A 72,089-nucleotide genomic window follows, 5' to 3' on the forward strand; every position below is an offset into this window, starting at 1 on the left:
ACCAAGAAATCATGAAGAAGCCTTAACTGACTCTGATTGGATTATTGCTATGCAAGCTGAATTAAATGAGTTTGAAAGAAACAAGGTATGGCATCTAGTTCCCTCATCTAAACAACAAAAAGTAATTGGCTTAAAGTGGGTGTTTAGAAAAAAACTAGATGAATATGGAACCATTGTCAGGAACAAAGCTAGACTTGTAGTAAAAGGTTATAATCAACAAGAAGGAATAGATTATGAAGAAACCTTTGCTCCTGTAGCTAGATTAGAAGCCATTAGAATTTTAATTGCATTTGCTGCTTACATGGGTTTAAATTATATCAAATGGATGTTAAGTGTGCATTTCTAAATGGCTATCTAAATGAAGATGTACATGTTGAACAACCCACAGGGTTTGAAAATAATAATCTCCCAAATCATGTCTACAAGCTTGATAAAGCTCTTTATGGGTTAAAACAAGCACCTAGATCATGGTATGAGAGATTATCAAAGTTCCTTTTAGAAAACAATTTTAAAAGAGGAAAGGTTGATAAAACCTTGTTCCTAAAATCTAAAGGAACTGATTTTGCTTGTTCAAATATATGTTGATGACATCATATTCGGAGCTACTAATGAAACATTGTGCAAAGAATTCTCAAGTCTCATGAGTAATGAATTTGAAATGAGTATGATGGTGATTAAATTTCTTTCTTGGACTACAAATCAAACAAACTGAAAAGGAATAATTGTTCACCAACAAAAATACATAAAGGAACTATTAAAGAAATATGGCCTCGAAAACTCAAAGATAAATCACACTCCTATGGGAACTTCAACTAGATTAGATGAAGACTCCATAGGAACAAGTGTTGATCAAACAAAATATAGAGGAATGATTGGTTCACTTTGTATCTAACTGCTAGTCGTCCAGACATAGCTTTCAGTGTTGGTTTGTGTGCTAGATTTCAAGCAAATCCAAAGGAGTCTCACCTTACTGCTGTGAAGAGAATTCTTAGATATCTTAAAGGAACAGATGATCTTGGACTCTACTATCCAAGAAGTGATACATTCGAACTAAAAGGATATGCAGATGCAGATTATGCTGGAGATCTTGTAAATAGGAAAGCACCTCAGGTATGGCACAATTCCTTAGTCATAGTTTAGTTTCTTGGAGTACCAAGAAACAAAACACAGTTGCTTTATCCACTGCTGAAGCAGAATATGTAGCTGCTGCTGCATGTTGCTCTCAAATGCTTTGGATAAAAAAACAACTTAGTGACTATGGAATAAACTTTGATTGTGTTCCTATTTATTGTGATAATACTAGTGCTATTAGTATTTCTAAAGATCCAGTACATCATTCAGAGTTAAACATATACATATCAGACATCACTTTTTAAGAGAAAATGTTGAAAAAGGTTTGATTAAACTTGAGTTTTGTCAAACTGAGAATCAGATTGCTGATTCTAACTAAGCCTTTGCAAAGAGATAGATATGAAAAATTAAGGCTTGAGTTAGGGTTAATAAAAATTAAGTGATTGTTCCATGTCATTCCCCCATGCTTGAATCAATTTGAGTGACTTTGTGTGCTAAAAATAATTGTGTTTAATTGCCTAAGACCATTGCAAATTGGAATGTTACAAAACATAAACATGAATTCAAAGGAATTAAACAACTCACAAATGTCACATAATACTCCCCTTACTGTTCCTAAGGTTAAGAAACATGCATGATTGAAGGACATTGATATGTAGCATTAGTTGTTCCTATAGCACAAGTTCCTTAGCATTTATTTTTTCAAAAATTAAAACTCATAAAAATCCGAAAAATCCGAAAAATCCCAAAATAAAAGGAATCAGATTTAATTAAATCTTGATTCTTATTTATCATCTTTTCGTTTTCTTTTTCTTTTTATTTTTATTTGTTATTTTTTTCCCGCGTGTCAAAGACACTATTACATGCAAACTCCCTCCTTAATTCACCATTATTAGAAACCGTGTTCCTCCAACCTTTCATCTTCACCATAGCCGAAAAATTCATCACACCTCTTCATACTCCATAAAACCTCAACTCTTCCTAAATCATGGCAAGAACCTCACGCAACTCTCCTTTTCCAACATCCAAAAATTCCAATCCTCAAAAATGGAAAATTCTCCTTCTCCTACCAAAACCCTTGAAATCGACCAAATCAAGAAACCCCCATGAATGAACAACAATTAGAATGTCCAAGAAGAAGCTTGCGAAGAAGAAAATTAATTGGGGAAGATGATGAAGAAGAAACCCCTAAACAAACACAGGAAGAAGAAGAAGTTACGCCTGTTCCTTCCAAAGGAACTGTTTCTTCATCTTCCAAGAAACGGGTTGAAAGAAGCGAATCTAGGTATGTCTTGGGTTTTTGTGTAGATCTAGAATGGGCAAATCGAGTAGAATTTCATGAATTAATTACCATTCTAAAGGAACAGGGCATGGAATTCTTGTTTGAATTCGCCTTTAACAACGCACTTGTTCCTTTAGCAATGGACGAATTTTGTGCAAATTTTACAAATGATAATGGACTATGCACAACTGAGGTTAGAGGAAAGAAAATTAAGTTTAATCAAGCCGCGTTGGGCAAAGTTTGGGAAGTTCCTTGCAAAGGAACCGATTTATATTTTAAACGGAAAGGAACTGTTTCTTTTCCGAATTTTCCTCATGACAAAATTGTGGAATATTTTGGAGGAACTGCTGGACAGAATAAAATAAACCATAACCTACTCTATCCCCTTCACAAAGTCTATTCAACTTAGTATGGAGAGCACTCATTCCTCGCACTGAAAAGAGGAATGAAGTGGGTCTCTTAGACATGTCTACATGTCTGTTTAGACCACCACATACAATTCAATTTCCCTTCTCTCTTTATCCAACATCTTACCCATTGTATCGAAAATCACTGTGTTATTGGTTATGGAACCCTAATTAAATCTCTACTTCATCACTTTGAAGTAAGACTCATTGGATGGCCTACTTTAGGAGTAAAACAAGGGAACATCTTGAATGAGAAGACTCTTAATGGACTTGATCTTTCTGTCCAAGAAGGAGTACTCATTCAAGGGAGAATAGCTCCTAGTTCCTCAAGCAAAAGGAAAATGCCTAAGGTAGACATAGAGGAACAAAGATGATGATGTTATCTTGGAGGAACATGTTCCTAAGCCGGAGGAACCGAAACCAAAGAGGCGCAAACACATTGCCAAAAATCCTACCCCTCCTGTTCCTCAGAGAGTGAGGAAGAGCAATCGTTTGAAAATTGCTCCTACTGTTTCTGTTCCTTCTAACAAGGACTCCCCTTTAGTCCTTTCTGATGCTGAGGAACAGGAACCCTCCACTATCAAGGGATCCACTCCACCACCATCACCAAAGCTATCTGTTCCTTTCACAAAACTGACCTCCATTTCTCCCTCATCCTTTTCTGTTCCTTCCAGCTTTGAGCAGATGAAGGATGAAATAAAAGGACCTAACCCTTTTGCTTCCACCTCCACAACTCTTCCACCAACACCACCATTTCTTCCTCCCCTTTACAACCCTTCTCCATCTGTTTCCACTCCCGGAACTGATGAGCCTTCCATTCAACCTCCCCCAGTTCCTCCACAAAATCATCCTTCTGCCTCAGGTTCCAAGGGTAAGGAACAAGAATCTCCGGTGACTGTAGCTGGGTTAATGATGTTTGTCTTCCTGCTCAACACATGATAAAATTTTATAATCACCTTCACTGGACTTTGGATGCTAAAACTGACAAAATGATGAGTCTTATGAAGATTCTAAGTGATACGGTGATTGCGCAACAAAAGAAGATGGATATTATGGCCCTAGCTTGGAGGAGTTGAAGGAACAAGTTGGTGTAAATCATGGGGGGTAATGAAGAAGTAGAGGATGTGGTTGAAGAAGAGTTGTAGAGGAACACCATTCCCCTTCCCTTTCTTAGTTTTTTTGTTGTTGTTGTTGTTCCTGTTTCCTTTTCAAGGAACACGACTTTTGTTTAATCCTTTTTCTTTTCTTTTTGTTTTTGTTATGGAACAAGTGCTATATATATAACAATGACTTTTGCTATTATGTCTGTGTTTACTGTTTTGCATAATTTCTTCCTTGGAATGGCTAGTATTATGTGATTGATGTTTGAGCAAGTTTACTCTTTGAAATTCTAACTTAACCACCAATGGTGCTTGCATATGGTCTTAAGGTGTTAAATCAATTCATCAATACATGCAGAGTCTATTCTTTTTTAGGATGACAAAGGGGGAAAGGATTTAAGGAACAAACTGTAATAATCTGAAAAATTTGAAAACATTAAAAAAATTAAAAATTAGGATAAGGTAAATGAAAAATCAAAAATAGGTTAAGGTAAATTAAAAATTGTGTTTTCTTTTTCATTTTCTTCTTTATTGTTTTATCATCTTCATTCACTTATATTATTTGTTATTACCTTAGTTTGTACCTTTGTTGTCATCATCAAAAAGGGGGAAATTGTTGAACCCTAGTTTTGATGATGACAAAGAAACAAAGATGCAAACTAAGTAGTGAACTAATGAGTTATTTAAGTGTATGATGTTTAAGGTATCAATGAAAGGAACTGGGAGAATACGAAGTCAAGGAAGAAGTCAAGAGAGGATTTCAAAGGCTAAGTAAAGAAGTTTCTATAAGTTGATACTGGAGCAAGCATTGGATCAAGAAAATAAAAGCTAGGCGTTTTATTTTCTAGTTCCATTGTAAAGGAACAAAGAGATGGTAAGGAACAGTGGCAAGTTTTATTTGAGAATGAGAGTTTGTTCCTTTCTAAGGAACAAACTAAGTGGCACTAAACGAATATGTTAAAGGAACTTGTTTATAAAAGGAACTAGACTTAGGCGTGCAAAGTATAACGGTACAATTATGAATTGAGTAAGTCATGCCTAAATTATAGGAAATTAGTTTTTCTAAAATGAAAAATCAGTTTTAATAAAGAAAATCTTTTTAAGAAAAGATTTTATTTTTCGAAAAATAAGAAATAAATTATCCGGTTTTATAAAGATTTGTTTAAAAGATAATATTTTCTTAAGATTAAAAATTCAGTTTTAATAATAAAATCTGTTTATATAAACTGATTTTCGGATAAACTCAAGAAACTCCTAATCTTTAGGAGTTGTGGCTAAAATATATCCACGTTCAAATGAGATCATGGGATCATGGGACATGATGAGAAACGTGTTCCTTAGGGGAAGGAACATCATGGGTTAATGGACTTAACATGAATCGAGTTTTCCCACGTTCTTTATGATTTCACTATAAATATTGAAGTCTAAATGAGTTCCAAAGTGTGTCTGACTAAGTAATTAAGTGAGTTTAACTAATTAAGTGTCAGTGCCTTCATTCTCTCATAATAGCCATTTGTTCTTTGCTTTCTTACTCTAATTCCACTAAGCTTATTTCGATCAATTGTATTTTGGTTTTTGGGGTAAGGGAACTTTGAGTGAAGTTCTGTAAGAGAGGCTTTGAGTAAGCTTGTATGAGTGAGAAAACTTCGAGTGAAGTTGAGAGGAACTACTGTTAAGGGAACAGTGGCTCAGGAACTTGAGTTTAGGAACTCAAGGTGTGGCTCGAGTTAGAATTAGGTTGTAACAAAGTTGTTTGGCCTAATTAGTGAAAGAGTTGAGTTTAAAATCCCTAGTGGTCGAGGTTGTTTCTTCTTGTTGGGCCCAAGAAGTTTTTCCTCGTAAAAATCCCTTGTGTTCCTCTAGCTTGTTTATTCGTTTAAGTTTAAATTTCCGCAAAAAGTTACGTTTATTTCTACACCTACAATTCAACCCCCCCCCCCTCTTGTAGTGTTCCTAGGAAAATAACAAATGTGTTGTTGAAATGTCATTAATTATATGAATACGTAATTGTTTTGCTGGCTTAGTTTATGAACTGAAAAAAGAAATTGGGCAAGGTATGGGTGGAGGACAGTTACTTCTTTTGACCTGGTACGGTCAACTATGCTCCACAACGAACCTTGGAGGCGGTGTTTGTTCAAAGCCTGGACTTGCCACTGATTTGCTTAAGAGAGTGAGCTATGCCAGCGTTGTAATGGAAAGAAGTGATTTGAAATAAAATGTTTGTAATGGGCTGAAGTAAAGGTTACGAGTTTTCACTCATTTTGGAATTTTGTTTGTTTTGTATTTCTTCCCTAAATTTGCAGGTTTGGTGTTGTGAGCTCGGAATTGGAAGTGGAGCAAGATAAAGATGTCGTTGTACATTATGGATTGAGTTTGTATTTCGATAGTTGATTCAGGACTAGTTTATGATATTTTATTGTATATAATATTTGGGAATTTAGTCAAGATATTGTGTACTTAAGGATATTTTTTCGCTGCGACTAAATTTATTTAAGAGTTAATTTTAGTTTATAGATGTTGAGTGTGTTTCGCTAGCAGCCCGGAAGAGCATGATTAATTTTGGATATGATGTGATCTCTATATCATAGTGTAGGGGTTGAATATATGTCTAATGGATTGACTAAAGAGTTAGGTATAAATGAATCAAGCCGTATAAGCGTTTACGCTTACGCGTGTACTATATGAATCCATTTATTTGAATCTCGGATGCGGTTAGCATGGCTCGATCAAGAATTCTCTTCTTAAACTATGTCAAAATGATAGACTTCCTCATCAACAACTACTTGATTCAGCAAATTCAAGGAGGTTGCGTTGTATTACTCGATATGCTTCATTGTAGTTTCTTCGAAGACAAATTCGATTTAAACTTGTTTAATTGTATCTTGTTTTTCTTTAATATCTATTGTAGATGTCGTTTGGCCTTCAATCAATGAAATTTTTCCTTTTTAAAAAAAAGTTAAAAAATAAATGAAAATAAACAAAGATTATTTAATAAGGAAAAGTTATGAATTCAATTTATCACTTTTGCTCTTGGATGCATTCTTTAAAGATTTAATGCTCTTATTAGGGTTTTAGATCAAAGATTTTACTTAAAATCTTCCTTTAGCTCTAGTATTGGTGTTTTTACGTTATGGTACATCAGATTCACCATCATATCGTCCTCATTATAAGTATTAAACCCTCCATATTATTTTATTTTTTTATTTCTCACACTCCCTTGCTTCTCATTGGTTGAAAAATTATTTTCATTCATTGAAGTTCAAGACTCAACAAGAAGATATTGGAATCTAAGATGCGGTGAACAAGGCCCAATCAATAAGGCTCTTCCTAAACTATGTCAGAATGATAGACTTCCTCATCAACAACTGCTTGATTCAGAAAATACAAGGGGCTTGCGTTGTATTACTCGATCTAGTTCAATGTAGTTTATTTGAAGACGAATTTGATTTAAAATTGTTTAATTGTATCTTGTTTTTCTTTAATATCTATTGCAGATGTCTTTTGCCCTTCAATTAATAAAATTTCACTTTATAAAAAGATAAATGAAAATAAACAGAGATTAATTAATACTCAAAAGTTAAGAATTTAAATTATCACTTTTGCTCTTAGATGCAATCTTTAAATATTTAATGCTCTTGTTAGGGTTTAACTTCAAAGATTTTACTTAACATCTTCCTTTAGCTCTAGCATCGGTTTTTTGACCTTAGGGTACATCACATTCACCATCATATCATCCCCGTTATAAGTATCAAACCCTCCATTTTATTTTTCAATTTCTCACACTCCCTTGCTTCTCATTGGTTGAAAAATTATTCTCATTGGTTGAAATTTGAAATTCAACATGAAGGTATTGAAATCTCATATGTAGTTAACATGAATGCTCTTCCTCAACTATGTTAGAATGATAGACTTTCTCATCAACTGCTGCTTGATTCAGCAAATACAAGGGAGTTCCGATGTATTACACTATCTAGATCATTGTAGTTTCTTTGAAGACGAATTTAATTTAAATTTTATTAATTGTATCTTGTTTTTCTTTAATAGCTATTGTAGATGTCCTTTGGCTATTAATTAAAGAAATTTATCTTTTAGAAAAAGTTCAAAAATATATGAAAATAATGTGAGAATAATTAATATTAAAAAGTTAACAATTCCATTTATCACTTTTGCTCTTAGATGCAATCTTTAAAGATTTAATGCTCTTATTAGGATTTTAGTTCAAAGATTTTACTTAAAATCTTCCTTAAGCTCTAGTATCGTTTTTTTAGCTTAGGGTACATCACATTCACCATCATATCGTCCCCACTATAAGTATTAAACCCTCCATTTTCTTTTTCAATTTCTCACACTCCCTTGCTTCCCATTAGTTGAAATTTTTTTCTCATTGGTTGAAGTTCGAAACTCAACATGAAGGTATTGGAATCTCATATGCGGTTAACATGGCTCGATCAAGAATGCTCTTCCTAAACTATATCCGAATGATAGACTTCCTCATCAACAGCTTCTTGATTTTGCAAATACAAAGGGGTTGTGTTGTATTACTCGATCTGGTTTATTGTAGTTTCTTCGAAGACAAATTTCATTTAGACTTGTTTAATTGTATCTTGTTTTTCTTTAACATCTATTGTAGATGACGTTTGACATCAATTCTTAAAATTTCTCTTTTTAAAAAAAAGTTATAAAATATATGAAAATAAATAGAGAATAACAAATACTTAAAAGTTAAAAATTCAATTTATCACTTTGCTCTTGGATGCAATCTTTATAGATCTAATGCTCTTATTAGGATTTAAGTTCAAAGATTTTACTCAACATATTCCTTTAGTAGCTCTTGTATCGGTTTTTTTTTACCTTAGGATACATCACATTCACCATCATATCATCCCCACTATAAATATGAAACCCTTCATTTTCTTTTTCAATTTCTCAAACTCCCTTGCTTCCCATTGGTTGAAAAATTATTCTCATTGGTTGAAGTTCGAGACTCAACATGAAGGTATTAGAATCTGAAATATGGTTAACATGTCTCGATGAAGAACACTATTCCGAAACTATGACAGAATGGTAGACTTCCTCATCAACAACTGTTTGATTCAGCAAATACAAGGGGGTTGCGTTGTATTACTCGATCTGGTTCATTGTAGTTTCTTTCAAGACGAATTTGATTTAAGCTTGTTTAATTGTATCTTGTTTTTCTTTAATATCAATTGCAGATGTCGTTTGGCCTTCAATTAATGTAATTTCTGTTTTAAAAAAAGTTAAAAATATAAATGTAAATAAACAGATATTAATTAATACTCAAAAGTTAAGAATGCAATTTATCACCTTTTCTCTCAGATGCAATCTTTAGAGATTTAATGCTCTTATTAGGGTTTAAGTTCAAAGAATTTTCTTAAAATTTTCCTGTAGCTCTAGTATCGATTTTTTTACCTTAGAGAAAACCCATTGGATGATCTATGTTATAGATCATAAGGAGAGAGAAGAAAAAATATAATAAAAAATAAGAAAGAGAAAAAAGAAAGGACAGAAGGAAGATGATCAGATCATCCCAACGATCTGAGCAATGCTTGGTTCGTGAATGAAAATGCTGCAGGAATGGACACATGTCAGCAGGAGATTGAAGGGGGAAAAAATTCACGGCCCACATGTCTAAAATTGCAGCATCTATATTCTATTGCCATATTTACATCAGTTATTTTTGTCTAAAGGTTATATTTACGGTTTTTACACCATATACCCCTGACAAATTTTTTTTTGCACCATATACCCTTTCGACTTTTGAAATTCACCATATACCCCTTACTTTTGAAAAAATACATCAAGTTACCCTTAATGACTAACGGCGTTAAACTCTGTTAGTCATTAACCCCTAATCACTCTCTAATCCTAATTAACTAACCTAAATCTAAATCTAACTCTAACCCTAACCCTAATACCCTAACCCTAACCCTAAACCCATCCCCTACCCTACCCCCACCCTCAACCCCACCCCCAACTCCACCACTGCAGTCCCCCTCCCCACCACCACCGAACCCTCCCTCTCCGCCACCCGCAGCGCCGCAACCCCCTCCCCCTTCCGCCGCCTGCAACAACGCAACCCCTTCCCCTTCCGCCGCCGTCTCCATCACCTCCCTCGCAAACTCGCGCACCCTCCCCCTGTAAAATCGCGCAACCCCCTCCCCCTGTCAAGTTGTATTATGTCAATTGGTGGCTATGGGATGAAATCGGGCTGGGAGGTGCGAGAATAATTGTAATCGGGGAGGTAAGAGGTTTTAGGGGTGCTGCGAGGGTGGTGCGAAGGGTTTCTGGGGTGGTGCGAAGGGTTTCCGAGGTGGTGCGAGGTTTAAAGGGTGTTGCGATGGTGGTGCGAAGGGTTTCTGGGGTGGTACCAAGGGTTCCGAGGTGGTGCAAAGGGTTTTTGGGGTGGTGCGAAGGGTTTTGTTTGGTGATGCGAGGGTTTCCGAGGTGGTGTGAGGTTTAAGGGGTGTTGCGATGGTGGTGCGAAGGGTTTCTGGGGTGGTGCGAAGGGTTTTCGGGGTGGTGCAAAGGGTTTCCGAGGTGGTGCGAGTGTGCGAGGGTGGTGTGCCAGTTTCTCAGAGGTTGTGCTAGGGTGGTGCGCCGGTTTCAGAGGTTGTGGCAGTGTGGCAGTGGGGTAAGGGGTGGGGTGGGGGTGGAGGGGTGATGTGGCAGTGGGTAAGGGGTGGAGGGGATGATGTGGCAGTGGGTAAGGGGTTGGGGTAAGGGGTGGAGGGGATGATGTGGCAGTGGGTAAGGGGTTGGGGTAAGGGGTGGGGTGATGTGGTAGTGGGGGTGATGTGGCAGTAGGGGGAAGGGGTGTGGGTGATGTGGCAGTGGGTGATGTGGCAGTGGGGTAAGGGGTGGGGATTAGGGTTTAATTTAGGTTAGTTAATTAGGGTTAGAGGGGATTAGGGGTTAATGACTAACGAAAGTCTAACACCGTTAGTCAAAAGGGTAAGTTGATGTATTTTTCGAAATGTGAGGGGTATATGATGAATTTTGAAAGTTGAAAGGGTATACGGTGCAAAAAAAAAAATTGTCAGGGGTATATGGTGAAAAAACCGTTATATTTATGTGTTAAATATTTTTTTTTTTTTTTTTGAAATATGTCACCAATAGTTACTTTTTTTGTCTACAAATAAACATCAATATTGATTTACTTCCACCCATCAATATTATTAGCTTAATTATCATATTAAGTAATTAAGTAAATTATTATCATTAATTTTTTTTTAATATTTTTTAATTACAAAAACATAAATATTCTAAGTCAATCATCATTATTGATTATTAAATAGTTCATAATAAATAAATAAATAATAGGATGAAAAGGAAAGTGAGGAGAGAGAATATATGATGGGGTATGGTAAAAGGTAGGAAAAAAATATAAAGATCTAAAATTGTAGATCATCCATTGGGAGTAAGGAGATCATAAAAATTATTTGTAGATCATCAATGAGGTGGAAGAGAGATGAACTATTTAAATATTTGATGATCCGAAATTTTGGATCAACAATTGTGTATGCTCTTAGAGTACATCACATTCACCATCATATCGTCGCCACTAATAAATATCAAACCCTCCTTTTTTTCAATTTCTCACACTCCCTTGCTTCCCATTGGTTGAAAAATTATTCTCATTGGTTGAAGTTCGAGACTCAACATGAATGTATTAGAATCTCATATGCGGTTAGCATGGCTCGATCAAGAATGCCCTTCCTAAACTATGTCAGAATGATAGACTTCTTCATCAACAGCTGCTTGATTCAGCAAATACAAGGGGGTTGCACCCTATTACTCGATCTGGATCATTGTAGTTTCTTCGAAAATGAATTTGATTTAAACTTGTTTAATTGTATCATATTTTTCTTTAATATCTTTTGTAGATGTCGTTTGGCTTCATTTAATGAAATTTCTATTTTTAAAAAAAGTTAAAAAATAAATGAAAATAAACAGAGATTAATTAATACTTAAAAGTTAAGAATTCAATTTATTACTTTTCTCTTGGATGCAATCTTTATAGATTTAATGCTCTTACTAGGGTTTAAATTCAAAGATTTTACTTAGAATATTCCTTTATTAGCTCTAGTATCGATTTTTTTACCTTAGGATATATCACATTCACCATCATACCGTCCCCACTATAATTATGAAACCCTTCATTTTCTTTTTCAATTTTCACACTCCCTTACTTCCCATTGGTTGAAAAATTACTTTCATTGGTTGAAGTTCGAAACTCAACATGGAGGTATTGGAATCTCAGATGCGGTGCTCTTCCTAAACTATGTCAGAATGATAGACTTTTTGCTCAACAACTACTTCATTCAGCAAATACAAGGGGGTTGCACCGTATTACTGGATCTATTTCATTGTAGTTTCTTCGAAGACGAATTTGATTTAAACTTGTTTAACTGTATCATATTTTTCTTTCATATCTTTTGTAGATGTCGTTTGGCCTTCAATTAATGAAATTTCTATTTTTTAAAAAAGTTAAAAAATAAATGAAACTAAACAAAGATTATTTAATACTTAAAGGTTAAGAATTCAGATAAACCAAAGATTGACTAAGAAAAGGTTCTAGAGAGAGAAACTCTCTTCTCTCTCTAAACCAATGGAACAGTAACCTCCATTGGAACAGTAACCTTCATTGTTTTTCTTCATTGTTTCTCTAGTTTTCTTCTCCACAATCATGTGGTTGCCATGGCAAGGACTGCGAGAGCTCCGGTGAAGAATGGTCAGAACCAGATGAAGTAGAAGGGCCCATCTTCTGGAAAGAGTAATCAGAAAATGAAATCGGTGGATGCTTTAATAGGAGTTTCGGCGTTGGATATTGATAATGAAACTGAGATTATCCAGGAGGAGATTTTATCACCTCGTGCTTCATTACAAGAGTTGCATAAACAATCTGAGATTCGTGTACAGTTTTCGGACTGGTTGGAAACGATTCATCGTGTTGAAGCTAATCAAGCTCCGGACCAGAGTAGAAGAATGGTTAGAATGGAAGGTATTGCTCCTTTACCTATACTTTTTTCTCCTGAATCGGTGGAAAATGAGGTAATATGTGCTGAAAATACTTCAAAGAAGCTTGTTAGGATTGAGATGAGTGACATTCAGCCTGAACTGGATTTCTGGAATTCTGCTATTTACTGTTACATTGTAGGTGCAAACCCTCCTGTTCAGGTAGTAAAAGGGTTTGTAAGGCGTATATGGAGGAATTTAGGGGTGGATAAAGTTGCAATGGTCAAGAAAGGGATCTATATAGTGCGTTTTACCACAGTTGAAAGAAGGGATCAAGTGCTATCAGGAAACTCTGTGTTTTTTTATAACAAGCCTGTAGTGGTGAAAGCTTGGGATTCTATTATTGATATTGTGAAGGAGGATGTAAGAGTCTTGCCTATTTGGGTCCAACTGTCGTTGAACTTCAGATATTGGGGGGAGAATTGCCTTTTTAGGATTGCTAGTCAGGTGGGGAAGCCTATAAAAACTGACCAGGCAACAGCTAGAAGGGATAAGCTGCAGTATGCTCGAGTAATGCTAGAAGTGAAGGTGGATCAGAAATTTCCAGACTCTATTGAGTTCATTAATTAGTGTGATAATATAGAGAAGGTTGGTATATTCTATGAATGGAAACCAGTGCTCTGTAAATCGTGCAATGCTATGGGTCATGCTCAAGAGCAATGCCAAAAGCCTGTGGTGAGGACTGAATGGAGGAAGAAGGAGGTCAGACCTCAAACAGACAATGTGATCTCTGGTAAAGATCCACCTCCAGAGACTAATGTGGAATTTCAACCTGTTAAAAGGCCAGCTAGAAGAAGTTTAAGTGTAGCTCCTGGTCCAGTAGTGAATAATGGGTTTGAGGTTCTGGTGTCACAAACACATGATACTGAAGGTGCTGAAGCAGTAGTTTGTGTATTAAATGGGGTTGAACAAGAGGATGAAGGGGGTGGATAACCCCCTGAATCTCATGGATAGAATCATTGTATGGAATGTAAGGGGGATCAACAGCCTAGCCAAGCAGAAGGATGTTAAGAAGTTTCTTGGCATGAAGGATGTTGGGCTGGTGAGTCTCCTTGAAACAAAGGTGAAGGCAATCAATATGGGTAGCCTTTACCAAAATGTTTTCAGAGGTTGGTGCTTTTCTTCAAACTCTTCTTACCATAGAGGAGGAAGGATTTTAGTTGCTTGGAACTCTAAGAGTTTCCAGGTCGATATTTTGTTTGTTTCTAGTCAGCTTACGCATTGTAGCATCACTGGTCCTGCTGATAAAAAGTTTTTTTGTACCTTCTTGTATGCATTTAATGATGCACATGGAAGAGGTGAAGCCTGGGATGATTTGGAAAAGCTTGTAGACATGTGTAGTGGTCCATGGATTATTCTAGGGGACTTTAATTGTGTTATGAGCAATGAAGAGAGGATTGGAGCTAGGGTTAGACAACAGGATATGGAGGATCTAAGAAAATGTATGGGTAATTGTGGGATGCAGGACCTAACTAGCACTGGTAACTTATACACCTAGAATAATAAACAGGAAGGAGAGAGTAGGGTGTACTCTAAGTTGGACAGGGCTATGGTGAATGATGAATGGTATAGGATGTTTCCTACATCTGCAGCTCACTTTATGCCTGAGGGTTTGTTTGATCACTCTCCTATTGTAATTAATGTATATCCTGTCAGAGAGAACAATAGGAGACCCTTCAAGTATTTTACAATGTGGAGTTCTTCTAGCAGCTTTCTTCAGATTATTCAAGAAGGGTGGAATCAAGAGGTTGAAGGCACACCTATGTATAGAGTGGTGAAAAAGATAAAAGAAGTAAAGCATAGGCTTAAAAAGCTGAATCAAGAAGGGTTTTCTGACATACAAAGTCAGGATATCAAGGCTTTACTGTACCTACAAGATTGTCAAGAGCAACTGAAGGAGAATCCAGGTGATAGGGATCTTAGTGAGGCTGAAAGGAAGGCTGGTGCAGAGTATAGAGTTAAACACCACCAATGTATGTCATTCCTGACTTAGAAGGCTAAGTTGGCTTGGTGTAAGGAGGGGGATGAAAACTCTTCATTGTTTCATAATGCTATTAAAGCTAGAAGGCTTCAGAATACTGTTTATGCAATTCATAACAGTAGAGGTGAGTGGCAGGAGGGGGTAGAGAAGGTCTCTCAAGCTTTTCTTGAGTATTATAAAGATCTACTTGGTACAAGCCTGCAAAACAGGACTGGGGTTAAAGCTGAAATCATTGATATGGGTCCTAAGCTTCAAGATGATCACATTGCCTTGTTGAACATACCTTATATACCAAGTGAAGTAAAAGCAGCACTCTTCTCTATTGCAGGAGATAAAGCTCCTGGCCCAGATGGTATGGGCTCTCACTTCTATAGAGATACATGGGATGTAATTGGTGAGGAAGTCACACAGGTTGTGCTAAACTTCTTTGATCAAGGTTGTTTGTTGAAGGAACTCAATGCTACCATCCTCACTCTAGTTCCTAAAGTGACCTGCCCTAATAATGTGAGTGAGTTTAGGCCTATAGCCTGCTGCAATGCGTTATACAAATGTATAACAAAAGTGCTTAGCAACAGAGTAAGACTTATATTGCCTGATATCATTGCTGAGAATCAGGGTGCATTTGTGCATAATAGATTCATAATCCATAATATTATGGTTTGTCAGGACATGGTGAGAAGTTATGGAAGGAAGAATGTGAAGCCTAGCTGTCTAATGAAATTAGACATGAGGAAAGCTTATGATACTATTGAGTGGGCCTTCTTGGAAGAGATGATGCAATCTTTGCTTTTCCCCTCCTAAATTCATTCAGTTGATCATGACATGTGTGAGTACCCCTAGATTTTCAGTAATGATCAATGGAAGTATGCATGGGTATTTTGAATCAAAGAGGGGATTGAGGCAGGGTGACCCTATCTCCCCTCTCCTTTTTGTCATTTGTATGGAATACTTGACTAGGACATTGAAGAAAGTGGGGCAGCACCCTAGATTCAAGTATCATCTTAGATGCAAAGGTCTACAGCTGAATCACTTGATGTTTGCTGATGATGTCATACTTTGTTGTGAAGGTGATTTCTACTCTATTTATCTCATGTTGCAGGCTTTCAAGCTATTTTCTATGTCCTCTGGACTGTGCATCAATGAGACTAAATCAGAGTTCTACACTGCTGGTATGATACCTAGTGATGTGCAAAGAATTAAGGATGTATCTGGCTTCTCTCATGGTACTCTCCCATTGAAGTACCTAGGAGTGCCTATATATTCCAAAAAGTTGTCAACCACTGAGTGTTAGGTGCTAGTGGAGAAAATGTCTACTAGAATAAGGATTTGGAGCAGTAGACACTTGTCTTATGCAGGGAGATTACAACTAATTAACTTTGTGCTTATGAGTATACACATGTATTGGGCTCAGGTTTTTGTTCTTTCCAAGAAAGTTCTTAATGAGATTACAAGTATATGCAAAGCTTTTATATGGTATGGGACTTACTACAGCAGTAAACCTAGTAGGGTTAAATGGGAGGACATTTGTAAACCTAAAAGTGAAGGGGGATTAGGCATTAGAGATGCCCATTTGTGGAACAAAGCTGTTATGGCTAGATATGTGTGGGCTTTGGCTACCAAGCAGGATAACCTGTGGATCAAATGGGTCCATGCTGTGTACATCAAAGAGCAGAATTGGTGGGACTACAGACATCCAGTAGGGTGTAGTTGGTATTAGAAACAAGTTTGTGAGGTGAAAGAATGTCTGAAAGCAAAGGTCTCCCTACAGGACCTCACTGGAATGCAGAAATACAGCCTCAAAAGCATATATGCAAAGCTATATGTGGAAGGGGATCATGTAGATTGGGACAAATTTATTTGGAATAGGATTTCTATTCCAAAGCACAGAGCTATTGCTTGGCTGGTGATGAAAAATAGGCTAAATACAGCAGATAGATTGCTGAATTATGGCCTAATAAATGATGATAAATGTCAATTGTGCTCTACAGGCAGAGAAACTCATGAACACTTGTTCTTTCAATGTGATTATTCCAGGAATTGCATTGATCTATTGAGGACTTGGCTGGGAATGGTGAGTCACCAATATGATTTTCATAGAATTGTAAGATTCTGGAGAAACAGAAGAATTTCAAGCTTTAAGAAAAAAAGTTCTGGCTGCTGTGATGAAAGCTGGTGTATACTTCATCTGGTGGGCAAGAAATGAGGCAGTGTGGAATCTTGTTGGTTGGAGGCCTACTCAGATTGTTCAACGTGTGAAAAGTTTGATACTTCTTAGGATTAGCACTGTTATTCCTAAGAAAACTTCTATTGATGATAGAGCTTGGTTTGACTTGCTTAAGAGTAGATAGTTGCTTGATGTAAGAAATTGTTTGTATCTCCCTTGTTTGTTTGTAGCCTCACTTGGTTGTTTTCCCTTCCTTGTAGTTTAGGGGGTCCAACCTAGTTGGTTCGCCTTCTCTTGGAAGTGGTTTAGGTTGTAAACTGCTTGGTTTTATCAATATATCTCTACTTATCTAGCAAAAAAAAAAAAAGGTTAAGAATTCAATTTATCACTTTGCTCTGAGATGCAATCTTTATAGATTTAATGCTCTTATTCGGGTTTAAGTTCAAAGATTTAACTTCAAATATTCCTTTATTAGCTCTAGTATCGTTTTTTTACCTTAGGATATATAATATTCACCATCATATCGTCCACACTGTAATTATGAAACCCTCCATTTTCTTTTTCAATTTCTATCAGTCCCTTGCTTCCATTGGTTGAAAAATTATTCTCATTGGTTGAAGTTCGAGACTCAACATGAAGGTATTAGAATCTCAAATGCGGTTAACATGTCTCGATCAAGAATGCTCTTCCTAAACTATGTCAGAATGATAAACTTGCTCATCAACAACTGCTTTATTCAGCAAATACAAGAGGGTTGCCCTGTATTTTACTCGATCTGGTTCATTGTATTTTCATTGAAAACGAATTTGATTTAAAATTGTTTAATTGAATCTTTTTTTTTCTTTAATATCTATTGTAGATGTTGCTTGGCCTTTAATTAATGAAATTTTTGTTTAAAAAAAAGTTAAAAAATAAATTAAAATAAACAGATATTAATTAATACTTAAAAGTAAAGAATTCAATTTATCACCTTTGCTCTCAAATGCAATCTTTAGAGATTTAATACTCTTATTAGGGTTTAAGTTCAAAGATTTTACTTAATATCTTCCTTTAGCTCTAGTATCGATTTTTTTTACCTTAGGGTACATCACATTCACCATCATATCGTCCCAACTATAGATATCAACCCCTCCATTTTCTTTTTCAATTCTCACACTCCTTTGCTTCCCATTGGATGAAAAATTTTTCTAATTGGTTGAAAAATTATTCTCATTGATTGAAGTTCGAAACTGAACATGAATCTATTAGAATCTCAAATGCGGATAACAAAGCTCGATCAAGAATGCTCATCCTAAAATATGTCAGAATGATAGACTTCTTCATCAACAGCTGCTTGATTCAGCAATTACAAGGGGGTTGCACTATATTACTCGATCTGCTTCATTGTAGTTTTTCCAAAGATGAATTTGATTTAAACTTGTTTCATTGTATCATGTTTTTCTTTAATATCTATTGTAGATGTCGTTTGGCCTTCAATTAATGAAATTTCTCTTTTAGAAAAAAGTTAAAAAATAAACGAAAAATAATTAATACTTAAAAATTAATTATTCAATTTATCACTTTTGCTCTTAGATGCAATCTTTAAAGATTTAATGCTCTTATTAGGATTGAATTTCAAAGATTTTACATAAAATCTTCCTTTAGCCCTAGTATTATTTTTTTTACCTTAGGGTACATCACATTCACCATCATATCGTCCCAACTATAAATATCAACCCCTCCATTTTCTTTTTCAATTTCTCACACTCCCTTGCTTTCCATTGGTTGAAAAATTATTCTCATTGGTTGATGTTCAAGAGTCAACATGGAGGTATTGGAATCTCGGATGTGGTTAGCATGGCTCGATCAAGAATGATCTTCTTAAACAATGTCAAAATGATAGACTTCCTCATCAACAACTGCTTGATTCAACAAATAAAAGGAGATTGCGCTGTATTATACGATCTGCTTCTTTGTAGTTTCTTCGAAGACGAATTTAATTTAAACTTGTTTAATTGTATCTTGTTTTTCTTTAATATCTATTGCAGATGTCGTTTGACCTTCAATTAATGAAATTTTTCTTTTTCAAAAAAAGTTGAAAAAAATAAATGAAAATAAACAAAGATTAATTAATACGGAAAAGTTATGAATTCAATTTATCACTTTTTCTCTTGGATGCAATCTTTAAAGATTTAATGCTCTTATTAGGTTTAAGTTCAAAGATTTTACTTAAGATATTCCTTTATTAGCTCTAGTATCGATTTTTTTAATTTAGAATATATCACATTCACCATCACATCGTCCCCATTATAATCATCAAACCCTCCATTTTCTTTCTCAATTTCTCACACTCCCTTGCTTCCCATTGGTTGAAAAATTATTCTCATTGGTTGAATTTTGTAACTCAAAATGGAGGTACTGGAATCTCATATGCGATTAGCATACCTCGATCAAGAACGCTCTTCCTAAACTATGTCAGAATGTGTAACAACCCGAATCTACAACCAACCTAATTATGAACTAAACACAATGGAAATCCTAATCCGGGCCATTACCATCACGCTCACCACGAGTGTGGACCTCAAAAACGCTTAACTTACTAAACCTTTTAGAATCCAATGAATATATTAGAACCTCTAACTCTAATAGACTATATTAAGTGATCCTCAAATATTTTAAACAACTGGATATGCTATTAAAATTCTACAGAAAATTCGGCAGAGTTCCATTTGTAATACGGACCGCCTAAAACTTAATTTAGGACTCGCGTCCAATTCGTAATCATGTATCTTCAAAATCCAGCAACCCAAACAAGTTCAAACTTTACAAACTTAAACCTTTTTAATTTAATTACAGATTAACTATTATAATATTACAAAGTTGATCGTCCTCGCCGCGATACAAATAGTATAAAGCATACAGCAAACTTCGAACATCGAACCTTCTTCATTATACATTACCTTCATGTACCTGCATATACCGGGCATGTAGTATCAGCCAAACTGGCTGAGCAAGATTTCATACCATAAAGCCAAATATATATGCAGGTAGGATACATTAAACATATCCTACAAATCCTTTTCTTTCAACGGATACAAATAAAATAACAAACTTTATAAAATATTTTCTTTATTTCTTCTCAAAAACAAATACTTTCCTTTTCCTTCTTTGAAATCAAGTCCTTTTTTTTCTAAACAAATCCTTTCTTTCTTTTTCTTTCACGGAGAAAGAGTGATAAATCTATGGAGTAGAACAAATTTTCCTTACCTTTGGGCTAGCTAGGCCCTCCGGATAACTATAGACAAAGACCCCTAGTGTGCACACCCTACATACGGCCAAACCGCAGCAGAAGATCTACATCAGAGGTACTGATCAACGTACCCCCAACTATTTTGTATCTGCAAAGTCGAGACGAACACGACGAAGTTCTAATTCCTTGAGATACCACTTAGGTAATCCCGTCAACTTTCAAAAGATAAAACTATTCGATATATCTTTTTATAATCTTTCCTTTAATTGCAGTTCGAAAACCAAACTTTCTATATGGAGGAACATCCTCCCATTCGATCGATTCTCAACAAAATCGAGATTCTTTAAAAACACTTCTTGTAAACTACAAAAGTTTATTTGAAAACTAAACTTTCGATCTTTAGAGGAATATCCTCTTTATCAAACCAAATCACAATTTTAATACTTTGCTTGTAAACTATAAAAAAAATTGAGTAAGAAATCTTACCTCTTACTAATCACAGCAAAACAACCACCTCCAAAACGACACTTTAATGAACTCGAAAGCTACATAAATAACATATATGTATTCAATAAATAATAATAGACTTGGCTAACTAGTAATGAACTTTAAGTAACTCTAGTTTTATAAAATATGAGCCTCTTACTTCAAATGACATAACTAACTAATACTAACAATACTAAAAATCTCTATTAGTTTATATAAAACCAATACTTAAGTTTCATAATATATATTTAGGTACTCCAAAATCCATTAGGAAACATTCACATGAAAACATTCAAACTTAAAACACTCGAAACTAATATACAAGTTATTAATTTCAGCAGAAACTTAAAATGGACATAATTTCCTCATTTGAACTCCAAATCAAGTGTTTCTTGAGCCTATCTTGAGCAAAATTTTGATACGAACAACTTTTGTGAATAGTATTTTTGCTAAAAATGTTCAGAAACTGTCAAAACATGCAATTTACAAAACTGACCTGTTTTGCTTACAAATTACAACACTTTATTGTTCTACATCGCATTAAGATACAAACCTTGTATTCAATCAAACCTCAAGCCATCCCAACTCATACTAACAAGTTTAATCATCATTTTACCAATCCAAACTAACTATTCTACTCAATCAATTCATGCTCACAACCTTCAAATCAAAAATCCCAATTCAATTTCAATCACAAACAATTAAATCCAATACTACTAGTATAAATCCAATACTTTGTTTTGAAGTAGTAAGAATGGAAAAGAAATCATAAGGTGAAGATTATACCTCGGTAGAATTTGAATCAGATTGATTTGGGTTTCCTTATAAACAGAAATCAAACTGAAAAGAGGTAGCATACATCAGCTACAATACGTTGTAGCAACGCAACAACAGGGGCAGCAACAACTACAACTTTCAGAGAGCATAACTCCTAGCTTCGAACTCCGATTGAAGAAATTTTTGAGCCTAAATTCAATAACTCGAAGAGATCTACAACTTTTATGAAGGAACAAAGACTAAAAATGAGTTCATGTTGCTTGAAATCAACGGACAGAACAGAGCAAAGGAGAAAGAAAATCATGGGACAGTAGTGGCCGGGTTATTCAAGCCACCGGCATCAACAATTTGAGTGAGAGAGATGATGCAATAATAATGAAACTAAAAAATTGGGTTGGGTTTTGGGTTTCTTTTATTTTGTTGAAAATGAAACAAAAGTTTGACAACAAAAGAATAATGTGGCACCTTTATATGAAGCCACGAGAAGGAAAGTAAAGATGATGGGTCGATTTTCTTTCTTTTATTTAAGACACTAATTTGGTTAACAAGATACAACAACTTATACCAAAATATCAATTATAAAATCATATAAGAGAACACCACTTTATAATTGTAACATTGTCGTTCCCTTTTGTCTTAATACATTGAAATCAATCTTACTTATAAAATATCATAATTAGCTTTTCAATTAGTGTACAACCAAATTCAAATTATTTTTTTTTATAAACTCGGGGAGTGTTAATATAATCACGCTAATTATCATACTTAGCAATTAATAAAATGCTCTTTAAAAATAGGAGGATTACAGAATGATAGACTTCTTCATCAACTACTGCTGCATTCAGCAAATACAATGGGGTTGCACCGTTTTACTAGATCTGGTTCATTGTAGTTTTTTCGAAGACGAGTTTGATTTAAACTTGTTTAATTGTATCATATTTTTCTTTAATATTTCTTGTAGATGTCGTTTGGCCTTCAATTAATAAAATTTCTATTTTTAAAAAAAAGTTAAAAAAAATAAATGAAAATAAACATAGATTAATCAATACTTAAAAGTTAAGAATTAAATTTATCACTTTGCTCTTGGATGCAATCTTTATAGATTTAATGCTCTTATTAGGGTTTAAGTTCAAGGATTTAACTTAAAGTACTCCTTTATTAGCTCTAGTATTAGTTTTTTTACCTTGAATATATCACATTCATTATCATATCGTCCCCACTATAATTATGAAACGCTCCATTTTCTTTTCGATTTCTCACACTCTCTTGCTTCCCATTGGTTGAAAAATTATTCTCATTGGTTGAAGTTCGAGACTCAACATGAAGGTATTAGAATCTCAAATGCAGTTAAGATGGCTCGATCAAGAATTCTCTTTCTAAACTATGTTAGAATGATAGACTTCTTCATCAACAGCTGCTTGATTCAGCAAATACAAGGGAGTTGCACTGTATTACTCGATCTGGTTCATTATACTTTTTCGAATACGAATTTGATTCAAACATGTTTAATTTATCATGTTTTTCCTTAATATCTATTTTAAATGTCGTCTGGCCTTCAATTAATGAAATTTCTCTATTAAAAAAAGTTAAAAAATAAATGAAAATAAACAGAGATTAATTAATACTTAAAGTTAATAATTCAATTTATCACTTTTGCTCTTAGATGCAATCTTTAAAGATTTAATGCTCTTGTTAGGATTGAATTTCAAAGATTTTACTTAAAATCTCCTTTAGCTCTAGTATCATTTTTTTAGCTTAGGTACATCACATTCACCATCATATCGTCCCCACTATAAATATCAAACCTTCGATTTTCTTTTTCAATTTCTCACACTCTCTTGCGTCCCATTGGTTGAAAAGTTATTCTCATTGGTTGTAGTTCGAGACTTAACATGGAGGTATTCGAATCTCAGATGCGGTTAACATGGCTTGATCAAGAATGCTCTTCCTAACTATGTCATAATGATTATATTTCCTTCGACAGCTGCCTTATTCAGCAAATACAAGGCGTGTTGCGATGTATCACTCGATCAGGTTCAATGTAGTTTCATCGAAGACGAATTTAATTGTATCTTCTTTTTCTTTAATATCTTTTGTAAATGTCGATTGGCTTTCAATTAATGAAATTTCTCTGTTTGTAAAAAAAGTTAAAAAATAAATGAAAATAAACATAGATTAATCAATACTTAAAGTCAAGAAATCAATTTATCACTTTTGCTCTTGGATGCAATCTTTAAAGATTTAATGCTCTTATTAGGGTTTAAGTTCAAATATTTTTCTTAAAATCTTCCTTTAGCTCTAGTATTGGTTTTTTTTACCTTAGGGTACATCACATTCACCATCATATCGTCCCAACTATAGATATCAACCCCTCCATTTTCTTTTTCAATTCTCACACTCCCTTGCTTTCCATTGGTTGAAAAATTATTCTCATTGGTTGATGTTCGAGACTCAACATGAAGGTATTGGAATATCGGATGCGGTTAGCATTGGCTCGATCAAGAATGTTCTTTTTAAACTATGTCAAAATGATAGACTTCCTCATCAACAACTACTTGATTCAGCAAATACAAGGAGGTTGTGTTGTATTACTCGATCTGCTTCATTGTAGTTTCTTCGAAGACGAATTTGATTTGAACTTGTTTAATTGTATCTTGTTTTTCTTTAATATCAATTGTATATGTCATTTGGCCTTCATTTAATGAAAACTTTCTTTTTGAAAAAAAGTTAAAAATAAATAAATGAAAATAAACAAAGATTAATTAATACGAAAAAGTCATGAATTCAATTTATCACTTTCGCTTTTGGATGGAATCTTTAAAGATTTAACTAGTATTTGAGCTGGGGCGTTGCTCAGGGTTGGTACTGTTTTACAAATTTGATATGCATTTTTTTCAATTCCCATTAAAATATATTAAGGAAAACTCAACATTTAAAAGGTGCACATAAAATAATGTAGACACTTAAAACATTATTAAAAGTTGGTTGAGATGGTAATTATGTCATATATAAGTGCAAGAGGTCACGGGTTCAAATCTTGTTGCAAAGCTAATTTAGCTTTTGTTAATTGACATGACTTGTCACTTGTGTACACATTGAACAATTCTTGTGGAGTAAAGAGGTGCCACATGGTGTGTGTATATTGCGTGGAGGTGACATATGGCGTGTATATATTGTCACACACGCCTTTTAATATATATGTATAGATATATAGATGCTCTTATTAGGGTTTAAGTTCAAAGATTTTACTTAAAATATTCCTTTATTAGCTCTAGTATTGATTTTTTACCTTAGGATATATCACATCCACCATCATATCGTCCCTACTATAATTATGAAACCTCCATTTTCTTTTTCATTTCTCACACTCCATTGCTTCTCATTGGTTGAAAAATTCTTCTCATTGGTTGAAGTTCGAAACTCAACATGGAGGTATTGGCTTGATCAAGAATGCTCTTCCTAAACTATGTCAGAAAGATAGACTTCTTCATCAACAGTTGCTTGATTCAGCAAATACAAGGGAGTTGCGTCGTATGGATCTGGTTCATTGTAGTTTCTTCGAAGACGAATTTGATTTAAACTTGTTTAATTGTATCTTGTTTTCTTTAATATCTATTGTAGATGTCATTTACCCTTCAATTAATGAAATTTGTCTTTATAAAAAGATAAATGAAAATAAACAGAGATTAATTAATACTCAAAAGTTAAGAACTCAATTTATCACTTTTGGTCTTAGATGCAATCTTTAAATATTTAAGGCTCTTATTAGGGTTTAACTTCAAAGATTTTACTTAAAATCTCCCTTTAGCTCTAGTATCGGTTTTTTTACCTTAGGGTACATCACATTCACCATCATATCGTCCCCATTATAGTATCAAAGCCACCATTTTCTTTTTCAATTTCTCACACTCCCTTGCTTCTCATTGGTTGAAAATTTATTCTCATTGGTTGAAGTTTGAGATTCAACATGAAGGTATTGTAATCATATATGCAGTTAATATGGCTTGATCAAGAATGCTCTTCCTCAACTATGTCAGAAAGATAGACTTCCTCATTAATAGCTGCTTGATTCAACAAATACAAGGGGGTTCCGCTGTATTACACGATCAGGTTCGTTGTATTTTCTTTGAAGACGGATTTTTTAAATTTGTTTAATTGTATCTTGTTTTTTCTAATAGCTATTGTAGATGTCCTTTGGCCTTTAATTAATGAAATTTCTGTTTTAAAAAAAGTTAGAAAATAAATAATACAGAGATTAATTAATACTTAAAAGTTAAGAATTCAATTTATCAATTTGCTCTAGATGCAATCTTTAAAGATTTAATGCTCTTACAGGATTTAAGTTCAAAGATTTTACTTAAAATCTTCCTTAAGCTCTAGTATCGTTTTTTTTAGCTTGGAGTACATCACATACACCATCATATCGACCCCACTATAAGTATCAAACCCTCCATTTTCTTTTTCACTTTCTAACACTCCCTTGCTTCCCATTGGTAGAAAAATTATTCTCATTGGTTGAAGTTCGAGACCCAACATGAAGGTATTGGAATCTCGGATGCGGTTAACATGGCTCGATTAAGTATGCTCTTCCTAAAGTATGTCAGAATGATATCTTATACTCATCAACAGCTGCTTGATTCAGCAAATACAAGGGGGTTGCGCTGTATTACTCCATCTGGTTCATTATAGTTTCTTCAAAGACAAATTTAATTTAAACTTATTTAATTTTATCTTGTTTTTCTTTAATATCTATTGTAGATGTCGTTTGGCCTTCAATTAATCAAATTTCTCTTTTTTTAAAAAGTTAATAAGTAAATGAAAATAAACACAAATTAATATTTAAAAGTCAAGAATACAATTTATCACTTTTTCTCTTGGATGCAATCTTTGAAGATTTAATGCTTTTTTTAGGGTTTGAGTTTAAAGATTTTACTTAAAATCTTCATTTAGCTCTAGTATCGGTTTTTTAACCTGATGGTACATCACATTCACCATCATATCGTCCCCACTATAAGTATCAAACCCGCCATTTTCTTTTTTCGATTTCTCACACTCCCTTGCTTCCCATTGGTTGAAGTTCGAGACTCAACATGAATGTATTGGAAACTCAGATCTGGTTTACATGGCTCGATCAAGAATATTATTTCTAAACTATGTCAGAATTATAAACTTCCTCATTAACAGCTCCTTGATTCAGCAAATACATGGGGGTTGCGTTGTATAACTCGATCTGATTCATTGTAGTTTCTTCAAAGATAAATTTGATTTAAACTTGTTTAATTGTATCTTATTTTTCTTTAATATTTCTTGTAGATGTCGTTTGGCCTTCAATTAATAAAATTTCTATTTTTTAAAAAAAGTTAAAAAAATAAATGAAAATAAACATAGATTAATCAATACTTAAAAGTTAAGAATTAAATTTATCACTTTGCTCTTGGATGCAATCTTTATAGATTTAATGCTCTTATAGGGTTTAAGTTCAAGGATTTAACTTAAAATACTCCTTTATTAGCTCTAGTATTAGTTTTTTTTACCTTAGAATATATCACATTCATTATCATATCGTCCCCCTATAATTATGAAACGCTCCATTTTCTTTTTCGATTTCTCACACTCTCTTGCTTCCCATTGGTTGAAAAATTATTCTCATTGGTTGAAGTTCGAGACTCAACATGAAGGTATTAGAATCTCAAATGCAGTTAACATGGCTCGATCAAGAATTCTCTTTCTAAACTATGTTAGAATGATAGACTTCTTCATCAACAGCTGCTTGATTCAGCAAATACAAGGGAGTTGCACTGTATTACTCGATCTGGTTCATTATAGTTTTTTCGAATACGAATTTGATTCAAACATGTTTAATTTATCATGTTTTTCCTTAATATCTATTTTAAATGTCGTTTGGCCTTCAATTAATGAAATTTCTCTATTAAAAAAAGTTAAAGAATAAATGAAAATAAACAGAGATTAATTAATACTTAAAGTTAATAATTCAATTTATCACTTTTGCTCTTAGATACAATCTTTAAAGATTTATGCTCTTGTTAGGATTGATTTCAAAGATTTACTTAAAATCTTCCTTTAGCTCTAGTATCATTTTTTTTAGCTTAGGGTACATCACATTCACCATCATATCGTCCCACTATAAATATCAAACCTTCGATTTTCTTTTTCAATTTCTCACACTCTCTTGTGTCCCATTGGTTGAAAAGTTATTCTCATTGGTTGTAGTTCGAGACTTAACATGGAGGTATTGGAATCTCATATGCGGTTAACATGGCTTGATCAAGAATGCTCTTCCTAAACTATGTCATAATGATATATTTCCTTATCAATAGCTGCCTTATTCAGCAAATACAAGGCGATTGCGATGTATCACTCGATCAAGTTCAATGTAGTTTCATCGAAGACGAATTTAATTGTATCTTCTTTTTCTTTAATGTCTTTTGTAAATGTCGATTGGCTTTCAATTAATGAAATTTCTCTGTTTGTAAAAAAAGTTAAAAAAATAAATGAAAATAAACATAGATTAATCAATACTTAAAAGTCAAGAAATCAATTTATCACTTTTGCTCTTTGATGCAATCTTTAAAGATTTAATGCTCTTATTAGGGTTTAAGTTCAAATATTTTTCTTAAAATCTTCCTTTAGCTCTAGGATTGGTTTTTTTACCTTAGGGTACATCACATTCACCATCATATCGTCCCAACTATAGATATCAACCCCTCCATTTTCTTTTTCAATTCTCACACTCCCTTGTTTTCCATTGGTTGAAAAATTATTCTCATTGGTTGATGTTCGAGACTCAACATGAAGGTATTGGAATATCGGATGCGGTTAGCATTGGCTCGATCAAAATGTTCTTTTTAAACTATGTCAAAATGATAGACTTCCTCATCAACAACTACTTGATTCAGCAAATACAAGGAGGTTGTGTTGTATTACTCGATCTGCTTCATTGTAGTTTCTTCGAAGACGAATTTGATTTGAACTTGTTTAATTGTATCTTGTTTTTCTTTAATATCTATTGTAGATGTCATTTGGCCTTCATTTAATGAAAACTTTCTTTTTGAAAAAAAGTTAAAAAAAATAAATGAAAATAAACAAAGATTAATTAATACGAAAAAGTCATGAATTCAATTTATCACTTTCGCTCTTGGATGGAATCTTTAAAGATTTAACTAGTATTTGAGCTGGGGTGTTGCTCAGGGTTGGTACTGTTTTACAAATTTGATATGCATTTTTTTCATTCCCATTAAAATATATTAAGGAAAACTCAACATTTAAAAGGTGCACATAAAATAATGTAGACACTTAAAACATTATTAAAAGTTGGTTGAGATGGTAATTATGTCATATATAAGTGCAAGAGGTCACGGGTTCAAATCTTGTTGCAAGCTAATTTAGCTTTTGTTAATTGACATGACTTGTCACTTGTGTACACATTGAACAATTCTTGTGGAGTAACAGAGGTGCCACATGGTGTGTGTATATTGCGTGGAGGTGACATATGGCGTGTATATATTGTCACACACGCCTTTTAATATATATGTATAGATATATAGATGCTCTTATTAGGGTTTAAGTTCAAAGATTTTACTTAAAATATTCCTTTATTAGCTCTAGTATTGATTTTTTTACCTTAGGATATATCACATCCACCATCATATCGTCCCTACTATAATTATGAAACCCTCCATTTTCTTTTTCAATTTCTCACACTCCATTGCTTCTCATTGGTTGAAAAATTCTTCTCATTGGTTGAAGTTCGAAACTCAACATGGAGGTATTGGCTTGATCAAGAATGCTCTTCCTAAACTATGTCAGAAAGATAGACTTCTTCATCAACAGTTGCTTGATTCAGCAAATACAAGGGAGTTGCGTCGTATGGATCTGGTTCATTGTAGTTTCTTCGAAGACGAATTTGATTTAAACTTGTTTAATTGTATCTTGTTTTTCTTTAATATCTATTGTAGATGTCATTTACCCTTCAATTAATGAAATTTGTCTTTTTAAAAAGATAAATGAAAATAAACAGAGATTAATTAATACTCAAAAGTTAAGAACTCAATTTATCACTTTTGGTCTTAGATGCAATCTTTAAATATTTAAGGCTCTTATTAGGGTTTAACTTCAAAGATTTTACTTAAAATCTCCCTTTAGCTCTAGTATCGGTTTTTTTTACCTTAGGGTACATCACATTCACTCATATCGTCCCCATTATAAGTATCAAAGCCACCATTTTCTTTTCAATTTCTCACACTCCCTTGCTTCTCATTGGTTGAAAATTTATTCTCATTGGTTGAAGTTTGAGATTCAACATGAAGGTATTGTAATCATATATGCAGTTAATATGGCTTGATCAAGAATGCTCTTCCTCAACTATGTCAGAAAGATAGACTTCCTCATTAATAGCTGCTTGATTCAACAAATACAAGGGGGTTCCGCTGTACTACACGATCAGGTTCGTTGTATTTTCTTTGAAGACGGATTTTTTAAATTTGTTTAATTGTATCTTGTTTTTCTCTAATAGCTATTGTAGATGTCCTTTGGCCTTTAATTAATGAAATTTCTGTTTTAAAAAAAGTTAGAAAATAAATGAAAATATACAGAGATTAATTAATACTTAAAAGTTAAGAATTCAATTTATCAATTTTGCTCTGAGATGCAATCTTTAAAGATTTAATGCTCTTACTAGGATTTAAGTTCAAAGATTTTACTTAAAATCTTCCTTAAGCTCTAGTATCGTTTTTTTTAGCTTGGAGTACATCACATACACCATCATATCGACCCACTATAAGTATCAAACCCTCCATTTTCTTTTTCACTTTCTAACACTCCCTTGCTTCCCATTGGTAGAAAAATTATTCTCATTGGTTGAAGTTCGAGACCCAACATGAAGGTATTGGAATCTCGGATGCGGTTAACATGGCTCGATTAAGTATGCTCTTCCTAAAGTATGTCAGAATGATATACTTACTCATCAACAGCTGCTTGATTCAGCAAATACAAGGGGGTTGCGCTGTATTACTCCATCTGGTTCATTATAGTTTCTTCAAAGACAAATTTAATTTAAACTTATTTAATTTTATCTTGTTTTTCTTTAATATCTATTGTAGATGTCGTTTGGCCTTCAATTAATCAAATTTCTCTTTTTTTTAAAAAAGTTAATAAGTAAATGAAAATAAACACAAATTAATATTTAAAAGTCAAGAATACAATTTATCACTTTTTCTCTTGGATGCAATCTTTGAAGATTTAATGCTTTTTTTAGGGTTTGAGTTTAAAGATTTTACTTAAAATCTTCATTTGCTCTAGTATCGGTTTTTTAACCTGATGGTACATCACATTCACCATCATATCGTCCCCACTATAAGTATCAAACCCGCCATTTTCTTTTTTCGATTTCTCACACTCCCTTGCTTCCCATTGGTTGAAGTTCGAGACTCAACATGAATGTATTGGAAACTCAGATCCGGTTTACATGGCTCGATCAAGAATATTATTTCTAAACTATGTCAGAATTATAAACTTCCTCATTAACAGCTCCTTGATTCAGCAAATACATGGGGGTTGCGTTGTATAACTCGATCTGGTTCATTGTAGTTTCTTCAAAGATGAATTTGATTTAAACTTGTTTAATTGTATCTTATTTTTCTTTAATATTTCTTGTAGATGTCGTTTGGCCTTCAATTAATAAAATTTCTATTTTTTAAAAAAAGTTAAAAAAATAAATGAAAATAAACATAGATTAATCAATACTTAAAAGTTAAGAATTAAATTTATCACTTTGCTCTTGGATGCAATCTTTATAGATTTAATGCTCTTATTAGGGTTTAAGTTCAAGGATTTAACTTAAAATACTCCTTTATTAGCTCTAGTATTAGTTTTTTTTACCTTAGAATATATCACATTCATTATCATATCGTCCCCACTATAATTATGAAACGCTCCATTTTCTTTTTCGATTTCTCACACTCTCTTGCTTCCCATTGGTTGAAAAATTATTCTCATTGGTTGAAGTTCGAGACTCAACATGAAGGTATTAGAATCTCAAATGCAGTTAACATGGCTCGATCAAGAATTCTCTTTCTAAACTATGTTAGAATGATAGACTTCTTCATCAACAGCTGCTTGATTCAGCAAATACAAGGGAGTTGCACTGTATTACTCGATCTGGTTCATTATAGTTTTTTCGAATACGAATTTGATTCAAACATGTTTAATTTATCATGTTTTTCCTTAATATCTATTTTAAATGTCGTTTGGCCTTCAATTAATGAAATTTTTCTATTTAAAAAAGTTAAAGAATAAATGAAAATAAACAAAGATTAATTAATACTTAAAGTTAATAATTCAATTTATCACTTTTGCTCTTAGATACAATCTTTAAAGATTTAATGCTCTTGTTAGGATTGAATTTCAAAGATTTTACTTAAAATCTTCCTTTAGCTCTAGTATCATTTTTTTTAGCTTAGGGTACATCACATTCACCATCATATCGTCCCCACTATAAATATCAAACCTTCGATTTTCTTTTTCAATTTCTCACACTCTCTTGTGTCCCATTGGTTGAAAAGTTATTCTCATTGGTTGTAGTTCGAGACTTAACATGGAGGTATTGGAATCTCAGATGCGGTTAACATGGCTTGATCAAGAATGCTCTTCCTAAACTATGTCATAATGATATATTTCCTTATCAACAGCTGCCTTATTCAGCAAATACAAGGCGGTTGCGATGTATCACTCGATCAGGTTCAATGTAGTTTCATCGAAGACGAATTTAATTGTATCTTCTTTTTCTTTAATATCTTTTGTAAATGTCGATTGGCTTTCAATTAATGAAATTTCTCTGTTTGTAAAAAAAGTTAAAAAATAAATGAAAATAAACATAGATTAATCAATACTTAAAAGTCAAGAAATCAATTTATCACTTTTGCTCTTGGATGCAATCTTTAAAGATTTAATGCTCTTATTAGGGTTTAAGTTCAAATATTTTTCTGAAAATCTTCCTTTAGCTCTAGGATTGGTTTTTTTACCTTAGGGTACATCACATTCACCATCATATCGTCCCAACTATAGATATCAACCCTCCATTTTCTTTTTAATTCTCACACTCCTTGCTTTCCATTGGTTGAAAAATTATTCTCATTGGTTGATGTTCGAGACTCAATATGAAGGTATTGGAATATCGGATGCGGTTAGCATTGGCTCGATCAAGAATGTTCTTTTTAAACTATGTCAAAATGATAGACTTCCTCATCAACAACTACTTGATTCAGCAAATACAAGGAGGTTGTGTTGTATTACTCGATCTGCTTCATTGTAGTTTCTTCGAAGACGAATTTGATTTGAACTTGTTTAATTGTATCTTGTTTTTCTTTAATATCTATTGTAGATGCCATTTGGCCTTCATTTAATGAAAACTTTCTTTTTGAAAAAAAGTTCAAAAAAATAAATGAAAATAAACAAAGATTAATTAATACGAAAAAGTCATGAATTCAATTTATCACTTTCGCTCTTGGATGGAATCTTTAAAGATTTAACTAGTATTTGAGTTGGGGCGTTGCTCAGGGTTGGTACTGTTTTACAAATTTGATATGCATTTTTTTCAATTCCCATTAAAATATATTAAGGAAAACTCAACATTTAAAAGGTGCACATAAAATAATGTAGACACTTAAAACATTATTAAAAGTTGGTTGAGATGGTAATTATGTCATATATAATTGCAAGAGGTAACGGGTTCGAATCTTGTTGCAAGCAAATTTAGCTTTTGTTAATTGACATGACTTGTCACTTGTGTACACATTGAACAATTCTGGCGGAGTAACAGAGGTGCCACGTGGTGTGTGTATATTGCGTGGAGGTGACACATGGCGTGTATATATTGTCACACACGCCTTTTAATATATATGTATAGATGTATAGATGCTCTTATTAGGGTTTAAGTTCAAATATTTTACTTAAAATATTCCTTTATTAGCTCTAGTATTGATTTTTTACCTTAGGATATATCACATCCACCATCATATCGTCCCTACTATAATTATGAAACCCTCCATTTTCTTTTTCAATTTCTCACACTCCATTGCTTCTCATTGGTTGAAAAATTCTTCTCATTGGTTGAAGTTCGAAACTCGACATGGAGGTATTGGCTTGATCAAGAATGCTCTTCCTAAACTATGTCAGAAAGATAGACTTCTTCATCAACAGTTGCTTGATTCAGCAAATACAAGGGAGTTGCGTCGTATGGATCTGGTTCATTGTAGTTTCTTCGAAGACGAATTTGATTTAAACTTGTTTAATTGTATCTTGTTTTTCTTTAATATCTATTGTAGATGTCATTTACCCTTCAATTAATGAAATTTGTCTTTATAAAAAGATAAATGAAAATAAACAGAGATTAATTAATACTCAAAAGTTAAGAACTCAATTTATCACTTTTGGTCTTAGATGCAATCTTTAAATATTTAAGGCTCTTATTAGGGTTTAACTTCAAAGATTTTACTTAAAATCTCCCTTTAGCTCTAGTATCGGTTTTTTTACCTTAGGGTACATCACATTCACCATCATATCGTCCCCATTATAAGTATCAAAGCCACCATTTTCTTTTTCAATTTCTCACACTCCCTTGCTTCTCATTGGTTGAAAATTTATTCTCATTGGTTGAAGTTTGAGATTCAACATGAAGGTATTGTAATCATATATGCAGTTAATATGGCTTGATCAAGAATGCTCTTCCTCAACTATGTCAGAAAGATAGACTTCCTCATTAATAGCTGCTTGATTCAACAAATACAAGGGGGTTCCGCTGTATTACACGATCAGGTTCGTTGTATTTTCTTTGAAGACGGATTTTTTAAATTTGTTTAATTGTATCTTGTTTTTATCTAATAGCTATTGTATATGTCCTTTGGCCTTTAATTAATGAAATTTCTGTTTTAAAAAAAGTTAGAAAATAAATGAAAATATACAGAGATTAATTAATACTTAAAAGTTAAGAATTCAATTTATCAATTTTGCTCTGAGATGCAATCTTTAAAGATTTAATGCTCTTACTAGGATTTAAGTTCAAAGATTTTACTTAAAATCTTCCTTAAGCTCTAGTATCGTTTTTTTTAGCTTGGAGTACATCACATACACCATCATATCGACCCCACTATAAGTATCAAACCCTCCATTTTCTTTTTCACTTTCTAACACTCCCTTGCTTCCATTGGTAGAAAAATTATTCTCATTGGTTGAAGTTCGAGACCCAACTGAAGGTATTGGAATCTCGGATGCGATTAACATGGTTCGATTAGTACACTTCCTAAAGTATGTCAGAATGATATACTTACTATCAACAGCTGCTTGATTCAGCAAATACAAGGGGTTGCGCTGTATTACTCCATCTGGTTCATTATAGTTTTTCAAAGACAATTTAATTTAAACTTATTTAATTTTATCTTGTTTTTCTTAATATCTATTATAGATGTCGTTTGGCCTTCAATTAATCAAATTTCTCTTTTTTTTTAAAAAGTTAATAAGTAAATGAAAATAAACACATATTAATATTTAAAAGTCAAGAATACAATTTATCACTTTTTCTCTTGGATGCAATCTTTGAAGATTTAATGCTCTTTTTAGGGTTTGAGTTTAAAGATTTTCCTTAAAATCTTCATTTAGCTCTAGTATCGGTTTTTTAACCTGATGGTACATCACATTCACCATCATATCGTCCTCACTATAAGTATCAAACCCTCCATTTTCTTTTTTCGATTTCTCACACTCCCTTGCTTCCCATTGGTTGAACTTCGAGACTCAACATGAATGTATTGGAAACTCAGATCCGGTTTACATGGCTCGATCAAGAATATTATTTCTAAACTATGTCAGAATTATAATTTTCCTCATTAACAGTGTTGTATAATATGAGCACTATAAGAGGGGGGGTGAATTATAGTGAGAGAATAAGCACTACTTTTTGCGGAATTAAAAGTAAACTTGGGAACAAACAATGGGAACACGAGAGATTTTACGAGGAAAAACTTCCTAGGCCTAGTAGGAAGAAACAACCTCGACCACAAGGGATTTTAAACAACTTTCCACTATAATAGGCCAAAACAATCCTGATTACAACCTATTACTTTTCTCTCGATTCTCAACTTAAGTCACTCAACTCAAGTTCCCAACGACAGTTCCCAACAACTGACGTTTTCTCTCAAACTTCACTCGAAGTTCCTTTCTCTTTCTCTTTCTCTTTCTCTTTCTTCACTCAAAGCTTTCTCACACTTACAAGAGTTCACTCAAACCCTTTTTCTCAAAAATACACTTTGTAAAACAATGGAAGAGTAATAAAACTCGATTAATGTAAGTATGAATTCTCTTAAGGAAAGGCACTGACACTTTAGATAACTTAAGACAAATTAACTAAGTCAGACACATTTGTGTACTAATAAGTCAGACATTTTCAATATTAGGCGCCTATTTATAGACTTTAAGACAAGACATGATTTCCACTAACTTAGACCATTATCACATGTTCTCCATGATTTCTAATTAATTAATTAAATTAAATTAATTATTCCAATGTCATGTACATCATCCACTAATCCATTACTTCACTTCATAGAAGCAGTAACAAATACGTGGTTTTGCAAACTTGGAGAATAATTAATCTTATTTAATTTAATTAAATACTTGGAGGATAATTAACTTAGCCACTAAATCCACTAACTCCATAAACTGTAGCAGTAAATCATTTAGGCGTGTAAGCTAGAATTTAGGAAATAAATAAATAAAAATCTTTAGCTAGTTTTTAGGAAAAAATCTTTTTCAAAATCTTTTATAAAAACCGGAAAACAGATTTTTTATTTCAAAAAACCGAAACATTTTAAAAACCGGAAATAATAATTTTTCGAAAATAAATCTTTTAAATAAAATTAAAAGATAAAATATATATTTTAAAAAGATAAGATTTGAAAATCAGTTATTTTAAAATCAGAAAATCTATTTAAAATCTTTTCCTAACAAACTTAAACTAACTTCCTAAAATTATGGATCTTAGTCAAATTATCCCTAAAAACTCTAACAACTATATTGGGCACACAATTACTTAGGCGCACAATATTAGTCACTTAGAAGTTCCTAAATTAGTTTTAAAGTCTTGTTCCCTAATTATTAAGTCTTGTTCCTAAGCCTTGTTCCTATAGTGCCAGGTCTGTTCCTTTCATGGGAACAGAACCAAGTTCCTTTGAGAATTCACCACGAACTTAATAAAGCTATTACTCAACCTTAACAAGAAGATTAATAAATACCCTAATGTATTCTAATCTTCATTCCATGCTTGATTCTTCATTTCTCGAACATCTTTACTTCGATCTTGATTAATTCTCCGCTTTAATCTTCAATCAAGTATTCTCTTAGCTCGAGCATGAATTACCTTGCAACAACATAAATAAAATATACTATGTCTTTTGTGGTTAGGTCATCTTCAAAACTCAAGGGTCAACAATTTCCCCCTTTTTGAAGATGGAACAAAAGACATATACTAAAAATAATTTACATAAGTCATATAAAAATAATTTTAACAAAGTATGTAACCAAGTTAAATTAAGTATTATAGACTCGTTATTTTATTTTGTAAAGTCGAAATATGAGAACATAATCCATGACAAAAAAAATTTACTCTGATTTGCCTTATCTTTCCCCCTTTGGCATCTTCAAAAACATAGTCCACGATTTCAAAAGATGAAATTATTCACTAAACACATCACACACCAAACTTGTAAGAAATAAGTTGGTTAGTATAAGCAAATAAAGCATTCAACTCTCAAAAACCGCAATCCAAGAATATTAGCCATTCATTTAGACGCACACATGCAAAAAGATCAAACTTAGAATTAAGCAAACCAAGAAGTTCCATTGTAGCATGATTAAAGGAGAAGGATAGAAAAGACAAATATTAAACAAAGTTCATGTTCCCACACAAAAATAAAACAAGCTAAATAGAAAAGTTTATGATTTAGGAGAGGGAGGTTGTTCTACTTCTTCCACCACATCATGAAGCTTTGCCATCACTTCTTGATGATTTTCGGCCAATGTATCATTTCCCTTGAGCACAATGTCTTCCAACTTCAACAATCTGAGTTCATAGCTTGAATGGAGGAAGAAAGTTCACCAAGCCGAGCCATATTCTTGTTGTCCATCCAAGGCTTTGTCAACTTTGCTCATAACCCCTTTTACCAACCCATTTAAATCCTTAGCTTCCGTAGCAAACTCCATCATTGCTTCCGAATGACCCATAACCAAGGAAAACAAAGAATCCAACCTTCTAGCATGAGCTAGAGTATATGTAGAACCAATGGTAGGATTTTGAGAAGACGAGGGAGCTTGAGAAGGCTTGGGGTTTGCGGTTTGTTCCTTAGGTTTGGGAACAGCAGGTTGTTCCTCTAGAATGGGAACACCAACTGTTTCCTTAGCTTTAGGAACAGAACAGGAGGGTTTTGAGGTAGAGGGAGGGATAGATCATCTTGTGGTGCTAGGGTAGAGGGTGAGGCAGATTTTTGTGGAGATGGAGGAAAAGGAGGATTGGTTTCCATGGGAACAGGAGTCGGTTCCCTAGAAGGAGGTAGGTTAGATTCATAATCTTCCCTATCAATCACCTTTACTTCATCTTCCTCACAACTTTCTTCGGCATCAAGATAGGAAAATTAAGCACTTTCATATTTTGAACCCTTTGACTAGCTCTAGTGCTCTTCATAACCGGTTTCACCACCTCATCAACCACCTTCTTCCCTTTCTTCTTAGTTTCTTCTTTTTCTTTTTCAATTTTCTTTTCTTTTTGATTTTTCTTTTCTTTTTCTTTTTCGATTTTCTTCTCTTCAACTTCTTTTTCTTCTTCTTCTTCTTCCACTTCATCATCCACATCATCATCATCCTCATCATCATCAAGATTAGCACGTCCCTTAATAACTTCTCCATTCACAACACAAACATTTAAGTTATTCAAGGCACGCACATTCAACATATTTCCCGTGGACACACTTATGGACTGAGTTCCCGAAATTTTCACTTTAAACTTAAGTAGAATTTCGGTTACTAAGGCTCCATAGCCAACAACAAATCCATTTTCAATGCAATGACTCAAATGTTGAATCATTAAGAAGGAAAGTTTATGTGTTTGTGAGAAGCTAGACAATGAATGTAAATTAAATCCAACATGCTAACTTGAGCACGTTTGGAAAGACGAGGCAATAAAGCTTTCTTGAGGATGTGAAACAAAATTTTGTGATAAGGGGAAAGAAGATTGTGATCAAGAAAGTTTTTCCTTTTACACCATACTTAATAATCAATTGATCAAAGGAAATGTCCGAAAATGGATATGAACCACGTTGTTTCTTGAAATAAACATCTGTTCCTCTCACGGGAACACCAAGCAGTTTACCCAATGTTTTTGCATTAAAATCAATTTGAGTTCCTTTCACCAAGGTGGAACAATTTCCTTCTTCATCCATGGAAAAGTTTTCACAAAATTCGTCCATCAATTTAGGAATCAAACTATTTCCATAACATTTCACAAAAAGATTTTCCCAACCTTGAAACTTAATCATATTAAGTAATTGACGAAAGTTTACTCTTTTGCACCAAGAAACATCAATAAAAAGTCCATGCACATACCTAGTTGCCGTGGAATTTTTTCGAACAACCGAGTTGTTCCTCTCTCGGGAACATCTGATTCCCCCTCACTAGTTGCATGAGCTTCTTCAACCTCCATTTCAACCGATTCTTCTTGTTTCTTCCTTTTCCTTAGAATTCTTGATGAAGAATTGGGAGAAATATCCATGGGTGTTGGTGATTCAATTTTAGAGGATGAAGGAGAGGGTTTTTCGGCTTTGTGGGAGGAGAGAGAGTGATAAGTGTTTTTGGTAGTCATGTTTTGTGGAGTAATTTTCGGTTTTATGAGAAGGAAGGAAAAAAATTTGTTTTGTTTTAAGGAAAGAATAAATAAAACCGTGTATTTACACTGTTTTAAAAAAAAACTTAAAAAAATATCTTCAACTAACTTGAGAGATATAAGGAAAAATCAGATTTTTTAGGAAATAAAATCTGAACAAATATTTTTGGTTTTTCGAATTTTAAAAGAAAAAAAATCTAACTCTAATACGCTGGGAATTGGGAACAGCGTTTGGGAACAGTGAATGGGAACAATGAAATTTTGCTACTTTGGAACTCCATTAATTCTTTTAATCCTTTGTTCACTTAAGGCATAGAATTGTCCTATGAACAATAAGGGGAATATTATTGGACATTGGTGAGCAGTTTTCAGACATTTTTACTTATACATATGAAATAATCATATAAGAATTGTGATGTATTTAAGCAAATAAAACATCAAAAAGCACATCAAGACATAATGCCAAAGAATTAACACAAAGGGGAATAATGTAGCAATCATTTCAATTTAATTAAGCCAAGTTCAAGTCTCAATTTCTCAAACCTATCTCTATTTAAGGGTTTTGTCAAGATATCTGCAATTTGACGTTCAGTCTCACAGAATTCCATTTTAATAAGACCCTTTTCAACATTATCTTTCAGAAAGTGATGCCTAATATGGATGTGTTTGACTCTTGAATGGTGTACGGGATCTTTAGAAATACTAATAGCACTAGTATTATCACAATAGATGGGAACACATTCAAAGTAGATTCCATAGTCACGTAGTTGTTGTTTTATCCATAGCATTTGGGAACAACATGCTGCTGCTGCAACATATTCAGCCTCTGCTGTAGATAAAGCAACTGTGTTTTGCTTCTTGGTGCTCCAAGAAACTAAACTATGACTAAGGAACTGAACCATACCTGATGTACTCTTTCTATTGACCAGATCTCCTGCATAGTCAGCATCCGCAAATCCTTTCAATTCAAAGGTATCACTCCTCGAATAGAATAGGCTTAAATCATCTGTTCCCTTGAGGTATCTTAGGATTCTCTTCACAGCTGTGAGATGAGATTCCTTTGGATTGGCTTGAAACCTTGCACATAATCCTACACTGAAAGCAATATCAGGACGACTTGCAGTTAGATATAGTAATGAGCCAATCATACCTCGATATTTGGTTTGATCCACACTTGTTCCTATAGAATCTTCATCCAATCTGGTTGAGATTCCCATAGGTGTATGATTAACTTTGGATGCTTCCAAACCATACTTTTTCAATAGTTCCTTTATGTACTTTTGTTGATGGATGTAGATTCCTTCTTCTGTTTGCTTGATTTGCAACCCCAAGAAGAAGTTGAGCTCACCCATCATACTCATTTCAAATTCTTTACTCATGAGATTAGCAAAGTCCTTGCACAAAGATTCATTAGTGCACCAAAATAATATCATCAACATATATTTGAACAACTAATAAATGTTTTCCTTTTGATTTTAAAAACAAGGTTCGATCCAATTTTCCTCTTTTAAACTCATTTTCAAGAAGGAACTTAGAAAGTCTTTCATACCATGCTCTTGGAGCTTGCTTTAACCCATAAAGAGCTTTGTCAAGCTTAAAGACATGATTAGGAAATTCTTTATTTTCAAAACCTGGAGGTTGTTCTACAAATACCTCCTCATTAAGATAACCATTTAGAAAAGCACATTTTACATCCATTTGATACAATTTGAAACCCATGAAGGCAGCAAAAGCTATGAAGATTCTAATTGCTTCCAATCTTGCAACTGGAGCAAAAGTTTCTTCATAATCAATGCCTTCCTGTTGATTGTATCCTTTCACAACTAACCTGGCCTTGTTTCTTATGATAGTTCCGAACTCATCTAATTTGTTTCGAAACACCCACTTTAAACCAATAACCTTGTTATGTTTAGGCTTAGGTTCAAGGTGCCAAACTTTGTTTCTTTCAAATTGATGAAGTTCATCCTGCATTGCTACGATCCAATCAGCATCAGTGAGAGCTTCTTCATGATTCCTAGGTTCCAACATAGAAAGAAAAGCATGAAAAGCACAAAAGTTTTTCAATTGAGATCTCGTTTGAGTTCCCTTATTTATGTCACTGATTATTAGTTCCACAGGATGGGAACGATGAGTTTTCCAAGGCTTTGGTTGGAAATCCTGGATGGAAACTTGGTTTCCTTGATCATCTTCATTTCCTGTACTTGGGAACCAGGTTCAACAATAGTGGATTCATTCACTAGTGCATCATCACTTAGTTCCTCTTCTTCCTCATTGGGAACAGGAACAGGATGTTGTTCCCTTGGCTTTGTTCCCATGACTTCGTCTTCCAAAGTCTCATCAATAAGACTTAGGTCTTTTGTCAATCCTATTTCGAAGTCATCTTCAACCTGTGTGCTTGCATCAAATTTATCTGTTTCATCAAAAATAACATGCACACTTTCTTCTACACACATAGACCTTTTATTATACACTCTATAAGCCTTGCTACTAGAAGAATATCCTAAGAATACAGTTCTTCACTTCTAGCATCAAATTTTCCAATATTTTGTTTCCCATTATTATGAACAAAACATTTACATCCAAATGTTCTAAAATATGTAATATTGGGCTTTTTACCAAAATACAGCTCATAGGGGGTTTTATTTAATAAAGGTCTTACCATGGCTCGATTTATAATGTGACAAGCAGTATTCACAGCTTCTGCCCAAAAGTTTTTAGGAAGTCCACTAGCTATCAACATAGTCCTAGCCATCTCTTCTAGTGTTCTATTCTTCCTTTCAACAACACCATTTTGTTGAGGTGTTCTAGGGGCTGAGAAATTGTGATCTAATCCATGTCTCTGCTAAAGTCATCGAACTTATAATTTTCAAACTCTTTACCATGGTCGGATCTAAGGTGAAGTAACTTATGACCACTCAAATTTTGTACTTTCTTTGCAAAGACAAGGAACTCATCATAAGTCTCGTCCTTGCTAGAAAGAAAAATAACCCAAGTAAATCTAGAGAAGTCATCTACAATTACTAACACATATTTCTTTCCACTTCTACTTTGTATCCTCATAGGTCCACATAAATCCATATGTATTAACTCTAAAGGTCTTGTGGTACTCACCACATTCTTGGACTTGAAAGAGGACCTAACATGCTTGCCTTTTGCGCATGCATCACACACATGATCTAAATGAAACTTAGTAGAGGGTAAACCTAAAACTAGTTCTTTAGAACGCAGTTTGTCAAGCAAGGAAAAGCTAGCATGACCTAGACGCTTGTGCCATAAGAATGAATCATCATCAATAACACTAAGGCATGTGAATTTGTTTTTGGGAACAAGGTTGAGATCCACAACATATGTGTTCCCTTTCCTTGTTCCTTCCAAAATGATATCCTTTGTGCTATTGTTGACTATCAAACATTTTTCACTATTAAACTTCACACAGTTCCCTCTATCACAGAATTGGGAAATACTTAACAAGTTATGCTTTAATCCATCAACTAGAAACACATTTTCTATGGAATGTGACGATGACTTACCAACTTTGCCCATGGCAACTATGTTACCTTTCTTGTTGTCACCAAAAGTCACACTTCCACCATTGTAGGCTGAGAGTGAGAGAAATCTTGATTTATCTCCAGTCATATGCTTAGAACAACCACTGTCTAGGTACCATGTGTTGTTCCCCCTCACTCCAACCTGCAAGAAAACTAATTGTTAGAGTTAGGAACCCAATCTTTCTTGGGTTCCTTTCCTTCAGGAACAATAGATTTCTTTTTCCAAATTACTTTACTTGTTTCCAAGTTCTCATTGATGCAACCAAGTCTTTTAGGACAAGAGTTCCTAAAATGACCAGTGTTCCCACAGAACATAAAAACTTTATCACTTGGTAAATCAACTCTCTTTTTAGGTTTTTCAAATTTCTTTTTGTGATTAAAACCAAGACCTTCAGTTCGTTTTGTTTGAGGGTTCTTAATCCAGTTTGGAATAGGTAGCATTTTCTTTTCATTTCTCATTTGGTAGCAGTTCCCCTTCAAGTTCCTTATTTTCAATTTCCAAAAATGAAACATGATTTTTCAATTCGTTTATTTCAGATTTGAAACTTTGCAAGGGAACTGACTTAATGTCAAATGAACTTACTTCAGGAACAAACTCTTTTAGTTGTGAAACTCAAGACTAACAAGTAGTTCTCATTTTTAAGATTTTCGAAATCCTCTTTAATTTAAGATTTTTGTCAAACAATTCGAAAAACTTTTCTCAATATCAACGAACACTTTTAAGCCAAGAGGTATGTTCCTTTGCTACACTTAAAGCATTTTGACATTGTTTTAGTTTAATGGTTTCATCTTTGCAATCATTTACAGCGTCAACAATAAACTCAAATAATTTTTCTTTACTTAAAGAATTAAGACGAGTTTTGATGGTGTCTAGACTTGCCTCAAGAGATTCAATCTCTTCATCAGATTCGGAATTGTCAAGAGCCATAAGACAGAAGTTTGCAGTCTCCTCATTTGGTTGAGGATCATCTTCTTCCTCAGAGTCAGAGTCTCCCCATGCAGCAACCATAGCTTTCTTCATGTCAGATCGAGTATAGGAGTTTTTGTATTCTTTGTTCCTATCTCTGCTCTGTTCCCTTCCTTTGCCTTTTTCTTGTTCCCATTGGGGACAATCCTTGATGAAGTGCTCAGAACTGCCACACTTATGACAAACAAGTTTGTTAGAATATTTCTTATTCTTACCTTTGTAATCACCTTTCTTCATGTTCCTAAACATTCTTTTGAATTTTCGGACCATGAGAGCAGATTCTTCTTCATCTGTTTCTGAGCCTTCACTTTCATCAGCTTTTAAGGCAATCGACTTTTGCTTGGACATGTCTCCATTCTCATTGTCCAATTGCAACTCATGAGTCATGAGGGAACCAGCAAGTTGTTCCAAATTGAACTTAGTAAAGTCCTTAGTTTCCTGAAGGCAGTTACCTTAGCCATCCAACGATCCCTAGGAAGGCTCCTTAGGACCTTTCGTACCTGTTCCTCAGATGTAATCACTTTACCAAGAGATGTTAGCTCATTAATTATATTAGTAAAGCGTGTAAACATGTCTTGGATAGACTCTTTTGATTTCATTTGAAAAAGTTCATATTGGTTCATCAAAAGATCTATTTTTGATCTCTTAACTTCACTCGTACCTTCATGAGTGACTTCAAGAAGATCCCAAATTTGTTTTGCGGTTTTACATCCCATGACACGATTGTGTTCATGAGGACCAAGACCACAATGAAGCAATTTTATAGCAAGAGCATTAATTTCCATCTTTTCGAAATCAGCTTTATCAAAATCAGATATAGATTTAGGAATTACCTCATTCTTGTCATTAGTGGTAGTGACTTCAAAATCACCTACCTCTATGACTCTCCATACCTGGTAATTGTCGGCTTTGATAAAGATCTCCATTCTGTTCTTCCAGTAAGTGTAAAACTTACCATTGAACATTGGTGGCCTCTGCGTAGAGTACCCTTCTTCCAGTTTCTCTCTAGTATTCATATTTTTCAAGATCTTGAACTCAACAGGGTTTCCTGAATATTAGAGTTCCCGCTCTGATACCAATTGTTGTATAATATGAGCACTATAAGAGGGGGGTGAATTATAGTGAGAGAATAAGCACTACTTTTTGCGGAATTAAAAGTAAACTTGGGAACAAACAATGGGAACACGAGAGATTTTACGAGGAAAAACTTCCTAGGCCTAGTAGGAAGAAACAACCTCGACCACAAGGGATTTTAAACAACTTTCCACTATAATAGGCCAAAACAACTCTGATTACAACCTATTACTTTTCTCTCGATTCTCAACTTAAGTCACTCAACTCAAGTTCCCAACGACAGTTCCCAACAACTGACGTTTTCTCTCAAACTTCACTCGAAGTCTTTCTCTTTCTCTTTCTCTTTCTCTTTCTCTTGCTTCACTCAAAGCTTTCTCACACTTACAAGAGTTCACTCAAACCCTTTTTCTCAAAAATACACTTTGTAAAACAATGGAAGAGTAATAAAACTCGATTAATGTAAGTATGAATTCTCTCAAGGAAAGGCACTGACACTTTAGATAACTTAAGACAAATTAACTAAGTCAGACACACTTTGTGTGACTAATAAAGTCAACACAATTTTCTCAAGAATTAGGCGCCTATTTATAGACCTTTAAGACAAGACATGATTTCCACTAACTTAGACCATTATCACATGTTCTCCATGATTTCTAATTAATTAATTAAATTAAATTAATTATTCATGTCATGTACATCATCCACTAATCCATTACTTCACTTCATAGAAGCAGTAACAAAGTACGTGGTTTTGCAAACTTGGAGAATAATTAATCTTATTTAATTTAATTAAATACTTGGAGGATAATTAACTTAGGCCACTAAATCCACTAACTCCATAAACATGTAGCAGTAAATCATTTAGGCGTGTAAGCTAGAATTTAGGAAATAAATAAATAAAAATCCTTTAGCTAGTTTTTAGGAAAAAATCTTTTTCAAAATCTTTTATAAAACCGGAAAACAATTTTGTATTTCAAAAATCCGAAACATTTTGAAAACCGGAAATAATAATTTTCGAAAATAAATCTTTTAAATAAAATTAAAAGATAAAATATATATTTTAAAAAGATAAGATTTGAAAATCAGTTATTTTAAAATCAGAAAATCTATTTAAAATCTTTTCCTAACAAACTTAAACTAACTTCCTAAAATTATGGATCTTAGTCAAAATCCCTAAAAACTCTAACAACTATATTGGGCACACAATTATCTTAGGCGCACAATATTAGTCACTTAGTAGTTCCTAAATTAGTTTTAAAGTCTTGTTCCCTAATTATTAAGTCTTGTTCCTAAGCCTTGTTCCTATAGTGCCAGGTCTGTTCCTTTCATGGGAACAGAACCAAGTTCCTTTGAGAATTCACCACGAACTTAATAAAGCTATTACTCAACCTTAACAAGAAGATTAATAAATACCCTAATGTATTCTAATCTTCATTCCATGCTTGATTCTTCATTTCTCGAACATCTTTACTTCGATCTTGATTAATTCTCCGCTTTAATCTTCAATCAAGTATTCTCTTAGCTCGAGCATGAATTACCTTGCAATCAACATAAATAAAATATACTATGTCTTTTGTGGTTAGGTCATCTTCAAAACTCAAGGGTCAACAAACAGCTCCTTGATTCAGCAAATACATGGGGGTTGCGTTGTATAACTCGATCTGGTTCATTGTAGTTTCTTCAAAGATGAATTTGATTTAAACTTGTTTAATTGTATCTTATTTTTCTTTAATATCTATTTTAGATGTCGTTTGACCTTCAATTAATGAAATTTCTCTTAAAAAAAGTTAGTAAGTAAATGAAGATAAACAAAGGTTAATTAGTACTTAAACGTTAAGAATTCAATTTATCACTTTTGTTCTTGGATGCAATCTTTAAAGATTTAATGCTCTGATTATGATTTGAGTTAAAAGATTTTACTTAAAATCTTCCTTTAGCTTAAGTATTGGTTTTTTTTACCTTAGGGTACATCACATTCACCATCATATCGTCCCCACTATAAGTATCAAACCCTCCATTTTCTTTTTCAATTTCTCACACTCTCTTGCTTCCCATTGGGTTGAAAATGTATTCTCATTGGTTGAAGTCGAGAGTCAACATGAAGGTATTGGAATATCAGATGCGGTTAACATGGCTCGATCAAGAATGCTCTTCTTAAACTGTAACACCCCGAATTTCTCTGAAATTTTCGCGCGTTAATTACTATTATATTGGATGTTAAATTATATTTTACTAATATATTTTTCAGTAAATATGTATATACTTTTACATCTACATTTTAGTTCGATGATATTTATACATATTTATATATTTATAATGTGAATTTAAGTGTAATATTGTTTAGTAAACATGCAATGCTTGTACTTGCATCAACTATTTTAAACGGGCAATGTAGCGCTCGTGCTTGTGCAAAGTGTTCATTGTGGTGGATTTATGAGTACGTATTTATATTATGTTAATAATTATATTTTTGTTTGATTATAAAAAAAAATACTTATATATATTTATTTTGAACGATTTACTTTGTTCTTGAAACGTATATTGTACTAGCCTTTACGCACATTTTATTACTTGATTTAGAGGGTCCGAAAATTCTGTTTACTATGGGTTTATGAAGGGTCTTGGACAGCCACATAATTCCTTTGGAACGTTAATAATATTATGAGTCACACCTCTTCACTCACCCTCATTATACCTCCTTTTGATGGCCATCAAACCACCATTTAACACCCCTTTAATCACCCTCTCTTCATCTCCTTTGGCTGAAAATAAAAATCAAGAATTCACTCCCTCCTCCATCCTTCCATTCACACACCTAACACCAAAGTAAAGAGGGGAAGATTTCTCTTGTTCCTCCCTTCACATTTCTCACACAAAAATCAGTTTCTACTACTTGTTTTCAAGCTATGTTGCACCGGTTTTCAAGCACGTGTTGAGTTCGTTGTGGTTGTGTTCGTAGGAAACAAAGGTGGTGATATTTCACAAGACGTTTAGACTACGATCGAAGCGTTCTACTACATTCCTCTCGAAGAATAAGGTAAATAGCGTTATTCTAGTTGGATAGATAATAGATTTTGAACTTAGGTTGTTAGAATCGTGTTAGAGAACATAGAATCATGCTAGGTGGAACTTAGGTGATTGTATTATTGTAGTTTAACGTAGTATCATGATAAGGATGGTTGTTTTTGTGTTACTTTTCATGTATTGAACATGTTGTTATGATCATGTTGTTGTTTCTCGCTAGTTAGTTTGTCAAATTTGATGTTTTGTTGTTCAAATGATTTGGCGTAACTTGGTTTATTTATTGGAGATTTGAGTATTTGATTATTGGGAGATGTGTCTCATGTTAAGTGTGTTAGTCAGTGATGTTTTAGTGTGGATTGAGTTAGTCTTGGCTCGCTTATGACCTTGCTTGAAAGAATGGAATTTTTTTGTTGGCGTACGAGCACGGCTCGCAAGCCACGAGCAGTACCTGCTCGCGAGGAGCGCCCGCTCCTGTCTGGAGCGCCGGCTCATGCCGGGAGCGCCAACTCCCATTCGTTTGTTTTCCTGATGAGGCATTTCTTTTGCGAAATGGTGCATGTCTTTTTGTATATGGTTGCGTCTTTTCATCAGTAAGTCTTCCCTAGTATATATAGGGATGTTACAGTACACATCACATGTGGAATATGAGAGATAGAGAGAGAGAGATCATTCATACTTACTTAAAGTGTAAAATCATTCCATGGTACTTACTTAAACTCAGATGACGTATATGTGTTATATGCCTTAACATGTAAATTTTCAAGTCTTATGGAATTGATTTGCATGTATACCTTGCTGTGTATATCTTGAATGTTGTTTGGATTCCCTCGTATACCTTGACGCGTATACTCATGTTTTGGTTATTTGGATTTCATGTATACCTTGTCGTGTATACCCATGTTTGAATGTTGATTGGATTTATTTGTATACCTTGTCGTGTATATGTTATGTCTTTGTGTTTGATTGATCCTATGGACGGCATGGTCCTAGGAATTTGGGTTTGATTATCCTAAGGGCGATATGGTCCTAGGAATTGGTTACTTAACCTTGGGCGGTATGGTTCAATGGTTCACTCATGGGTGGTATGATCCGTTGAGTTTTGCTATTCGAAAAGGGCGGCATGGTCCTCAGATATGCAACGTAGGCCGTGGGCGGCATGGTCCAATGAGTCTACTCACAGACGGCATGGTTTGTTGTGTTTGAGCTTGGTGGTGTGTTTGAGTGTGTTTGTTGCATGGTTTGACTTGTTTTTTTTTCCGTTGAGTTTTCTTATTATGCATGCTTGTTGCTTGTGATTTGTTGTATCTCGTTGTGAGCATGTTATCTTGGGATGTATGTCTTTTGCGTTGCTTCTAATTTCTTTAAGTTTATTATTTGTTCCTATTTGGGCTGGGAGAATTGCTAGCTAGTCACTCCGCACTGATTGTGGAAGTTGTTGATTTATTATGCAGATGTTGATGCTGTTTAGGATCGTTACGGCTCGGATCGGGATTCTGCGGTTTGACCTTGTGAGCAAGGAGGTTGTGCTAGTCATAGTGGACGAGCTCCTTGAGACAAGGATTAGGACTAGTTACTTAGTGGGACTTAAGTAGCTTTCCTTTATGTTTTGTCGTATGTTTGAACCACATATTTTGGTTTTGCCCTTTGGATCTGGATTACTCTATTTTGAGGCCGATTGGAGTTTCTATAGTTGTTTTGGAACTTTGGTGGGAATGAGGGTATGGGACCTCGTTTCCCTTTTTATATAGTTTCGGAAGTTAATTACTATCATTGAAGGTTTATTGTTTGTTTATAGTTTAAATTCTACTCCTTATAGTAGCATCTCCGTCTTAGTGGCATTTCCGCTACCACTAGTTGCTTTATTATTTCATTAACTTTGGTCTCTCTTTTCTTCTTTATGTCGAACGGGATGTTACATAAACTATGTCAGAATGCTAGACTTTCTCATCAACACCTGCTTGATTCAGCAAATACAAGGTGGTTGCACTGTATTACTCAATCTGGTTCATTGTAGTTTATTCGATGACGAATTTGATTTCAACTTGTTTGATTATATCTTGTTTTTTCTTTAATCTCTATTGGAGACGTCGTTTGGCCTTCAATTAATGAAATTTCTTTTAAAAAAAAATTAAAAATAAATGAAAATAAACAGAGATTAATTAATACTAAAATCTTCCTTTATCTCTAATTTTGGTTTTTTTTTACCTTAAGGTACATCACATTCACCATCATATCGTCCCCAGTATAAGTATCAAACCCTCCAATTTCTTTTTCAATTTCTGACACTTCCTTAATTGTTTCCCATTGGTTGAAAACTCATTTTCATTGGTTCAAGTTCGAGATTCAACATGAAGGTATTGGAATCTCAGATGCGGTTAACATGGCTCGATCAAGAATGCTCTTACTAAACTATGTCAGAATGATAAAATTCCTCATGAACAACTGTTTGATTTAGCAAAAACAAGGGAAATGCGTTGTATTACTCGATCTGGTTCATTGTAGTTTCTTTGAAGATGAATTTGATTTAAACTTGTTTAATTGTATTTTTTTTTTCTTTAATATCTATTGTAGATGTCGTTTGGGTTTCAATTAATGAAATTTCTCTTTTTAAAAAAAATAAATGAAAATAAACATAGATTCATTAATACTTAAAAGTTAAGAAATCAATGTATCACTTTTGCTCTTGGATGTAATATTTAAAGATTTAATGTTCTTATTAGGGTTTGAGTTCAAATATTTTACTTAAAATCTTCATTTAGCTCTAGTATCGGTTTTTTAACCTGAGGTTGCATCACATTCACCATCATATCGTCGTCCCCACTATAAGTATCAAACCCTCCATTTTATTTTTTTCGATTTCTCACACTCCCTTGCTTCCCATTGGTTGAATTTCAAGACTCAACATGAAGGTATTCGGATCTCAGATGCGGTTTACATGGCTCGATCAAGAATGTTCTTTCTAAACTATGTCAGAATTATAAACTTCCTCATCAACAGTTGCTTGATTCAGTAAATACAAGGGGGTTGCGTTGTATTATTCGGTCTAGTTCATTGTATTTTTTTCGAAGACGGATTTGATTTAAACTTGTTTAATTGTATCTTGTTTTTCTTTAATGTCTATTTAAGATGTCGTTTGGCCTTCAATTAATGAAATTTCTCTTTTTTTAAAAAAAAGTTAATAAACAAATGAAAATAAACACAAATTAATTAATATTGAAAAGTTAAGAATTTAATTTATCACTTTTGCTCTTGGATGCCATCTTTAAAGATTTAATGCTCTTATTAGGGTTTAAGTTCAAAGATTTTACTTAAAAATCTTCCTTTAGCTCTAGTATCGATTTTTTAACCTTAGGGTACATCACATTCAGCATCATATCGTCCTTACTATAAGTATCAAACCCTCCATTTTCTTTTTCAATTTCTCTCTCTCTTGTTCCTCATTAGTTGATAAATTATTCTCATTGGTTGAAATTCGAACCTCAACATGTTAAAATATTGTTGTGGTTAAAAATGGCATCAATATATTAATTACCTATTGTTGCACCCTTAATTGCTGCGCGGCGAAAACCGCCGCAATAGTTCACTTATTAACGCAGCAATAAACATTTATTCTACTAATGGATTCATTGTAGTTTCTTCGAATACGAATTTGATTTAAACTTGTTTAATTGTATCTTGTTTTTCTTTAATATATAGTGTACAAGTCGTTTCGCCTTTAATTAATAAAATTTCTCGTTTTAAAAAAAAGTTAAAAAAATAAAAGAAAATAAATAGAGAATAACTAATACTTAAAAAGTTAAAAATTCAATTTATCACTTTGCTCTTGGATGCAATCTTTATAGATTTAATGCTCTTATTAGGGTTTAAGTTCAAAGATTTTACTTAAAATCTTCCTTCATTAGCTCTAGTATCGGTTTTTTACCTTAGGGTACATCACATTCACCATCATATCGTCCCCACTATGAATATGAAATCCTCCATTTTCTTTTTCAATTTCTCACACTCCCTTGCTTCCCATTGGTAGAAAATTATTTTCATTGGTTGAAGTTCGAGACTCAACACGAAGCTATTGGAATATCGGATGCGGTTAACATGGTTCGATTAAGTATGCGCTTCCTAAAGTATGTCAGAATGATATATACTTCCTCATCAACAGCTGCTTGATTCAGCAAATACAAGGGGAGTGCGCTGTATTACTCGATCTGGTTCATTGGAGTTTATTAGAAGCCGAATTTCATTTAAACTTGTTTAATTGTATCTTGTTTTTATTTAATATCTATTGTAGATGTCGTTTGGCCTTCAATTAATGAAATTTCTCTTTTTTAAAATTAAAAAATAAATGAAAATAAACAGAGATTAATTAATACTTAAATGTTAAGAATTCAATTATCACTTTTGCTCTTAAATACAATCTTTAAAGATTTAATGCTCTTATTAGGATTTAAGTTGAAAGATTTTACTTAAAATTTTCCTTTAACTCTAATATCCGTTTTTCTTAACTTAGGGGTCGTTTGGTTCAATATATGAAATGGATACAAATAAAGTAGGGTAATGGTAACAAGAATGGTAATCTTTATTAAGTGTTTGGTTCAAGCCAAGTAATGGAATGAAGGGTAACCATTACCTTCAAGCTTCAAGTAATGGATTTTGTTACTTGAGGGGCAGGGGCAGGGGAAGTTAACAAATGAGGGAAATTCATTATTGATGAGTTCACTCATGGTACACCCAGGGGTATTTTTGTAATAAATTAGAATATCATGTGCTCATTTGACACCAAATTTGCTCATATGGGCATTTTGCTCATTTACTCATCTGCTCATCTGCTCATTTTGCTCATTTTGTAATAAAAGTGTTTGCTCATTTTCTTAAATGAGTAGAAATGTTTGCTCATTTGCTCATTTGTTCATTTTGCTCATTTGCTCATTCGTTCATTTTGCACATTTGAAGAAAATAATCTTGGGTGTACCATGAGCATGATACACCCAGGTGTACTATAAATATTCTCCATTATTAATATGGGGTTGAACCAAACAAGAAGAAAAAAAAATCGATAAATGATTTTATTTCCTAAAACCCAAAAATAATGATACAAATCACCCCTTAGACTACATCATATTCACCATCATATTGTCCCCACTCTCCACTATAAATATCAACCCCCCATATTCTTTTTCAATTTCTCACACTCCCTTGCTTCCCAAGCAAACCTCACTCTAAAACTTTAAACCCTGCAATTTTTCTCTCTCCTCTGTTTCATTCATCTTCTACGATTACTTACCCTTGTCTAACAACAACACAATTATGCATTTGGGTTTTCTTAACAACTCTAACTCTGATTAGGGTTTTGTTTTACAATTTGTCAGTAAAATACTTCTATTCTTTATTAAAAAAAGAACTCTTTTTTCAAGATTTTTCTGTGATCAATGACGAAGTTTGTTAACTCGTTCGCTTTACTCGACGATGAAGAAGGCGATGACGTCGAAGTTCTTGTCGATCGCATTGTCAAGAAGGTTGAAATCCCTTTGATCCATCCTCAAAATGGCAGAGAAACTTCGGATTTTGGTAATTTTGTGCCCATTTCTTTTGGGTTTAAGGGCTAAATGTTAATTTATTTATTTATTTTTGCATTGTGTTTTTGGGTTTTTAATTTATTCAAGATGCGAATTTTATGGGGTTCTTTTGCGTGGATTATTTAAATGTAGTAGAATTTTGGGTTTTTATATGTTTATTATTTATGCTCAGGACCCTAATTTATGGGTTTGTTCAGTATTCTGAGAATGAGTATTTCTGTTTGTTGGTTTGTTTTGTTCACCTTGTTGGTATGTTTGGTTGGAGTTATATGTATATATATATATATATATATATATATATATATATATATATATATATATATATAAATATATAGTAATATATACTTTTTATTGATCTTAATATTTTAATCATTGTTGTTCCTTACTTCTTTGAGTATTTTTTAGAGATTGATAATACTTAGGCCTCATTCTGTTTTAAATATTAGTAAGGTGATGATATACTTCAAATAATTTATCTGAATTCTCAAATAAATGAAATGTGTATTTATATTGCCCCTTATTGCTTTTTCTGATAAGTATATTATATTGCTGGTATACTTGTGTTGGAATTATCTTTGACATGCACTTCATAGATTTTAATCTTAATTAGATTTAGCAGTTCTGGTAATTAATGGTTTATTTCTGCTTGCGGAAACATTTCAGTTGGAAATGAGAATGGTGGTAGGAGAGGAGGTCAAGGAAGCGGTGTGAATGGATATGGTGGAAACGATGATGTTCAGGGTGGTCATTGGAATGGTCATAGAAGAAATTATAGTAGAGATTCTTATGGAAGCAGGGATGGCTTTAAAGATGATGGACATAAGCGTGGAGATGGTAGAAGCCGTGGTAGGCAACAAGGCCGTGGAAGGGGCAATGGTGGTGACGATGGGACTCACAATGTGAATGAGGCTGACGAACAAAATGATGATGGTGGCTGGCAGGATGTTTCAAAGAGTCATGGGAAGGGTCACTATGCTAACTATGGCTCCTCATTTGGAGATGAGCAGAGGAAATCCCGAAATGGGAATCGGGGCTATGACGGTGAGAGGAGAGGTTATGAGGATCAAGTGCAAGATAATGATGCTGGAAATGGGCAGAGGAGGCACAGAAATGGGAATTGGAATCATGACGGTGAGAGGAGAGGTTATGAGAATCAAGCTCAAGATAATGATGCTGCAAATGGGCAGAGGAGATACAGAAACGGAAGCTTGAGTTCTGGTGGTGAGAGGAGAGGTTATAGGAGTCAGGTGCAAGATAATGACGCTGGCTCTGAACTGCTCGATGGAGGGCTTGTAAATGGAGACAATAAATTCAGAGGTGATGACAGGACATACGGAAATGGAAATCAGAACTATAGCGGTGAGAGGAGAGGTTATGGTGGATACAGCGGAAGAGGTAGACTTGAGTACCAAAAGACTGGTAGTGGTGATCAGAAGGAGAATGGTAATTCTGATTATGCAAATGATGTCAAATCGGACAATGTAAATGGTTCTGGAGGGTAAGTATATTTGTTTTCAAATTGCAATAATTGTGTTTGATTGATTTTTAGAATTCTTTGTGTCCTAACAGGCTAGCTGCTGTTAGTGTTGCAGCTGTAGTTTTGAGGGGGTTGTATGTATATGTTTGATTTTTTTGAGAATGTTCACAAGTTGTGGAAGTTCTACATAATTTCTGTTAGGATTAAAAATTTCAATTCTACAGATTAGTTGTCCAGTTAAATGTTGGTTGGTTAGAGCCTGTGTGAGCAACACTGCGATTAATTAATCATAGTGCTGTGCACTTAAGTGTATGCACTTCGCTCCCTTAATGATGTATGGTCTTCCCGTTCCTTGGTATAATTTGCGTGTCCATCTTCTCAAGTGTGTGCTTTAAATATTACTTTGACAGTTATTGAGCTACTACTAATTTAATCTGAATTGAATATAACATTTTTTGTTACTTTCAATATGATGATCATGCACTATTCATCAGATTGAGATTTTATTCCTTAATACTTTAGCTCTTATCTTTTGTGTGAGTCTGGAGTTGAGGTGTTCAAAATTAGCTTTGCTGGGTTTAGTTATCGATAAACTGCTAAAGTATTTTTCTCCCATTATGTCTAAACAAACAGTGATGTTGCTGTGGTCCTGGAAGCCTCAAATGATGCAGAAACTGAAGAAAATAACACTTCTTGTGAGAAGGTCAATGGGAATATTAGAGACGCAGAAGAAGAGACAAAAGAGCAAAAAAAGGAACAGTTTGAAGATCCAAAACTGAAGAAGAAAGAGGAGGAAGATATGGTACTTGTTCTGTTGATTCATTTAGATGACCTCACGTTTTCTTGGCTTATAGACTAATGGATTTTCTTGCCCTTACAATTATTGTCATTTAGGAATCTAAACTGATGACTCTCGATCAATATGAAAAACTGCTCTTAGAGAAGAGGCAGGCACTGGAGTTTCTGAAGACAGAAGAGAGGAAAGTGGCTATTGATAAGGAATTGGAGGGAATGAAACTGATTAAGAAAAAGCAGGACCTTAGCGATGACGAACAGGTGAGTTTATGTATAATTCTGAACTTTAATAACACCTTTACACGTGTAGAATTCGGTCTCTGAATGTATTTTCTACTCCGTAATATTGAGTTAGAAATCTGTCAAGGACAAGCTGAAGATGAAAGATAGTCTTAGGAAGACAGAAGCCAATAGAATGGTTATCGAGACTGAAGTGGATGATAGTGATGCCAAGCTGGTAAGTTTGGATATGTTTACATACCATTCAGAATTTGTGTACTTGTATGGGTGGATTTAGATGATTAGATCCTTACATATTTCGGTTTCTTGAAATATATTGCAGAATTCTAAGGAAGAGAAGCTGAAGAAGGAAGGAAGCCTTGAGAAGAAGGAAAAGGGTCGTAAACTTGCGGTACGTATATCTGATTTTGGTTATTGTTTATTTCTCTGCTGCGGTTTCATCATTGCTTTATGATACATGTTTCTCCCATCACAGAAGAGCTCATTTTGTGGTATGTAACCCTTCGTTTTACTTCATTCTCTCTGGTAATCGTGGCAGATTGGCAAGGGCATAACCTTGTAAACAAAAACACTTGGTACTAAGTTGTTTGTTGGCTGCTCCATTTTGAATGGTTAGTAATTTTGACTTGTGTTACTTTGGCAGGCTGTTGAGGTAAATGACTTTTTCAAGCCAGCTTTCCGTCATAGGAGTTTTGGTGGAAGGGGGCAAGGGCGTGACAGACATGGGCGTGGTGACCAAGGTGGCTTCAATGACCGGGCCAATGGTGTTGGGCATCAAACTAATGGTGATGGTGCTGTGCCTACACCTGCAACTGCACCACCACGTCGACGTACACGTGCACCATTGCGCATTCCAACCGACAAAGACTTTCCTGTCCTGGGTGCTGCTCCTGCTCCTGTGAATGGCTCGGCTTAGTTTTGGCTGTACTTATTATCTATAGATAGTTATATTGGTCCTAACTCCGTAGTTGGAATCCTAGGCTTTTTGCTTAAGCATCATATTTTATGGGGGGTAGGAGGCCAGGAGAGGTCCTTGGGGTTGCAATACCTTCAGTTGGGTTAACTTGATACTCTTTCTTCTCAAGCTTTTTAGGAGTATATATATGTTTTTCCAACAATTTTGGTTATGACTTATGAGCTATCTATGATGGTTTGCGCATCTTTTAGCAATTGTAGTTTGGTTGCTCAAGTTTCAAACTGACTTTCTATCACTGACACTAGCAGCTTGTTTGAATACAAACTTTGGAAACTCTAGAAGAGGGAGAGCTTAAATACAGAGAAGAGAGAGAGCACGAGTTAATTAGGATTAAGGTTCATTATTTATGCAAATTTGGATTATAGGGGGGAAAGCTAATGATATCTCCGTCGAATCTCTCCTAGACATTCTTGGACTGACAAGTGATGAGCAGTGATTTTGCCTATTGTTGAAGCCTATGCATAATATTAATCTCTCGATTAAGGGTGCGTTGTATTCAACTTATTGGCCCTGAACTTATTGGACCTTATCTGAACTGAACTTATTGGAACTTATTAAACCTGATTGGACCTGATTCAACTGATTGGACTTGATTGTACCTTATTGGAACTTATTAGACCTTATTGGCCCTGATTGAAACTTATTAGACCTTATTGGACCTGATTGAAACTTATTTGACCTTCTTAGACAAAAACATTGACCATGAATAACATAAATATTACCACTAACGTAAATACTATCCTTCAAAATTTTTTATGGAGTAATAATTATTATAATTCGTTCTTTAAAAAATAATGATTATTAATTATCTCTTATGATAATTAACTTAACAAAAAAATTTACTCCTGAATTTAGAAATGGTCCTCCACCAAAGGGAAAGTTAGAGCATTTTAATTATCGACATTCTTCATTATGTGGGAGTGTTGAAAGAATTTTTGGTATACTAAAAAATAGATGGAAGATTCTAAGAATGATGCCGAAGATGCATGATGCTTACCACTTGGCTATCATTGTGGCAACATGCACGCTACATAATTTTATTCGTTTACATGATTTAGGGATTTCAGTTTCGCAAGTAGTTGAAACCATGGAACCAAGAACTGATTTAAATTTGACTGAAAAGACGAGAACAAAGAATATGGAGATAACTCGGGCGAAAATTGCAGATGAAATATGGTTGGATGTTGGTGAAGAAAACGTATTGATTGAAGAGGATGATGTAGAAGATGAAGAAAGATACTGCGATGAATGAAGATACTCCAGTGATGATAATGAAGCAATCAATTGATAACATTTATATCTTTCATTGTTATTAGTAACGAAAACATGTTATCTCTAGTTATTTAAAGACGAATTACAATATATTGTAATTATAATAATTATTATTATTGTTAACCTTAGTTATTTGACCATGATTATAATATTATTTAATAGCAATATGAATAATCAAATGATAGACAATAATACAATGCAAGTATAATACTATACATTGTGGTACTTTAGTAAAAAAAATTCTAATAATAACAAAATCAACTAATAGTAATATGAATAATAAAATAATAGACATAATACAAATAAATAATAAAATAATAGACACATAATACAAATAAATAATAAAATAATAGACACTAATACAAGTATAATACTATATAATTATTGTGGTACTTTAATTAAAATTCTAATAATAACATAATCAGCTAATAGTGATATGAAATTATGAATAACAAAATAATGGACAATAATACAAATGTTTATTAAACATTGACTATTTGGACCTTATTGGACCTTATTAGACCTGATTGGAACTTATTAGACCTTATTTGACCTGATTGGAATTTATTGCACCTGATTGGAACTTATTGCACCTGATTGGAACTTATTGGACCTTATTAAACCTTATTGGAGCTTATTACCCTTATTAGACCTTATTGCAACTTATCTGAACTTATTGGACCTGAAACTTAATTTTTTAAGCTGAGCAGAACGCACCCTAACTGTTCAGTATTGTAAACTTAACAAACTAATTTGGTGTACTTCAATAGTTCAATAACAAGAGAATTATATCTAAGCAATTGTATCGTTTTATTTAATCCCCTCTTAAACTCGCATACATTTCCAGAAATCTTAGGGTGCGTTCGGTTCAACTTAAAAAATTAAGTTTCAGGTCCAATAAGTTCAGATAAGTTGCAATATGGTCTAATAAGGGCAATAAGTTCCAATAAGGTCTAATAAGGTCCAATAAGTTCCAATCAGGTCCAATAAGTTCCAATCAGGTCTAATAAGGTCCAATAAGTTCCAATCAGGTCTAATAAGGTCCAAATAGTCAATGTTTAATAAACATTTGTATTATTGTCCATTATTTTGTTATTCATAATTGCATATCACTATTAGCTGATTATGTTATTATCAGAATTTTAATTAAAGTACCACAATGATTATATAGTATTATACTTGTATTAGTGTCTATTATTTTATCATTTATTGTATTATGCCTATTATTTTATTATTTATTTGTATTAAGTCTATTATTTTATTATTCATATTACTATTAGCTGACTATGGTATTATTAGAATTTTTTATTAAAGTACCACAATGTGTATTATTATACTTGTATTATTGTTTATTATTTGATTATTCATATTGCTATTAAATAATATTATAATCATGGTCAAATAATTAAGGTTAACAATAATAATAATAATTATAATCATAATATTTTGCAATAATAATTATAATTATATTATTTTATTATTTATTTGTATTATGTCTATTATTTTATTATTTATTTATATTATGTCTATTATTTTATTATTCATATTAAAAAAAATTCTTTTCTACTAGTGTTTTATAAAATCAAAACAAGACTATTAGATATATTAGTGGTGAAAGTTATGTATAGGCAAATATATAAACAGTAATTTTTTTTGTTAAATTAATTATCATGAGAGATAATCAATAATCATTATTTTTTAAAGGACGAATTATAATAATTATTACTCCATAAAAAATTTTGAGAGGTAGTATTTACGTTAGTGGTAATATTTATGTTATTAGTGATCAATTTGTTTTTGTCTAATAAGGTGAAATAAGTTTCAATCAGGACCAATAAGGTCTAATAAGTTTCAATCAGAGCCAATAAAGTCTAATAAGTGTCAATAAGGTTAATAAGTTCCAATAAGGTCCAATAAATTCCAATCAGGTTGAATCGGGTCCAATAAGTTGAATCAGGTTTAATAAGTTCCAATAAGTTCAGTTCAGGTTCAATAAGTTCTGTTCAGATAAGGTCCAATAAGTTCAGGGCCAATAAGTTGAATAGAACGCACCCTTAGTAGCTGAACTACTTGTTGCTGCCTTTGATGGTGTATTTAATCAAGGTCCTGCTTTCCCAGGCCAAGCTTTCGCCATTAAAGAGCAAGTAATGGAGAGTAGAGGAAAGGCGTATATCCAAAGGTCACCAATGAAGACTTTCCAATATATACTCGGTCTAATGTAATTCCAATTATAGATTTTGGGCATGTTCGATAAAAGTTAGTTGTTGGTGTAGTTGTTAGTTGTTCGAGTAGCAATTAGTATGGTGGTATGAGGTGTAGGATGAGCATCCTACACCAGCTCCAAAACGCAATGCAATGCAAGAAGAATGAAACGCACCATTCAACATGCAAAAAGTAATTGATTTGACAGCCAATGTACATTTTCATTACATCCAATGTACATGTTGAAAATTCAAAAAGTAATTGATTTGACAGTTACTGTTCACTATTTAATAACTAATTTGATGTCAACCGCCATCATCTCCCCCATATACTGTTCACTACTTCTCTCTTTTCCACACTAAACCTCCTTGTACATTCTTGGCTTCGTGGTTGTTCATTAAAATCAAAATGTACAATGACAACCCCCCGAGCTGAAAGTAACCCATTTCCTGAAGCTGATGTCAAGTGAGTAATTTCCAATCTTTGTACACTGGTGTGTTGATGTTTGTTCACTAATGAAATTCAATAGTTACAGTCCCATACGGAAATTCAATAAATCACAATGTACACTGATGGTCATTACTTTGATCACTGAAAATCCCCAAATGTACACTCGTATATTATTGTACACCAAACCATATGCATTTGTACATTAAAAAAATTGTTTCAGCAAATAAATGAGAGAGAAAGAGAGTGAATGAGTGAGTGATGAGAGAGAAAGAGCTGGTCCACTTTCAAAAATGCTGCCAAAAGCCAACCAAATGGGCAAGGTGTAGGATGCTCATCCTATACCTCGGTGTAGAATCTATTGTTCGGTTGTAAATTGTACTTGTTAGCTTTTAGTTGTGAAAGTAGTCATTTAAAATATACTCTTTCCATTTCATTTTAATCTACATACTTTGACATTTTACACTATTCACAAATTTCACTTTGACCATCATTTGTGATTTATACGCAAATGAAAATATAGTCATGTGAGATCTTGTTAGATTCATTATAAGATGTATTTTATTAATATGTACTTTTTATAATTCTTACAAATACAAAACTAAAGATATATGTCCTCAAAGTTTTATATTGACATGCGTGAAAAGTGTAATTGTGTTGATTAAAATGAAACGAATGAAGTAAGTGTTTGGTAAAAGTAATTATCGAGATTATATAAAATAAAAAACACACGTTCAATTATAATAATACTTTTAATAATTCTATGGTTAAATTAAATGTCAATATTATAAAAACAGTGCATTATTTTGTTTTACTATAATGTCCTTACATTTTTAAAGTACAGTATTGTGTGGTTCTCTTTATAAATCAATAAAAATCATATATTCCTTCCAATAAAATCACCTATACAACTATACTTGGAACTCTCTAGAGATGATCAAATGTGCACAATCTTTTTATTTTTATTTTTAGCTTAACCACAATTGAAAATAAGATTGTGTGGTGAGTGGAACAAAAAAAAATTTAAGACGAGTGGTTTGTCGATTAAACATGGGAGTGGCCCCCACTGCCTAATTTGGCAAAAGCTGTATTTTTTTTGCTTTTCCCCAGCCAACAAAACGCGAGCTGTGAGAGAAGCGCCAGCCAAATCGCGTTGTTTTAACTGGCAAAAAAGCAAAAACAATTGCTTTCTGACACGCTGCAACTGGCAGCTGGCAGCTGACATGCGTGTCAATGCCAGTTGCAGTTAGGGGTGTTCGCGGTTTGAGTTGGTGCGGTTTGGGATGTAACCCAACCCAAACCGCAAATATACGGTTTGACATTTTTCCAAGCCAAACCGCACCACACTTTTGTCCAAACCAACCCAAACCGAACCGCGCAAAACGGTTTGGTGCGGTTTAACCATTTTTTCCTTCGTGACATTAATTTTGTAATCAAAGAGTAAAAAAAAAATTGTTAGAGAGTCTAAATAAATATGAAGTTGACTTCATAATTGAACATAAATAATAATTTATCAAAAGCGTTCAAGTGCTTTACCTCAAACTTATTTTTTCAGCTGTATACTTGTATGCCACATTGTCGAGTGTATTTAATATTTTTTTTAAAAAAATCATATAAAATTACGGTTTGCGGTGCGGTTTTGGTTTACAAAAATCAAAATCCAACCCAAACCGCAAATTGCGGTTTGCTTGAAATCATAACACAAACCGCAATTTTAAGCAAACCAACCCAAACCGCGAAAAAACGGTTTGGGCTGCGGTTTGGTACGGTCCAGACCGCACTCTGAACAGCCCTAGTTGCAGCATGACATTTGTCACGCCTTTCCACACGTTGTAATTGGCTATTAAATATATAATTGTTGTAAATCTATAAATATAGACCCATTTTGCTTTATTTTCGACACACTTAATTTTCTACATCTTCTCTAATTTTTTCTATTTCTTCTAACTTATTTCATTACTCTTCTTACATTGCTTTCTTTTCAAAATATTATAATTTTGGATCCTAATCATTCTAATTATATAAGAAATCAAAACCATCAAAAACACCAAATGACTAAATAACAAAATCGCTCAAATACCTCTCAAAAAGTCACTCAAATTATTGTCAACCCTCTCAAAGTATCACGTTGTCATATGACTAATGAAATAATATAGATTTATACTGCCTCCGTCCCAAAATATAGTTCTCATTTTCATTTTGGGTGTCCCAAAATATAGTTTCCATTTCCATATTTAGTTTCACATTTTTCCGTAATTTGTCTAGAAAAAATCGTGTCCCATCATTTATTTGCTTCTTGAATTTTGGTTTTCTCTTTGTTTATTCAACCAAAATGTTATAATTAATGTTCTTTCACCAATTATTCTTCATTCTCTCTCCTAAAATCATCTTTTCCCATACAACATTTATTTAAATAAAGAAAAAATAATTAAAAATCCGAGAAATAACGGGCCTTCGCCTGATTGAGACAAAAATCACAAAGCCACATAAGGGTCGCCCGACCGAGCCATCCCCGCCCGATCAGGCAAAAACAACGACCGCCCGATTCCATCGGGCTCCCCCATATTTTTCCCGTTTTCCATCTTTACTTCCAATACTAATTGTTAAGCAAACATACAAACAGTGGCGGATCTAGGAATTTTAGATGGGGTGGGCCAAACTCGACGTATATTTTTTTATCATAAAAATATAAAATAACTTTAACTATCCATAATTACGTAAATATTGAAGATATGAAGTAGTTACACTTTTTTTTCTTTTTAGTTCTTTATCCTTAATTACAAAAATCTACCCAATATTCTTATAACAATGAAGATAATTTTAGTTGTATGAAAAAAGCAGATGTAACAGAGTAAGTATAGTAGTACCTAATAGAAAGTAAACGTAGTATAGTAATAATTAGAAGTTTTTGGTAGAAAAGGAACAAATTAACAGAAGATAATATTGTATCTGAAAGAAATAATAAGAGGAAGGAAAGCAACTAGCAAGGAATCAAATGCTGAAGTTAAAGGGAGAAGATGTTCAAAACTGGAACAGTAATCAAGAAGAAAAATATTTTAAAAAAAAATGGCAAAATGTTTGCAAAAAAAGTCTACAACAGGTTTTGAACCTGAGATCTAAGCAAAAGTCAAAGACACGCTAATACCAACTGAACTACCATGATTGTATGTAAATATTTGCAACATTTAATACTAGTAAAGAACTAAAATCATGGGGTGGGCCATGGCCTAGGTAGGCCCCCCCTTGAATCCGCCACTGCATACAAAATCATTTTATATATAATAAAAATAAACATGGGTTATCACTGAGTAATTTCCAAATCCAAGGATTACTAATGAGGATTTTCCAGTATATTGTATAGTTTGTGTAAAAATGAAATTTTCTCCTTTGAGAACAAAAGGCTCTTGCCAGTTCGAGAAATTGTGTCGTTGCTTTGTTTACAAGTCAAATAGACAAATAGTAGGACGTTAACATTTAAACATAAATTTAGTAATCAAAAAACGATGGTTTGTCTCTCAAGAAAAGAAAAAGTAAAAAAATGCGATTGTTTGCTTAAAAAAATAATTCTCACAGAAGTATTGGTATTGTGGCTCGTCAAACACAAGAATACAATACCTATGCCCATAACATATAGATAAGATAAAATCAATAAAGAGAGAATGTCGTATAGAAAGGTCACTTGACCCCTAAAAGGCTAAAATGTGATCTTGAAAATAGTCATTTGGCCATCAAACTTGCCCAATGAGGATACTCTAGCCAGCTTGACGCATTTTCATTTGTTAGCGTTAAATTTAGATGTCACAATCATCTTTATTAAGATTATTATGCATCTAAGTTTATCTACATATTTTACTAACTAGTCACGTTGCTTAGTCATGGCTCATATTCACCCAAAAAAACATATTTGACTAACTAAACCAAACGGATAAGAAAATGTACCTACGTTTTGAAAAATATCAGATAACGTCCAACTCATACAATATGAACGTTATTATTCTAATTTGTACTACGTAAATATCTTGTTATACTTGTCCAATTACTCATAATTTATCCTATGGATAACACCACAAGTCCTTTTCCAATTTCTAAATGAGTTTAGTGAAAATATCAAATCCCTTCAATGACATTGATGAAGTAAGAACGTGCATTCATAACATGATAACAGTCAAGACTTTAGCGTTATTAATAATTTTCAATTCTCTAGTATAGTAGTATTAATTTAAAATGTTATATTTAATATTACTTGATAAAATCAAGCATTGTTTAATGTGTTTATTCATATTTTATGTCCATCTTTATATTCTCATACATAATCATCACAAGTAGGGAAACTTAAGTACTCATATTAAAGATGACTAAGGTAATTTAGAAATGTGAATGATCCTGAATTCTCAAAATTTTGTTTTTTAAACGATTATGAACTACTAGATTTTTATATTTATCTTTATTAAGTTGAATATTTATGTTTTTTGTTTCAACTATGACATTTAATAAGTAATAGTTTTGAGCCATATCTATGATGATTTTGCTATTGAGAGTAGTCACTTTAGTATTATGCACTAAAATGTTGATAAATCACAAGATGGTCATGTGATGAAAACATGATGTGAATGTTAGAGAATTTTTTTTTGATAATTTGTTGTTTTATTGCTTTTGCCAATTGCATTACAATGAGGACATAACCACACATTACAGGTTATGTATTTTTTAGAGGAACACCATTTACACAACTGGCTTAGAAAGAGCCCATCCCTAACATGCTACAACCATGCTATGAATTCATCCATGCGAGTAAGGTCTTGCTTGGCAAGCGAGTCCGCCACAATGTTTGATTCCCGGCTTTTGTAGGCAATTTCTACACCTGAGCCACTTACCATGCAACTCCTAATGAAGTTAATGGTGAAACTTCGATTCCACGGCCCATCGTTGTCACCATTTCACCATTGGACGGCGTTGGAGGAGTCAGATTCGATCACTAATTTGGAGCGGGCAAGGCAAGCAATTGTAGCCGAGATTTTGAGAGCTCTATGGATGGCAAGGATCTTCGCATGGTTTATTTTCACAAAAGGAATTGGGCTAGAGAAGAGACATATGAACCTTCCTTGATGGTTTCTAAGGACCCCTCCAATTGCTTATTTGAATTCACTAATTTTCATGGACGTATCCACATTCCATTTATAAGAAGATGGAGAGGGGGGCGACCAAGGGCAAGGAGGTTGAGGGACCCGATTCTTGAGCGTGACTTTGTGAGTCGAGTACCAGTTTAAACATTGTGGGTTGCTCATGACTTCAATATGGGGCCGGGTATAAGGGAAAGGCTCACCCCACCCTTTAATCCACCAACACATGCGCAAGAGGACAAGGTCTTGGAGCTGGGACGTGGAGCATGAGATATTTTCAAAGCATCTGCTATTCCATTCCTTCCACAATGTCCATATTATAATAAAGAAGGGCCAGATTTTTTTGAAGAAAGTTCTGTGAATAGGCGACTTCCACTGCTCAAACATAGCACGGACTAATGAAGGAGAGGCCCATTGTACATTCCAGGTTCTAAGCCACCAGTTCCAGAGCAAACAACCAAATGGGCAGTGAATGAAAAGATGGTCACATGATTCTTGATCGGTTGTGCACAGGACACAGAGAGCATTTGATGAGGTATTAATGATTGCAAGACGGACCAGCTTGTCCTTGGTGTTAAGTTTCCCCGAGAATGTCAGCCAAGTGAAAATCTCAATCCTATGGGGGACAAGGCCGCGCCATAGACCATAAAAAACATATGAAGGAAGATGTGGATCATATTTGGCTAGTTCCTCGCTAAAGGACTTGACCGAGAATAAACCTTTTTTATGAGGAGCCCATATGAATGTATCAGAATCATGTGGAGAGAGATTGACATGAGATAATAGCTGCAGCAACGATTGGTATTCAATCGTATCTTGGGGCCTTAGCGAGCAAATCCATGATAAGGACCAGTTTTATTTCAAGCCGTCCCAAAAGCAATTCGCTGCCACAAATGCGTTTTTGTTATTGCTTAGTAGGAACAATCTCGGAGAAACTAATTTGAGAGGGACCTTGCCCAGCCAAATATCATGCCAAAATAGCGGATCCATTCCATTGTCGATTCTTTTCCTGATACTTGATTTGAGGAGGAACTTTGATTGAGGATGAGAGATAATGGCATTGCATAAGTTTCGCCAAGGCCCACATGTGATGGGGATTTGTAATTCTCTAATGGAAAACAGTGACCCATATTTGTATTTTTCTGAAATAATACCGCGCCAAAGAGGGAGAGGATCGCAAATAAATCTCCATAGCCACTTTGCCAAGAGGCCCAAGTTCTTGTGCTGTATGTTGCCAAGCCCAAGTCCACCGAGACTTTTGGGCACTTCAAGGAGGCGTCATGCTGCCGGAATTAGATGTTTGCTCCCGGCATTACAATTCCAAAAGAATTGTCGTTGAATTTGCCTTATCTTATCAATTATTCCAATAGGAATTGGAAAGATTGATATGAAGTAGAGTGGTAGGCTATTTAAGGATGCTTTGATGAGTGTTGCACGACCACCAAGAGAGAGTAAATTGCCCTTCCATGAGGAGAGCTTTTTCTTCATTCAATCAAGAATTGGCTCCCATCATGCAAGCCTAGAAGAATTGCCTCCAATGGGAAGTCCAAGATAGGAGAGTGGCAGTGATCCTGTTCGGCATAGGAGGGAATTTGCAGCTTGATGCATCCATAATCTGTCACATTAAGCCCAATAATAGAGATTTTATGAAAATTAACTTGAAGGCCCGATGTTAGTTGGAAGAGTATGAGAACAAATTTAATGTTCAAAAGAAATTGCGAGTTTGGAGGGAAAAACATGATTTTGTCATCCACGTACTGGAGATGTGAGATTGTTGTACCATTCTTGCATAGTTCAATACCTTCCCATAGCCTCGGTGAAATTGCTTTGTGAAACGGAAGGTTTAAAGGTTCAACCGCCAGGTTAAAAAGGAAGGGCGACAATGGGTCGCCTTATCTAAGGCCTCGCTGCAGTTTGAAGGTCGTTGTTGGTGATCCATTGATTAATATAGATGCCGATGCCGACATCACACATGAATAGATCCACTCCTTCCATTGTTGAGGGAATTTCATTTGGTCTAAGACCCAGTCAAGATAACTCCATGATACGCTGTCAAACGCTTTATGAAAATCCAGCTTCAACAATGTTGCTTCAATTTTGTTCCTCCTTCATGAATCAATTACCTCACTTGTTATTAGGGCGCCATCCAAAATCTATCTCCCTTTGATGAATGAAGATTGTTGCGGACCGATAAGAGAGTCCATCACTTTTTGGAGTCGTCTGGAAAGTAATTTGGCAATAATCTTATATACACAACCCACCATACTTATAGGACGGAAGTCTTTGAATTCGCTTGGGTTCTTTATTTTAGGGATAAGAGCGATGAATGCGGAATTACACCCCGTGGGAGATTGGAAGTCTCCCAAAATTCTTGAAGAATGCTGTATATATCGGCACTAATTACTTCCCAGGCACTTTTAATAAACTTAAAGTTGAAACCCATCTGGCCCAGGGGCCTTGGATCCATCACAAGAGGCCACTGCTTGATCTATTTCTTCATGCGAGAATTTTTCAGTGAGTGCTTGGGCTTGTTCTCGGCTCAAAGTATTAAACCCAAGGTCACTAAAAGTGGGCCTGGGATGCTGCTCTTCCTTGAATATTTTTCGAAAGAAATTAACAGCCTCGTGTTTGACTCCATCAGGATCTTCACTGTTTACTCCATCTACTGTAATACGGTCCACATTGTTCCTCCTTTTTTGTAAGGCTGCAATCATGTGGAAGTAACGAGTGTTTTTATCCCCCTCTTCGAGCCATCTTGTTCTAGAGTTCTGAGCCCAGCAGGATTCTCTCCTTTTTAACCAGTTCCATAGCTCAAGTTCCGCAGATTTTCTCAAGAGAATTTCACTTTCATCCAAGTCACGTTCATTCGCTGCTTGATCAAAGTCATTAATGGTGTTTTCAAGTTCTGCAATTTTATCTTCAATCTTGCCGAATTATGATACGTTCCATGCCTTGAATTTAGATTTAGTAATTTTCAGTTTGTCCATCAATGGCGTTGATTTGGCTTCCACCCTTGAGCAATGAATTATCTTAAGGCACTTCGAGTCAGACAACCAACAATTGAGGAACCTAAAAGGCTTAGATCCCCATGGATGAGATTGACCGTTTGAGTAGCGAGAGTTTCATGGATGGGTGTTTCGTAATCCATTCCGGTGCCACAAGAAATCTGTCCAACTTGCTCTTAGAGTGTCCACGAAACCATGTGAATTTTCCATTTGTTGCTGAAATTTCTAGAACCTGTAATTCCTGCAAAAAAACTTTGAAATCATTTAGTCCATTAGTAGAAACGAGTTGACTCCCTTGCTCACTTTGGTCCAACACTTCACTGAAATCGCCTAACAAAAGACATGGCAAGTGAGAAGAATTCTGGAAATCAATAATGCTTTGCCACACCAAGGATCTTTCGGCCACTGAACAGGGATTATATACGTTGAGGAGAGTACATTTGAATTGGGTTGCGGTAATTTCAACACACATCGCAATCCAGTGCTTTTCAATATGGGAGGATGTCAAGTGAAAGAAGTTGGCGTCCCATAAGGAGATAAGCCCACCAGATTGACCTTGAGAGGGACTTGCAATCCGTTGGACTTGAGAGTCCTTCCAGAATGACATGATGATTCTAGGATTGAAATTTTCTATTTTTTTCTCTTGGACGAATACAAAATGCGGTTTGTGGTGATTTATTAGGCTACGTAAGGAGCTTCTCTTAATTTTGGCCCCAAGGCCTCGAATGTTCCAAGAGAGTATGATCATGGTGATAACATATTTTGAGATGAGAATGTGATGGTGCTATAGTGCAGCCATCCAATTTGACTGTTTTCGGCCCAAGATGGCTTCGATTTGACTTTGCGGAGAGGAAGGAGGCCCATCATATTTTAGGCCCAGCTTGCTAGCAATGTTTAGAATGTCAAAAGAGGTAAGAGTAATTGAAGAGGGTTGAGATTTTGATTGGCTATGATGGAGGGAGTTGGTGGGCAGCTGGAGGGCATGGTAATGTTTTGAAGTCTTGTGGGCCTTATGTTTGGCTTTCTTGGCCCTTTTGGCTACATGGGAGATTTTGAGTTTTAAAGGAATTTCATCCTCAAACCCAGGTGGGAATAGAGGGCCTGACAAAATTAAGGAGAGGAAAGGGCCTTTTTTGGGCTTGGAGAGAACATGCTGAGTGGTGTTATTAGAGCATGAGGGGGGCGGGGGGTGATTTGGATTTTGATGTTGGGCTTGGGCTTGGGTTTGAGGGCGGAGGGAATCTTAACATTTGGCTTGATATTGGCTTAGTGCCTTTCCACGTGGACTGGTTTAAACTGTGTCTGTTGTTATGATTGGAAGGTGAAGAGATGGGAGTGTTCCCTGCCATGTCAGAGAATTTGGGAGGGGGAATTTGTGAGTTCCCAATTATTGAATTTTGTTTAGAGGGGAATTGATGATGGTCACATTATTAATGGACGGCTCGAGATAGTTATTGCTTTCATGATCTTAAAAATTGTGCAGACGTTGGTTGGACGCAGCTTTCACTGGACTGTAGGGAGGTGAGTCAGACGCGCCACCATCATCATCAGAGGAGAGTGAAGGACATTTTGAATGAGATGGAGCTTTCCAACAAATCTTTCGCGTCTAGTGAACTTCATATACGCATATTTTGTGCTTTTTTCCATCAATTTCCAGGGCCAGCTGACAGTTGAATGTTAGAGAATTAACCATAGAACATGAGTAAAACAGTCGTAACAACAAGTAGACAATACATTTTAGGCATGATATCAATTTAGCAAAAGTAATATTCCGACCCTAACCGCTTGACCATAGGTTGCACGGAGTTTGCTCTCGAGATACAACGAAGTAACAACAATGTTCACGCTCATTGATTACAAATATTGTTTATTTAACGGGAGAAAATGTATTATACATTTGATTTGTTGAAAAACTGACTTCGAGATCATTGATACTCTCAACGATGAGTGCATGAGGGAATTATGTCTTTCTCTATTATTCATAATGAGAGCCAAGTCCCATATATATAGAGAATGAAATATGCAAGGAAATAGACAGTTATGCCGTCAAAAACATCAATGACTGCAATATACTCGAAAATGTTATTCAGTGAAAGGAGATAGCTGCCAAAACCAAGCGTGCACTCCAACACGGAGCGAATGCTCCTCTATGAAGAGGAAGCTCCAAGTTGGCAGCGTGCCTTTGAATGTTGTTTTCTTGAACTCCCAATCTGAAGCAAGCGCTCCTTCGCGAAGTTAACGCTCTGATCTCAGCAACTCTATATCCTACGTTGTTTAACCCACATCACCTTGAACAAGCTACTTAAACTAGCCTATATAGCATGAATCGAATCAACTGAATGCGTGAAATGTCCAACAATGGGTGTAAACATATATAAACGAGGATAAAAATATTTGCACTCAGTTCTTAGTTGTTGGCAATATGCGACATCTATTGTTCGATGGCCTAGTAGAGTTGCATGCTATAGCCGTCAAGACGACAACCAAACAATCTACCTAATGGATAAAAAGTAAAATTAGCATACTGAACTATTAAAATATTGAACTATTAAAAGTAATGAGCAAAGGAGTAGACATGACTTTTTCTGCATTTCTTCTAAAAGTTAACCACAATAGTATTGCTCAACCTCATATATTAAGATATTCATGACGATCGTATGTTGTGTAGCATCCTTCCAAATCCTCACAATGCTTAATCTTGTCCAATTATGATCCAAGAATTTTATAAAATTCATCAAAATCACGAAAATATACTACACGGGATTAGAAAATTTAACTTGAGGGTACGATGCTATAAGAACTTACAATAAAACTAAATATACCTAAAAATTATATATAAATATGTCATATCAAAATGTAAGAACGGAAAAACATGAGTTGTCACCTAGGTGGCCCAAC

The 72,089-nt window shown here is 34.2% G+C and overlaps 3 protein-coding genes and 1 long non-coding RNA gene across 4 annotated transcripts; 3 read left to right on the forward strand and 1 right to left on the reverse strand.

Annotated features, from left to right (window-relative positions):
* The first annotated feature begins 15,727 nt into the window (after positions 1-15,727).
* LOC130589552 (uncharacterized mitochondrial protein AtMg01250-like) lies at positions 15,728-16,168 on the forward strand. The gene has a single exon (XM_057390837.1). It carries the CDS (start codon positions 15,728-15,730, stop codon positions 16,166-16,168), a length of 441 nt encoding a protein of 146 aa, XP_057246820.1.
* Positions 16,169-16,657: 489 nt separating this feature from the next.
* On the forward strand, positions 16,658-17,225 carry LOC130589553 (uncharacterized). Its single transcript, XM_057390838.1, has 2 exons — positions 16,658-16,898; positions 16,984-17,225. Exons 1-2 carry the CDS (start codon positions 16,658-16,660, stop codon positions 17,223-17,225), a joined length of 483 nt encoding a protein of 160 aa, XP_057246821.1.
* Positions 17,226-19,842: 2,617 nt separating this feature from the next.
* Positions 19,843-21,979, reverse strand: LOC125499428 (uncharacterized). Its single transcript, XR_007276312.2, has 3 exons — positions 21,543-21,979; positions 20,757-20,815; positions 19,843-19,990 (listed from the first exon to the last, which is right to left on the reverse strand). It is a non-coding gene; the product is annotated as an uncharacterized LOC125499428 (long non-coding RNA).
* A 31,279-nt stretch (positions 21,980-53,258) lies between these two features.
* Positions 53,259-57,328, forward strand: LOC104899594 (uncharacterized). The gene is made up of 7 exons (XM_010686810.4): positions 53,259-53,649; positions 54,321-55,155; positions 55,768-55,936; positions 56,029-56,190; positions 56,285-56,386; positions 56,492-56,560; positions 56,813-57,328. Exons 1-7 carry the CDS (start codon positions 53,511-53,513, stop codon positions 57,083-57,085), a joined length of 1,749 nt encoding a protein of 582 aa, XP_010685112.2. The 5' UTR covers positions 53,259-53,510; the 3' UTR covers positions 57,086-57,328.
* Positions 57,329-72,089: the final 14,761 nt, after the last annotated feature.

Source organism: Beta vulgaris, chromosome 7, assembly GCF_026745355.1.
Source record: "Beta vulgaris subsp. vulgaris cultivar EL10 chromosome 7, EL10.2, whole genome shotgun sequence".
Classification (NCBI taxonomy): domain Eukaryota; kingdom Viridiplantae; phylum Streptophyta; class Magnoliopsida; order Caryophyllales; family Amaranthaceae; genus Beta; species Beta vulgaris.

Excerpts from the sequence above, each read along its gene's own strand:
- LOC104899594 (XM_010686810.4), top strand. The coding sequence starts at position 53,511 with ATGACGAAGTTTGTTAACTCGTTCGCTTTACTCGACGATGAAGAAGGC. Across the intron at positions 53,650-54,320 it reads CAGAGAAACTTCGGATTTTG|TTGGAAATGAGAATGGTGGT; the intron begins GTAATTTTGTGC and ends GAAACATTTCAG. Across the intron at positions 55,937-56,028 it reads AGAAAGAGGAGGAAGATATG|GAATCTAAACTGATGACTCT; the intron begins GTACTTGTTCTG and ends ATTGTCATTTAG.
- LOC130589553 (XM_057390838.1), top strand. The coding sequence starts at position 16,658 with ATGCAGAAATACAGCCTCAAAAGCATATATGCAAAGCTATATGTGGAA. Across the intron at positions 16,899-16,983 it reads TGAACACTTGTTCTTTCAAT|ATTCTGGAGAAACAGAAGAA; the intron begins GTGATTATTCCA and ends TAGAATTGTAAG.
- LOC130589552 (XM_057390837.1), top strand. The coding sequence starts at position 15,728 with ATGATCAATGGAAGTATGCATGGGTATTTTGAATCAAAGAGGGGATTG.